At 33.6% G+C, this 59,149-nt stretch overlaps 1 protein-coding gene across 8 annotated transcripts; it reads right to left on the bottom strand.

The window, feature by feature from the left end:
* Positions 1–6,314: 6,314 nt before the first annotated feature.
* On the bottom strand, positions 6,315–34,162 carry LOC116340124 (protein jim lovell). 8 transcript variants are annotated; one of them, XM_031766367.1, is made up of 8 exons: positions 34,105–34,162; positions 14,448–16,320; positions 13,929–14,261; positions 13,417–13,815; positions 13,154–13,282; positions 8,777–8,917; positions 7,602–7,952; positions 6,315–7,505 (listed from the first exon to the last, which is right to left on the bottom strand). In XM_031766367.1, the coding sequence occupies exons 2-8, from the start codon at positions 15,610–15,612 to the stop codon at positions 7,180–7,182; spliced, it is 2,844 nt and encodes a 947-aa protein (XP_031622227.1). In that variant the 5' UTR covers positions 15,613–16,320; positions 34,105–34,162; the 3' UTR covers positions 6,315–7,179. The 8 variants fall into 8 exon arrangements, with proteins under 8 accessions (XP_031622227.1, XP_031622225.1, XP_031622229.1 ...); XM_031766365.1 differs by lacking the exon at positions 34,105–34,162 and adding an exon at positions 22,617–23,488; XM_031766369.1 differs by lacking the exon at positions 34,105–34,162 and adding an exon at positions 17,910–17,971.
* Between the last annotated feature and the right edge of the window lie 24,987 nt (positions 34,163–59,149).

The following is a 59,149-nucleotide window of genomic DNA, read 5'->3' as shown; positions in this document are numbered from 1 at the left end:
GTCAATGGTGTTTCTATAGTATAACTGTAGCTCAGTTGTGTAGAAATCATGCTGTCCCAACAAAGAAAAGAACGCCTTTGTTTTTACCATATGGTATTTTTCCCACTTTGAAGAGTCATGTGGCTTGTTCTTGGATAATAAAACCTTTCTTTGTTCATGCAATATTGCTCTACATAGGGTGAGCTAAAGAGCAATGGGAAAACTACCATATTGTAAGAGTTTTAAACAGGTAACGATTGACTCAGTCTTCAAAACCACAATGCTGTTTGGTTACATAGTGTTCATATGGTCAAAGCGTTTTAATTTTTCCATTCGCACTCGTAGCATATATTGGGAAACAATTTCGTCCAAAAAATTTATTGAATAACAAAACGAATCGAAGAATACATTTTGTATTAGAAATTAATTTTTGTATTGAATATTTCCATATTCAAATGAATTCTTAAGTACAATAAAAAAAAATTAAGAAATTTTATTTTAGAAAAACTATCAATTCCAAATTTATCGATCCCAAATTCAAAATAATACTTTATAAACAATAACCAATAATACAATATTTATTCAATTTCTAAGAAGCTGGTTGGGTGTGCCAACATCCTTTGGGCTGCTATCATTAAATTGATAGTCGCCAGCTAAACATATATTTTCGCTTGGTAACCATTCATCTATCCTGTCGGTCATAGTAGAAAGTTAGATATTTTCACTTTACTTCATATTAATTATCTTATTCCGTGCCCATTCTAATGTACCGAACTTTGTATAATGGTTGTACATCTATAATTTTGGCCTTGTAAAATTTTGGATCAAACAAATGTTGTTTCCTCTTATGAGTTTCTGCGTATACACACGTGTCTAATTCATGATAGAAAAAGTTATAATTAATTTCATAATCGAAAACTTTTCAAATGGTCCAACCTTTTTTGTATTTAGTTCTCATATGACCAAAAATTTGATTTTCTTCCACGATTTTTTAATTAATCGTTTAAATTTTGTCCGAATAACTCTATAAACTTTATTTTACAATTGTGATTTTTTTCTTTAACTTTCACTTCTTTCCAATGACTATAGAATCTATGACTACTATATATTTTCTGATTGATGTATCCTAAAAGATTTTTGTAACATTTAAAACGACAAATGATTTAATTTCACAAATGTTTTGCACATTTTTATTTTCATAAACAATCTATTTGCACTGTTTGTAGAATTTTTATGATGACCGCAGAATAATGAAACCTATACTGACGAGTTAGATTGCCATGAGGGTGGTGGTTGTTTGAAAGTATTGAGAAAATATTCTAGTGAGAAAACAATAAATGCGTGTCATTGTTGTTGTCGTTTCATTACTCTGGATGACCGAATAGATTTTGAAACCAAAAGCAAAAAAGAGCTTCAAGTAAGTTTAATTTTGACATGCGCCATGATGATTTATATACCACTTTGCTCCTTTTGGGGACGGAAAAGGAAACAAAGAATACAGTCACTAGATACAAAACACAAAATAATAGGCTACAAGCGTTTCCATCATACAGAGATTTTTGTGTGTAAAAACAGAGTTTCCCAAATATTCCAATAGAATCTATTTACCTGTTTGCAAAACAATCAAAGGTCGTTTAAAATTCAATATGAATGAATGCATGAATAAAACCACCGGTGTCGTGTTGATTTTTATTTTTCAGATATTTTTTCTCGTATATTCTCTAATTTTTCCTTTTTGAAATATATTTTTATAATATAACAATAAATAGGTGCCGAATTACATACGTTACACAGTATAAAATAAAAATAGTCCATTCTCCACAATCATGATCTAAATAGAGTTTTTGTTTTCTCTGAAATGATTTATGCATTTAATCGCTAATTAATTTAGATTGATTACTTTTTATGAATGAGTCAATATTAATTGATTTACTCAATCTTGTTCGCAAGACAGTGCCGAAATAATAGCAATTTCTATTGCCCATTACTACCATTTTATTAAATGGTATCACACACATATATCCGTGGCAAAAGGATGATCAATGAATCAGATTCAATGCGAATTTAACTTTTAGGATTTATTTCACAAATTCTCAAGCGAATTAATTACAATCAAAATCATAGCTGTGTATTTTCTTCGTCTTGTTCTAAATCCAATTTCGTGCCAATCTACAAACACATATGTTTGTACAAATATATTGAGTAAATTTAGTGAGTTTCACCTGTTCAGTTCAATCTAGTTCTAACCTCATTTCATATTATTTTATGAACAAAAATCTCTAAAAACCGAAAAAAAAAACACAAACCAAGTTTTTTCAATTCAAAATTCATTCAAATTTTTTATATTTCAATACAATATTTTCGATGATTTTCTACATCAATTTTGATTTTGAGCAATTTCAATTATTATTAATCAAATAAAAAATATATATGTGTATAAATTGATCGAGTGCAAAAGTTTTCTTTTCTATTTGATTAGTATCTGTCTTTGAATATTTGAAGTGCATTCAGTGTTCTTTGCATTAATTTAATTTAATTTTGAACATAATTTCCTCGAAAAGCGTTAATTAAAAAGAAGAACAAGTTTTTGGCGTATAAAATTTTCCAAATAAAATCAAATAAAAGTCTCTTTCGATTTGGAAAATGATCTGTGAACTGTGAAACATAACGTTTTGTTTTATTCTTAATGAATAAGAAATAGTTACAGACTGTTGAGAGAAAGAAATTGTTGTTTCGTTTAGTTTGTTGTGTGTTTATCTTAAAATGGTTTTATGACAAAAAATTGCATTATTTATAGATACTGTGTATGATTACATGTACGGTTGTTTGTTTGTTTTTTTTTTGTTCTGGTAATAATTACTTCTTAATTCGAATATTATGCGGTAGTATTTTATTGTTTTCCATTTTCATGTTTATTTCTTGACTATTTTATTAAAATATTTACCCTGTGCCTTTTGTTTGTGTTGTGAATAGAATTTGCTATTTTCTAATAATTCATTAAAATTGTCTCTCACACGAATGCATCGTTCGTGATTTTATCATTTCACTCGGCCATTTAATCGAGGAGATGCACTGTACATTTCTTCGGTTGTAAATTGCAAGTGTTGTATTTTGTTCGCGATTGTTATTCATTATCTTATGAATTAAGTTTGGAGCATTGGCAAATTTGTCGTCAGTGTTTGTTCCATTTTCATTTTCTTCATTTTAAAGTAAATATACTTCTGTTAAGTCTATACTATTGGTATCGCGTTTTTAATGTATTATTGCATAGTTCTATTGTAGCGCATATCGTATGTGAAAAAAATATTAAATGTTGGGAATCAAAATCAATGAAAGTGAAAAAAAATAATGTTTTCACTTTGATTGTACTAATTAACAGAATGTTTGTTTGTTGGTGATAGAAAAATTGAAGAAATCGAAAAGGATGAGAATAACCAAAATAGAAGAAAAGAGATTCCCAAGAGGAAAACATAAATGTAGCTGTGATTGCGAATGAGTTGATTCGAATTTGATGAACATTCGCTTGAATCAGAGGCAAACTTCACTTGAGTTCTGTGAGTGAAACATGAAGTAAATATTTTTTGTACATTTTTTTTGTCAATCGATGGTTGTGATTATCAAGTAATTTATAAATTGTCACATCATAATCATTTTCAATACAACGGGAATGACTTGAAGAGACTGAAACGACTTAGAAATCTTTTTCTTCTTCAAGATGTGCAAAATCCAAAATGAGAAAAACACAACTTGATATGTAAATTATTGGATTTACTTGAATTTCGAATGTTTTCATTGCTTCATTCGTAGACAGTCTCACACTTGTATTCCATTTGAGGTATATTTTTCAAAAAACATTAAATGTCAAACTCTTTTAATCGACTTAAACAAGATCAAAGAGTGAAAAAAATGTTCATCAATTAAAAGGACATAGGATCGATTATGCGCTACATAAAATCAGTGTTAGAGTTACATGTTGCTTATTTTATTTTAAGTTGTCGAATACCCTGTATTTGGTTTTTTTTTATTGTAAAAAAGTTTTGAATTTGTGTTCAAAACTGAGCTTATGACTTTTAGTATGTATGTGTGTGTGTGTGCATTTGCATTCTTCTCCCATCATCATCACCATCATCGCCGTAATAATAACCATGACAAAACAAATAACAAATAAAAGAAATGAGAATAAGGCATTAAACATTGAATGGAAAAACAGAATCATTTCATTTAAACACATATTTTGTATTTTATTTGTAGATTTTTATTTCGATTACACATTGTCTTGTTCTTTTTTGTTGAATTTTCTTTTCTTTTAAGCTAAATAAATAAATAAAACTAAAGTTCAAAATTAAATATGAGGGAAGCACTAAAATTCTTATGTTTGATTCCCAAACAACACAGTGATACGGATAAACCATATTCGTTCATTAATTTTTGTTTATTTGAATTGACGAAATGCGATTTTCTACTATCATTCAACTATTTTCATGTAAATTTTCTATCGTTTTTTTTCTTCTTCACTGTGTTAAAAGTTGAAACTCAAAAGTTATCCAGTTTTTTGGTCATGGAACTTTTTTTTCCAAAGAATGACATAAAAATCGCATTTTGTCTGTTCATCGCTTGCCAATTGACGTGGAAACACTGTGATCATAAAAATAAATAAAATTTGATTGTATAACAAAATAAATGAAGAAAAAAAATTGATTTTATTAAATTACTCGTTGTAAATAAAAGAAAACTATGTAAATAAAGCGATCTTAATCGTGAAAGTAAAACAGAACTTAACATAACGATCAACTTGATGAGAAGAAATTCAAAAAGGACGGGGAAAAAATAATTTGAATGAGACAGAAGAAATTACGCTGCCAAAACAAAAAAAAAATCAGAAATTTTAACGAGAAAAATAAAATAAAACTCTGTTCATCTGATTCTGTGTAGCAGAATTTCTGCATTGAATTTGAATTTGTTGTAGAAGCGATAATAGTTTGTGTAATTTTTTGTTGTTGATTTTTCTTGCTGTCAAATTTTCCTAAAACAAAAAGTAAAAGTCATGAGATCGAATTCAAAATTGACCCAAGATCCAATGCCCTCTTGTCAAAATGAGAAAATAATAAATAATATATTCAAGACTTTCTCGCTTTGTATATCCAAATATCCATAAATTTCAAGCTAATTAAATAAAAAAAAGGGAGAGACTCACGAATTTTAAAATAAATCAACCGGCGGCAAATTGAAAAGTGTCCGAACGATTGCAATAAAGAAAATTTGAAAGTAAAAATAGAAAATAAAACGTAACGTTTTTTTCATTGCCGACTTATTTACATCACACCTATTCAAGGATTCCTCTTGATAAATAGATAAATATTAACTAAATGAAAAGTGTGTATGTGTGTGTTTCATTTTTTAAATTTTCATTTTTTTTTTATATAAAAAAAATTGTGTCGATTATATAAATATTGCCCCGTACACAGGTTTTTGGATGTGGTTAAATTAAAAATTAAAAAACGTCCCCCATTTTTTTGTTCTATTCTGTTCGAAGATCCGGTTCAATTTTCATCTAATTTCACGCGAAAAAAAATGTGGAAATAAAAACACATTTGACCACTTCTCATGTCATTTCCATCCATTGGGAGAAAAGAAACTTAATCTTATGTTCGTGTTCAAAGGTTCGTCCCAAAATGAAAAGAGAAAGCGGTTGATAGCGGCGTGAACTGGGGGTTAAATTCTACCGTTTTTCTTCATTTTATAACACACAGAATCCTTAAAAATAAATAGTTTGCTAAATTGTTGCGTTTCTTTTTTTGTTGTGCGAATCGCAGTTTAATTAGTTTTCATTTTAAGTGGGCCGCATTAATTCGGCCATTTTTCATCATCCAATCATACACATACTATGCGTAATTCAAGACTTTTGCGTTTCTTCTTCTTCTTCTTCTTCTTTAAATAATTGCACAAATAAACATCAATATTTTCGCAAGTTGCAAATTATTTTGTTATAATGTTTTAGGATAATTTGCTGATTTTGTCTTTTTTTTTATTTTTGTGGTTGTCATCGTTCTTTTTTTGTTGTTGTTGAAATCATAGTTGGACTTTGGGTTTTTTTGTACATGTTACACACGCAACGCGTGTGTATTTGTGTTCCATTGTGGAAACTTTGATCACTGCAGTTCATTCCTATCTCTAGACGATATTATTTACAAAATATAGAGAGATGAAGGAAAAAAAATTATAGAAATTAAACTTTTATAACGGAATGTATTCCCATGTGGAAAAATCGGCGTGTGTCTATCTGTCCGTCTCGATCGAATTTGTTTTTTTTTTTTACTTGATACTCGAATTAAATCTAATTTGAAGATTTTGCGTGTATTTTGTGAAAAATATTTTGTGGGGAATAAATACTGTTGTGTTTTTTTTACAAATCAGTATAACTTGTGCGTCGTAAACCCCACTTTTCCTCAGCCACAACAAAAAATATATATTTATCCTTAATTGAGTTACAAATGTTTATTAAACCTCTCCAGCATTTCACATAAGTTCGAAACAAGAACAGCACATTCCACACATTTTCATTATTGTTTTTTGGAATGTACACGGTGTTTGTTCCTTGAGCGGTTTTTTTCCTTTCTTTTTTAAATTTGAAATTGGTTTAAGCTACGAATTGCCTATATATGGATAAATTAATTCCACACACCTCTTACTTATTGCCTAAATACATATACTAATTGTATGTATATAACTATGCATTAGCCTATAAGTAATTCTTATTTTTCTTGTGTTTGTTCATTTTTTTTTTTTGTTAATTTTTAGTTTTCTTTGTTTATAAATTAAAAAAAAATTGTTGTTGTTATCTTGTTCACTTAAATATTATAGCGTTTGGTTGTTCATCGTGTGATTAGGTTTTTTTTTTTGTTTTTATAATTTGTTCATCTGGTGACATTTGTATTGTAAATTAGTTTGAATTTACAAAAAGAAAATTGTGGTTGTGTATTTTGCTCAAAAGGTTTCGCTTTTGTTTTTCGTTTTAGAAAAGTTTAAAAAGTGAAAATGAATTGTATAAAATGCAAATGCAAAAAAAATTAAATGCCATCGGTCTAAGATGGTGATTTATATGCACATTGCATCATATCGCAAATTCTTCAACTACATTAAACGTGTGGTTGTTCACTTCAATACGATCTAAGTTTTTTGTTAAAACTATTTCAAGTGTTTTTAATCTTGTCCATTTTGCTGTATGAGCTCGCGCCTGTCGTCTCGATTCAGCGCTAATGGTTGTGGTATGGGATAGTCATCTTCTAGCGATTGTTTTGAGCGATCACTTTTACAATCTTCGTCGATTTGCATGCCGTGTAACGAAGGTGGATGCCGTTCTGGTGGCAATAAATTCAACATGCTGAGCGGTAATCCTGGAAAGCCGGCCGCAAAGTCAGGATAAAATCCAGGCGAAAATGGATTGAACATGGCATTTGGATTTGGTAATAAATCAGGTTCGGATGGTGTGCTACGTTTCATTGAACTTGAACCACTTGCTCGACCACCTGTACAATACGAACGATAATCAATAATAAATATGTTTGTCTTCTTTTTTTTCTCAATGTGTATATAAAACGAAAGCAAAAACTCGTTTAAACTACCTTGATTTTCATCCAAATCTTTAAGCTCTTTACTAGATCGGCTTGAGCTGAGGCCACTCTTTGACGGTGCACCGTTGTTATTTGTGTGCGCACCAAGACCCATTGTCAGCAATTCAATTGGTGGACCACTGATGCAGCCCTTCCGTAATTGTTCCAAATTCAAACTTTTACCATATTTACCACGTACATACATCAATAATGAATTGTACGGTATGCCAAAGAGTCGCGATGCTTGGCTCGTGGTCATTTTCTTATTCCACACGTGATGCAATGCTTCGGTCAATTCAGCATTTGTCCATGAACGTGGCGGTCCACCGCGTGGCGCTGAATGTTGACCTTTGGGTCGGCTCACTGCAAATGAACACATATTATTAAAAAACAAACATTGAACAATTCACTCACTTTTGAGCGAACAACGACTTTTTCTCTCGGTTTTAAAATGAAAAATAAAATACAAATCATCATTTGTTTCTTTATTTTTTTTTTTGTATTCAATTTAAATGTTCGTCTCGCACATTTTTCGTTCGGAAAATAGTTCTAAGGAATTGCCTTTTGGATACGATATATGCTATAATTTTTAAGTTTCTCTCTCACAGTCACTACCATTCTCACTCTTACGTTTGTATGTCTGTCAATTCGTGTGCAAGGTGGAAGAAAATCGAAAATCACCGGTAATTGAAATAATTGCACCGACCAATTCGCTTCACAAACGCAACAAAACACCATGTCAATTTCTCGAGCATTTTGCTCGATTATCATTTCGTACATGATTCAATAAAACACACATTTTATGTGTCTACAATGGAAATGTTGAGATCTCTCAAACAGATCAAATGAAATAAGAACAACAAGATTCTGTAGATCGGTATAATTGACGACCGTTGAGTATTCGATTGAACTGGACAACGTGATGTACACAAGACGAACAATGATCGCGACTACACTCCAATTTCAACAAAAATTGGCATTGGTTCAGACAATTTTATACTCTATATTGCAAATTACGGTATCACTTCGACACATTAGTCCATGGTGAGTGTATAAAAATTAATTTGAAGTATATCATTGGAAGTTTTATACAAAGTTCATGCTTAAAATGAAGTTTTTGCGAAATGACGTAAATACAGAAAAATTCCATAAAAATTGTTTCGAATGACGGCCGTTTTGATACTTACGCTTGTTTTTCTTTTTCAAGTATGGACCATGTGGATGTGGATGCATCGATCTTGGATCGGGCATTTCCATTAGCGGGTTGTATAGTTTGCCAGGATCCATGCCGGGTGGAAAAAGTGATAACGGTGAATCTAAACCAAACACTGAAATTAAACAAAAAAAAATAGAATGATTTTTATTATTTCGAAATGTTAAATTATCCTGAACTCATAATTACATTATTTTAGCTTTGATTTTGTTCATTTCTGATTTTAAATCGAAAAAAAAACTTTTCTTCGTGAGATAAATCAAAATGTTTCATTCTATGGTTATATTTTTAACTACCATTTTTACGAATGTTAAGCGGAAAATCACGTTTAATAAACCGGTGTTTAAGCATCGTTTATGTTATGAACCGAATATGTGATACGTGGTGAATGTGTGTTATTCATGATTTAATTAAGGAATTCATTTCGAATTGGATGCATGTATCGATGAAGTCATGTCGATCGTATACGATGGCTTGCGGTGGCGTTTTGTTGGATAGACGTTATTGTTTCCATTTTGCACAAGTACTCATTCGACCCAATTTACAAATCAATGTTCTGTTGGTTTAAATATTCGGTTACCGGTTGAATGGATGATCGTTAGAAAAAGAGAGACTTGATGTCTATGCTCATGTTGATGTATTGCAGATGGCAATCGAAATCGACCTCAAGCAAAAAAAAAAACACAAAAATACACCGAAGTCAACGGAGAAAAAGAGATCCATATTCATTCGGTTGGCTAACAAAGAACAGACACACACACACACACACACACACACACACCTCTTGATCCATCTGCGCATTAAAAGTGTGGCGGCGCACTAGTGAATGCATGCATTCAAGTGAGAAATAAACTCTTCTTTATTACACGAAAAAAAAAATATTGTTTAATTTTCCGTATTGGACCGACCGAGCAGCGTGCAAAGAGCAAAACGCTCCAGTTAGTTAGTTGCACAGCACAAAAATCGTCTATATCATTTCGAATTAAATTGATTTCCGACACATCCAGTGTTCAATGAATAACACGTATGTGCATGCTTGTCGAAGTGGCAAGAGAAATCGAATCGTCCGAAATACATGGAGTGTTCGATTGATTTATCTTGATGTGTTTTCTTTTTGTTCTTGTGTATAACAATATTATTATTTATTTCTCATTTATAGAAACAATAGAACATGGCAGAGAGAAAAAGGCAAAGCGGATCGAAGTAAATTAGACCACTTGCGAGCGCGAACGAGAAACAGATTGAACCGTGATTATTCACTTTCATGTTTTAATGTTTCATCGGAACGACGAAAAAAAACACAAAAAAAAAAACACATATAGAGTGTAGACCAAATGCGCAAACCATTCAATTGCCATGAACGGACCTGAAATTCACCTGGCTTTTCATGTACATCAATAACAAATGTGAAAGAGCGGAATGATGTTTTGTGATATTTCATTTTTACATTCAAATTTATATGCATTGTCTCATTGAAACACTGGTTTATGGATTTTTTTTTGGGATATCGTTCGAAAGTTTCACCGAAAATGAAAATGCGTTAGCCCTTGAAAATAGAAACGAACATGATTCGCGAATATTTAATGTTTCTCATATGCGCACGCATTTTGGACACTCTTATTTCTTTATTAACCATTATTTTGACTTTTAAATTAACAATATCGACAATTCAATCAAAATTGATTTTAAATCGAATATAGCTTGGTAATAATATTCGAGCAGTAGAACTACAGAAAAGAATGCAACCACGAATCTAGTGCATACAGAGCATGTTTCCATAAATGTTGCCAAAACACTCTTGTTTCATTCCAAAATTGTCTTTTAATGCTCTCATTCACGTCTATTTGTTCAACAGGAAAAGAATCTGAAATCCCATTGGGGGGCTCATTGGAGCCAGGAAAATTGACAATCAAACTTCCATTTAAATATCACGCAGCCATAAACAGTTCAAATACCCTCATGGGTATTTTATTTCATTTCGATGTATAAATAATGTATTTTTTCATAACAAATAATGTAAATCGCGTTAAAAATCATGTGACTTTATTCAATTTCCTTGCCAACTAATCAGAATGTTATTTGTTGCTAATTCTGGCTGACGTTTTCAATTAATCATATGCAAGCTGTGTCAGCTGTGTTGATCAAATAATCGGAATTCACTTTCAACTAAATGATAAATTTCCATTAATTTTGTCAAACACATAAATCGCTGGCGAATGCTAAAAAGATTGATTCGTCGAGAAAAAATGTGAATACATTCAATTTTGAATGGAAAATGTTCACTAGCGCATATTCTTTGGCGCTTCATGTATGATATACCACCATTAAATAAATGCGCAACAAGAGTCTAGCTATAATCGCGTGGCATGTGCAGTCACAAACAGTTTAACTAACATTACTTGTGAATCACTTGCCAATAGCTCAACCAAACTATCTATCGATAACCAATATCTCTCTCTCTCTGTCTCTTTCATCATTTTCAATACGTGTACATCGTTAGCAAAAAACAAAATGTTACTTTCTTGTGTGCGCTTTTAGTATTCATTCTTTTCTGACCGTGGGGTGCGAACATAATATAAATATCGTTTTAAACTAAAACGAACACTGTACACACATTACCCAGGCAATGATGATGTGCCGTGTGTCTCGGGCGTTAAATTCCATCTGGGATTTATAAAAATTGGAAGAGAGGCGGAGAGAGAGAGAGAGAGAAAGCGCGAAACACAGAGATATTTTATTCCATATTTATGTGGAAAAAATTACAACATAATTTTAAATTGTATTTTATTATAGAGTATTGAAATTGCGTCGCCGTCGACGTCGTTTCTATTTTCACAATTCTGACTATTCTGTGGAATTCATAATGAAATGATGCACATCTTTATTATCGTCGAAAAAAAAAAGTATTTTTTCGCGCGTCTATTTTATTTTCTTCTTCTCTATGAATTCGTTGTGTAGCTGGAAGTGACCATTGTTTTCCTTACATTGCCGTGCCGACGGAATCGTGTACGGGATTCGTAAGTGCCAATATGAAATGAGAGAATGAGCGAACGACCAAGAAATTGTTACCGTGATATAGGCATATAACACCATATTTATATAATATCATATTGTTTTTTTTTTGCGCCTTTTAACCTGCACCGATATGCATTCAGGGCTGATTTTCATACGTTTTGTTTTTGTGCATTATTCGTTGATTAACAATCGTTGGGTGTATAAAAATGAGAAAGATTTTATTCGCGTTTCGCGCTAATGTCATCGCACGATCAACACAATTGATTATTATGTGTGAATGATAATTTAAAATAATTAAGCTTGATTATGATCGCGCCAAACGTTCAACACACAAATACAAATGAGATTGGTTGAGTCGTCAAAGTGCTGCTTATCCTTCCTTTGGGATATAACCATCGATAATGCCTATATCATTATCGTCGCGAATCAGTTACAGTAAGTGTGATACAAATGCCAATAAATGATGATTTTGGATGATTTTATTCTCTTTTTTACGCTCTTTCTCTCTCTCGTTCGCTTGAATCACTGTGATTTATTTGATAAAATCGGTTATTTTAAATCATCCATTAAATACCGCTTTTAAACGATTCTATTTCATTTCCTGAATTCAGTGCTCTGTTGACGAAGCACTTTTTACATTGAACATTCACACACAATCCACCATCTATGCGAAAAGTCTGTTTTCGTGAACAAAAAAAATTCTTTTGAAAATTAGATTACACCCAAATAAAATATGTTGCCATCTTTCGATTTTTGTATAATATACAGTCAATTTTCATTGCAAATGTGTTACTCTACACTGGGTTCGGTGTGGACATCATTGAGAGTGTGTTTCGTTTGCTACGTAAATTTTTGGCCAAAATGCAAGCAAAAATATCAATAACCACCGCATAAAAAGCGTGGCTTCAACTGATATGCTTATTTGTAATGTGTGTGTGTGTTTTTTTTTTCTTCAGAAGTTCGTCTCCGTGGATTTTGTATATATTTTTGCCGTAGCGTTTTCGTGTTGTTGACTTTTATCAGTTCTATTTAACTTTCGTGGAAAAACTTAAAAAATTTCTTTTGCGCACAATTTCTTCCATCGTGAAGTTAAGGAAGTGCTTTAAAGTCACATAGGGCAAATAAAAGATTTGCTCAATAAAAAGAAAATGTGATCAAATTTGTAAAGTTTTTGCTTTGGAAATTTCATAGAAAATTGAATGGAATGCCTTAAATACAATGTACCTTTAAACACATGCAAAACAAACGTCGCGCCCCGTTCAATGTGAAAAATTTCGCAGAAAATGTGTTGTGCAATTTTGAGATAAAAAAACCAACAAAACAAATAAAGGCTTACTGTGATGCGGTGGCGTTAATGTCAATGCTGATGACATACCAGGAAATTGCAATGGTGACGGAGGATGCGGTGGACCCTCACGTGGATTGAAATGTGATTGCAGACTCATCGGTGAGCTCGGTGTAAATTCTACGAATTTTAACAATAAAAACAATTTCAATTGGAAGCAAATCGACTCAAATACAAAAAACACTGTCTGCTTCAAAAATCGTTAAACTAACTTGGAATCACTTTTAAATCGAATTAAACGCTTATGCACTTACCTTTATGCAAATTATTTTCCAATTCATGATGCCGTGAATTCGGATGATGCATACTGGCTGCATTATGATGATGATGAGCTGCAGCGGCCGCAGCAGCAACCAATGTTAAATCCATTTGATCCATGTATGCACTTTCATTTTCAAGTCGTGATTCAAGTGCTTCACGTTTCATATTTTCCGATTGTGATTCCATAAAGGCTTTTTCGGCTGCAACCGCCGCCGCAGCCGCCTGTTGCAATTGCGAATGACGTTGTTGATCATGTTTGTGCAATTGTTCCTGTCGCGACTGTGCTGCCAAATGTTCACCTTTCTGATTGTGATGATGGACCGGAAATCCGGGGAACAATTGTTGTCGACAATGCGATGGTGGCCGATTCAAATGTCGAATATCCTTGAGCGCTGCACGAAGAACAATAAATTCACACAAAATGAAATGACTCAGTTAATTCAGGAATTGAAAGAAAAACAAACGGCCAAAAAAAACACACGAAAAACAGAATATTATTACGTACCTAATCCTATTCGATTGTTATTATTGCTGTTGCTATTACTACTAGAGTTGTTGTCCTTGTTGTTGTTGTTATTGCTAACACCTTCGGTATTTGAATCTCTGGTGTTTTTGATGCATAAATTTTCGGGTCCATCGGCATCGTCCATATCATCATCATGATCATCGGGCGCACTCGAATCACCATCATCTTCGCAAAAGAATTGATGTGTTCGCTTTCTCAATTTACGACCTTCCAACGATAATTTTTCATCATGTTCATCGTCACCTTCATCGAGATCATCCTCTGGTTCTATGTCATCAACGACGCGCATATCATGTACCGTCGCATCATTATCTATGTAAATGTAAAACAAACAACACATAACAAAAATAAATAAATTTCAAATGTTCTACAACTAACTAATGCTATTCGTTTAACGTTTAATTTTCCATAATTTGTCATAAATTTTTTGTTTTCTCTTTATTTTATCTACGTTTCAAATTAATTTTTCGATATTAGTGCATTGTTTTTGAGACTAACCTTCATCGTCATCGTCATCCATCTCATTATCCGTCATATCGTCGTCGTTCGCATTCAATTTGTCGCGAATGATGGATTGCTCAATGGCGGCCACTGTACAATCGACCACTTTGTCTGTGTCTAGATTCGTGCCCGTCATCGATTCAATGCATTTGTTGACCAATTGTTTCCTTTGTTCGTTGACATTGCAACTACTACTGCTGCTGATAGTGTTTGTATTGGTGATGTTGTTGATGTGGCTGTGACTGTTGCTATTATTTTCGATGCGTTCTTTGTTGGTTTCCGTTTCAGTTGGATTGTTGTCGTCGTCATCGTCGTCGGGAGCGCATATTGCTACTGGTGATGTCGATTTACTTGAATAATCATGTGGACCACCTTCTCCAGAACGACGACGTGGACGTGCCTGTTTTCGTCGTGGCATTGGTGATGTACAAGCTATATCACGGTTTTCGTTTGCCTGATTCTGATGATGAATTTGATGATTGTTATTGTTGCTAATACTGTTGCTGCTACAGTTACTGTTACTGTTGTTGTTGTTGTTTATCGGTAGCGTTGGGCTTGTTTGTGTTATTGTTGTGTTTGCAATTGAAGCAGCCGAAATGTCATTAAATGAATTCGAATTCAATAGACGCGGATGCTTTTTACCATTTTGTGCATTTGTTGAAAGCGATACCGATTTTACCATAGTCGGTGTGGCATCATCATCATCATAATTATTTGGTTCAATGGAATCGTTTGATAGTTGCGGTTCCAAATAATCATCGGTCGATTCATTCAATGAACCAGATAAATCTTTTGTAGCAGCAACACGATGCTCGACTAGACCACGAATTTGCAACGATTCACCCACTTGAATTAATGTTTCTAAACGTTTTTGCGGCACACTGATTTCACCGCGATACATAAAATCAACAACGGCCTGAACCACCCAACCGGGAAAATCTTTAAGAACGATCACAGGATGCTTGCACGGATTTTCGGCAAAAACATTTTGAAAAAATGGTGAACAGGCAGACAAAACGACTTTGTGAGCGCATATACTTGTTTCGGCACACACCAATGTCACATCGACCAATGATTTTGTTTGTAACAAAGCATCAAATGCACGCAATATATGATGTTGGTGATTATTCCACCGCAAACTGTAATGTTCCTGTTCTGTCATTATTCGTAATCTTCTATCATCCACTAAAATGTCTCTTCACTTTCCCACTCTACTCTTTCTCTTTCTCTCTTTCTATTTTTTACACTGTTTTTGATTTCGTTTCGTCTTTGTGATAATTTGTGCCGTTCAATTCTTTTTCCCGCTATTTTTCAAGGTTCTAGCTTGACTTCTTAATTGTTTTGTCCTTTTCTACAATAGCACACTGTTTTTTTTTCGTCTTCACTACAATTTATCATTCGATTGTGTTTTTTTTTGTGTTCGCTTGCACTTTTTTGTACACTATTTTACATCGACTGTGTTGTTTCACGCACTCGCAAAACACTTTATTTGCATTAATTTTTTGAATGGTTTTGTTTGTTATTGTAAAAAATACCTTCGCTTTTCACACACAATTTATTCCCGTTTCCTTTCTCTTAGTTTCAACTCCAAAATCTCTCGTTCTCCCTCTTTTTTCATCAAAGATGCATCGACATTTACATTTGACTTTTGCCGGCTTTATTATACGATACGATTGTTGTTGCTGTTGTTGTTTATGCTCGTTGGCTTTTTTTATCAACAAATGCACGGATGACACCATACACACTTTCGAATATGTGTGCTTATTTGTTCTTCTCTCGTTCGCTTCACTCGTTTATATTTTATGTGTTGGTGGTTAAACTGGCGTACAAATGATTTTTAAATGTTTATCGCTTGCGGTAATTTAGATATCTGCAACGAAACAATCAAAAATAACAATGTATGAATATGCTGAGAATGTATCTTCCTTGTTGTTGTTTTTCTTCATTCAAATTTGTTTTGATTTTGTATGTGGAATATGGTTCTTTTGTATTTGACAAAAAAAAAACACTGAAATTGACAATGCACATACATACAATATACCACGTAAGCACACACCAATACACATCAAACATTCAATGGCCTAGCACCGTACAATTGTCTTAGGAAGAGTAAAAAAAATGAGAGCAAGAAATGTTTGCGACAAAGCATACGTAAATCGCACACACAGCAGAAGAAAAAAAAACCACAACCAAATGTTCCGTTTACCGTCGCCTTCACCAAATTAAACCCTTTTGATTTGACTCTTTTTTTATTCATTGTCGTGCTGCTCTGTTCGTATGTGAATATGCATCATTATTTTTATGTTGCAAGCATTTTTTTTTTGCTGACGATTTTCGCATTCGGTTGATTTTGTTTTGTAAACAGCAATAACCGAAAAAAAAATTCGTTACAAGTGACAAGAAAACAATAACAACTAGAAAATACAACAGGATCACACGAAAATGAATTGAACCAAGAGTTTACAACAAAAAAAAAACCATCGACCGAATCTTCATAACGCCCACCAACACCGAAAATGAATGGAAAACACATCAAAACACATACCAAACACATAAACAAAAATGCACAACTGAAAGTAAATTGACAACATTTGAACACATATTTCGTTGGTGTGTCTCTCTGACTGTTCTTTTTCTTTGTGGCTATTCTTTGTCACTTCACATTCGAATGAGATGCAAACCAATTTGAGTGTTTATTGTTGTTGCTGCTGTCGATGCTGGCAAACGGTTTTCGGATGTAACATTACAACGGGAATGAGTGAAGAATGAGCATGATGCATTGAAAAGAGAAATAATGTTTGTAGTATGCACAAACCGCAACGGTATATGTCGAAAAATCAGTTTAGCTTGTGCGTTGTGTACGAGTGTGTATACAATGTGGCTGGATTGAGTAAAGCTAGTAATAACTTACAAAAGTGCGTCGTTTCGTGAAACCGAAATTGAAATCACATCACACAGACACACGACCGTTACAACCAAATGAACGAAAGAGAAATGTATCGAACGAACCACGAATATTTGCGCCGATTTCATAGAAACTGTGCCGAACCGATTGCAAATCAAAATGATAACGATTATATTGGATTTTCTTTATAAAAAGTTATTTTCTTTTCAACCGCCACCGATTTCATTCACAACGGAAGCAAATGCATCTCTTAATTGGGTATTGGTGGTTAAAATTGATGCGCCAATACTAAAGCACTATGACATAAAATTGCTCGATTTTCACAGTTATTTTTTTTTTTCAAATTATTTTTTTTGTACAAGAAAATCGACAAAAGCGTGAAAATTAAGATAATGAAAACTGAGGTTCCACGAAACAAACAAAAAAGAAAGAAAATTGCACTTACTTATATGTGAGTCACCTAATTGAAAAAGAAAAATTCAAGTCAATGGAGTGCACTAACGTGTGGTCATCGAAACACAACTGAATGCATGCGACGGATCAAATTTGCTTACATGTCGAAAAAATCAAGCCGAAAGATCATTTGTTCTTCTAACGACCGAAATACTACAAACACATCACACAACATATCCCAAGCGTTTCCTACGGGTGTGTGATATATATACAAAGAAAATAAACAACCGTTTAAGCAGCAATCAAATGGCAAAAGATTGGCGTATAACTCTAGATAAATGTGTAGCGCGCTCAAACATAAAGTGTATGTATGCGTGTGACCGAAAAGGGTGATGATGTGAATGTGTTTTGGGAACGGGCTCCAAAGGGCTTTTCAACATTGGTCAGAGTGAGACGTGTGTGGCACTGGGCACGTACTATATAAGACATATCATCATAAGACGTTTCGATGTACAAACACATCGACGCACAACCAAACGACTTCTGAGCTATGAAGTCCTCTATGTGTGTGTACAAATTTCGATGATACACAAAACTTGAAAACCATATGAATACACTTGACAAAATATTGTAAAATAATTGTTAATTTTGAAACATTTAAGACACATACACACAACAGGTCCAGGCCGCTTCTTTTTACAACAAAATAAGTTTCCAGCATTTAGTTCTATTGAATTTTGAGTTTTCTTATACGTCTGGACCCATAAAATTATTTGGTCAATAAATCGGTTACTTTTACGACTTTCAACATATGAAGTATGTATTTTATTCTTTATTTTATCATATGAAATTCGATTCCATTTTGAGTGGTCATTGAGACTGAAAATGAAGAAATGCACAAAGAAATAATTTAAGTCAGATTCTGGGTCCTCAGAGATTGGTCGACGAATAAATAAATGTACTATGTGTTTATGTATTTTTAATGGAATTATACTTGGAAAATGTCTTTCTCTTTCTCTCCCAATTGCAATTTTTCAGCATTTCCATGATGCAAAAAGAAAAAAAAAAGGAGCGTGTATATCTGAATGTAGATGGTAGGATATTGATGTGAATTGTGAATGTCACATTTTTCATTTTGGCAAATTCAATTTTCGATACAACAAACAATAGTCACGAAATGTGGTTAAGTTTTGAGCGCAAAGTCTGAATTTATTGTTTGTATATCTGTTTTGCGTTCGTCTTCAATCGTGTTTCGTCAGAATCAAAAGTCGAAGACATCACAGCGCCAACAATCATACAAAAATTGAGAGAAAAAAAGAGAGCGCAATTGAAATTCACTGAATCGATGATGTTTTACGACGACGATGACGGCAGCGACGGCAGTGTGTGCTGTTAAATTAGAATAAGTTGTTTGCACACAGCAAATGATTATAACAGTAATCACTTTTTCGCTTGCCAATACATTGTCTCGAACGTATCAATTTGGATGTGAACTAATGTATGCTCAAGATAGAGTTAGGGAGAATGGTCAAGCGATTGGGTGTAATTAAAAAAAAACACAATGTTTTAGTGAAGATTCTAATAACGATTCACGGTCCAATTTTTACAAATGTTTCTACAAATTGCATATTGTTATTCGGTTGGATGTATGTGACGACCGTCAATATGTGTGAAGAGAGAGAGAGAGAGAAAGATAAAGAGGAGGAAAAGAGACCGTAGTATCGTTACTATGAGGTGTGACAATAGAATTATCCAATGAAATTAATTTCGTTCGTACAAATGCGAAATGGGCACTTTCTTAACGGCAATCATTCGATGGTGTCGATGTCGACCATATTTTGTTATGTGCGTGTGAATAAAAAAAACACCATTCACAAATATATGTATTGTTTTGCTTGTATACTTTTTTTTGTTGGTCTTTATTGCGATTTGGAAATTCGTCGTATTTCAAACTTAACACTCATTACCAGCTATCGAGTGCCGGTCATTTTATTTTTCAGGCTAAATGATTTTTTTCAGCATTTATTGTTGTTGTTGTTGTTATTGTTCTTCTCGTCTATTTTATTTTATTTTGGCAACACCTGAATACACGCCATATACATACAAAACTAAATCAAACAATTTTTTATGGAAATTCGTAACGATTGCTGGATATAATAATAATAATGGCGTTGAAAAGAATTATGTGCAAATGAATGTGTTACTGTTTTCTTTTCGGTTTTTCGTTTAAGCTTATTGACGAGGCTAAAAACGGCCAAACATTATTTACAAGGCTGGACGATTCGCTTCTTTCGATTTGACAATAATAAAATGGGCACGAAACAAAATAGTATTAGAATATATACAGAATCCACATAATTTAAACAGTTTTTTTCTTCTCTCTTCTCGGTAGCTAATTAAAATATAATTTGACACACGATACACCGCTAACGTATTTTCGTATACAAACAAAACTAACGGAATGTTTTTTTTGTTTTCGGACAGAGCACCATCCATGAATGCGACAGAAAAAGTAATTGCTGGAAAAAGAATGATTCAAAATTGCATGTATTTCGGCGTCTTTAAATTCAGAAGGTGACATCTTTAATGGAAGATTTTTCTTGTTGGAAAATCTGGAGAGCAAAATAGTCCGAACTCAAAGCCGGAAAACTTGAATTCAAAGGAACAACTCCGAACATTTATTTTGGCCAATATCGTTTAGTGAAACAATAAGATATTTTCCAACTATAAAAATAAATCATTTTTATACTTTTAAGAGCGATGTAAAAATACGGCGTTTGAAAAGAAACTAAATAGAGAACGAAAGAGAAAAAGAAAGAATAACTTTGGTAAACAGACGCTCCCGCACATTCATCATATTGAATAAAGTCTCGCACTGAAATCTTCATTCAACTGTAACGAAGCGCTTTCTTTCTCGCTTTTTGGAAAATAACTGAAAAGAATATATTTCCCCAACTACACACAAACAATCATATCTATATTAAACATACTTATGCAGACTTGTTCGCTTGTGTTAAAGTTAACAATTTGCCAATCACACAAAATACCAAACTTTCGAAGAAAAAGTACATTTCAGTTAAGTATTTTGTAAAAAAAAGATGTATGATCATTGCAAGTTTTACATACGATTTACCGCAAGTAAACATTTATCAAAACTGAAAACGAAAATCTATGTCCATTTTTACACATGACAAAAAAAAATTAAAATATTGAAGACAAAGGACAATACCAAAGCAAAAGGATATCAAAACATTGAAGTTGTTGCTCTTCGTTGTCTTGTCGTAATTCCTGGTTCATATTTTGTCTTCAATAAACAATAACGAAAAAAAAAAAAACTATGAACAAGTATGCAATTAAACGGTGTTATTATTGAGATGTTTGTTTGTTGTAAAAACAGATATCACGTTCTTGTCTGCCTTGGCTCTGGCTTGTTGCTTTCATATTTCACCACGACACGATCATCGAATACAAACAACCGACGATAATAAGCCAAAATGTAATGTTATCGTTAATCAATCATGATTCGTAAATTTTCTGTTATTATTTAAATTTATGTATCGTTTAGTGAGTTTGATAGAGTAAACCAGAAGAGGAAAACGATTTCTGGAAATTTTTACCATCGGCCGTTTCACCGGCCGCCAAATGATGCTCAAACACGAACAAGGAGATACATGGAATACAATTTGTTTTTCTGTGGATTGCGCATAGATACTGACGACTCATTTTTGTTTTTGTTTTTCTCCCTTTTGGACACACAGAACTAAACTCTCTGCTCTGAAGATGATGAAATAATTAGCGAAATAATTTATTACTTTTATTCTCATGAATGAAAATTGGCAAAGAGATGCAAAAAAAAAACCAAAGAAAAAAAAAATAATGCAAAATGGGTTTTGTGCTTCGAAATCGTGCCGATCCGATCTGACGCTCTTTGAAAGTTGACCCGATTCACAGTGGTACATAAAAAGTTTTTCGTTTCGTCGTTACCGTAGTCGTTTTCATCAATGGATTCAATCGATTGGCCTAATCGAAATCAATCATGACTGACATTAGATTGGGCACAATATCTTGTTTGCATTACATTCGACAAATCAGCCAATTTTTGGCATTTCGTACAATCGACTCTTTTCCACAGCATCAACAACAAACCAATAGTACATACGTGTCCATCGGAACATTGATTTTTGTCACTCTTTGTACCATTTTATTATTAAACAAAGAATTAACCAAATAGATTTAAAACAGAATGCGAAATATTGAAGGCACAGACTTTTTTTACACAAATAGTTTTTATTATTGAATCAAATTTTGAAAGAAATGAAGAAAAAATACCATTAAGAAATCAATGAAATCATAATCACGAAATAATATCGAAAATTGTTGACTTAAACAATAAACAATGATCACGTTTTATTAATCGGATTAAAATTAATTTATAAGCTAATATTAGAAAATCAGAAATTGTTTAAAGAAAATAAATTTAATCGAGTGAAATCATTTTATTCTTAACTTTTTTTTATCTTAGATTGGTTTTTGCTACACAAATAACCGAATCTCTATTGGTCGACACTATACTTTTCAACTCAGAATTGTTTCTTTTCTAAAATGACATCGATGCCAGGACACTTGTCAATTGAAGATATCTCAAGAAATTTTTTGGTGATCGACGGGAATCGTTCGGGTGAAGAATATTGAGAAATCGACGGTAATACTTAAGTAATAAAAAAAAAGTTATGCATTTTTTGTGTTTGCAATCTGCCTCATTCATATAAATTAAAGACAAACATTCATATTTTTCAACAACCAATGGTTTCATCAAATACACTCACACACAAATTCATTTAAACATCCACAATTTAAAAAAAACATACCTTTTCATATTGTATGTATCCAAAGAAAATGTTCAGTGTTTATAGAGAAAGAATTCGGAATGTTTTGGAAATTGCACAGCTTTTTCATTGACAGTAAATCACATATAACTGATAAAAATCATTTAAAACTACACATAGATGTATGTGTGTTTGTTGTATATATGTATAATTTTTTTTTTCAAGATCACAAAGTGTATTCGGTACAATAAATATCTCTTATTTTCGCGGTCACTTTTTTCGATTTGGTAGTCAATTAGTGATGTTTAATGTGTCCAAAATATCTATTGCAAATCGGATTTGCTCGCTGTTCATCACGTCGGTAACATTCATCACAGTCTCTAAGATGTAATTTCCGTGTTCACAATTCAAATGAGAAAAAAAAAATCGAATAAGAAAACAAGAATTTTCACACAATCGTTTCGGTGAATGTTTTTGTCACAACGGCGATCATTTTTTTCTCTCTCTAATTTCTCCAATTTCCTTTACTCAATTTTAGATATTCAATCACGGGTTTATCTTAATTCGGGAGCCATATGTTTATGATCCGCAAAAAAATCGATCAATCCAACAATAGTAAACATTTCACTTTAAATTCATCCGCAAATGAGTTTAATTTCCAGAAAATCCGGCTACCACAATTTTTTCGTTTTCGATATCCCTTTCACACTTTCTTATCATTCGATTTTTCGTCACATATTTATTTTGTCATAGCAAAAAATGAGCATCTCACATAATAATTTGGCGTTTTTTCTATCGTATTGAAATTTCCGAGCACAATTTTTTTTGCACTTTTTAAATGATCTTAACGGATCTTTCGATGATTTGCACACCAGAAAAATTGTTTTGTTTTGCCGAAAATGTATTTCCCTTTTTTACCCGCTTTTTACTCAATTTTTTATTTAAAAATCGTTTCTTCTCCTTGTTTTGCAAAATTTGTGTTATTTTTTTTATGTTCAATAGGAAATCAGGAATAAAAATAAAATAACGACAGAGCGAACCAAACAAAAAAACGAGTAACTATACTGAACCGAACATTTTAAGGTTAGCGCCGTGACTGACTTCGACCGACTGATTGTGTATATCTTACGAATAGTAAGTGCTTAAAATGCTACACATTATATGTTTTTTTTTCTCTTGTGTGTGCTTCTCATTCGTTCTCATACACGCGCGATATGTACGGTAAATATTTTGTTTGGTGAAAATTCTCTCCATATAGAATGATGTGCCATCCAACCGACTCAACGAACAGCAATGACGACGACGACGAAAACAACGACGGCAATCGGAGAGAGATGAAAAACAACGACAAAACGAAAAATAAAAGCAAGCAACAAAATTGCTCAAACAGATATGTTTAAATGTTTATGTGTTGTATGTCGTATATATATGTACGTTGTTTATATATGTATACATATATAGAAGGGAAAAAAAAGATATGTGGTGCCTTCAACTCAGCTCAACTCCATATACTACATGTGAACGGTGGATGAATGTGCGCGCATAAACACGAATTGAGTGTACTCGTATGTACCTACGCTAGGGTGGAGTGCACGCTCATTTTCCCACATTGAACATTTTTCGTCGTCGATAAAACTCGTTGCCGTACATCATTCGAATCTCTTATGTGAGACGCGTTACGATTTGGATTTTCATATGCGGTGCCGCGTAATGCACAAATTAACAACGGCAACAGTTATCGGTTGATGGTGAAATTTTGCATTCGCACTTTGTTGATCCAAAGAATACTTCGATGCTAATGCATTTCATGAAATTCTTAATCTGGTAACTGATGCTTATTACTCAAAGTAAAAACTATCGAAAATGTTATTTGCCAAAAATTCAAATTAGAAAATTTAAATTCCAATTGATTCGAAAATTTCGAATTAGATGCGGATAAATGTAGCAGAAATACAAATATTTAATCAACGTTCATTTAAATAGATTTTGTGCATTCTATTTTGGAAAAGTATAAAACAAATGTCACACATTTCATCAATTCATTCGGTTTCAAAATCGATAGACAACGAAAAAAGCGGTGAATTTCACCGCTCCACCCTAATCTACACTCGATCTCTTTTCATGTACTGAATGTGTTTTTCATCATGTCTCTCTCATTGCACACACGAATCAAATCGAAGCGAATCGAACGGAATGATATGAAAGAGGCGAGAGCGTCTAAAAGAGATGACACGATATTCACAACGGCATTACATGTGAAGGAAAAATGCAATGATATATCTAACGCGCACTCCGTATTTTATAACATGTTCGGTATTGCTCTCGTACGGTAACCAGATAGAGAGAGAGAGAGAGACCAGAGAGATATATGTATTTATGGTGTGTGCTCATGTTCATATTGTTCGTATGAATGTGGGTACTGTACTCGTTCGGTGTGTGCTAGAGAGAGAGCTAGAGTGCAATGAATTCTATTCCATAGATGAGCGTGTATGGCTTGGTTGGGCGCGCGCGAGAAAAAGAGATTTGTGTATATGTGCCTTCTTCCACTTTACTTTCTTTCTCCATGTGTTTATATATTTGGTTCACATGTCTCCTTTCATATCGAATCGCACGCGTCATAGCCTCTTATTTGGGCTCCTATTCTCTCTCTTGCTCGTCGCATTCTAAGCGAACGTATAAATCGAGTTGGATCGTAAGATGTGAGCCGATACTACAACTTGAACCGATAACGAGCCGGTACCGCACACGGTTGTTTCTGTTGTTGCTGATATTGTTAGTTCGCTCGTGATGCTCGACGACGAAGTAACGGAGAACCGGGAGTATGTGCCGACAGGAGGGAGAGAGCGAGAAAGCAACTTTTGGTTAAAGAAAAATACTATTTGTGTATATAATATATACACACACGACTTGCATTTATGACCAAGCTATGTGTGTTCTTTCTTTCTTTCTCTCTCTTTCTGATTCGGTTCGTTTGTTACTCATTCGGGCGAATTTTCACCACTTTCATATACACACACCGACGGGCTCATTCTTTTTTTCATCTCTCTCTTTCATTTCTTTCGACAAAAAAACAACAATTACAAATAATCGCAACAACAATGTAGTGAAGAAAAGAAAACAACTCGAAGAATATAAGAACAAGAAAACACCATACGAATGTAAAATTGAATATCGTGCGCATGTAAGTGAGTTTCTTAGCTCATTCGGATTTTCCACTGTTTTATGCGTTATTATTGTTAGTTCGACCGTTTCTACTTAAGCTTTTTTCGCCTTTCTTTCGTTCGTATTTCGGTCTATTTTTTTTTTCTCTCTCTCTTCATTTGGCTCTCTGGTGATGCTTTTTAATGACGACGATGATGATGATGATGGTTTTGGTAGTTAGTGAATAAATTTTCGGTACCACATCATCCAAACCGCACATACAACATTTTATTTTCTTCACTTCAACTCCAGATGGAGAAATATGATGATTTTAAAGCTCTCGAGAAAAACTCGTTTTTATACGCTAAAAGTGTGTGCGTGTTCTTTTTCTTCGCACAACTTTGTTTCCTTGACGATAAAAAAAAACGTTTTGGGCACGTACTTTATAAACAAATTTTCAAAGAAAGGTCACACATGCTTTCCCCATATTTATTATTCATTCAATTCTGAACTGAATGCGCCTTCAAAGATCTAAACTTAAGACGAATCTGTCAACTTAAGTTCGGAATATGATGCGATTAAAACCGCTATAACATTAACTGCAAACGAAAAGTGGAGCAAAATGTTCATCGAAACCAAAATCAAATGGAAATGAAGCAATTTAAAATAAAGCGCCAACAATTCTTTGTATGGAAATGCATTTGTTGTGGGGTCAAAGAAACCACAAAAAACGAAAACTGTTCGACGTATGAAAACTCAACCCTTTCCATAAGTGAGAAAAAAAAGAGATAGATTTTATGTACTCTGACAAATCCACACAAAATAAACTTTCATATATTCAGGAAAAAAACAACATACATTGTTAGTCCACACAATTCAACCGTCGAGAGGAAAACGTTTTTTTCTTTTCATTCGGAAAATACGCTTGCGCACATCATCAAAAGCGATATACACATATTTTTACCGCTTGATATGTGAGTTTATGAGACAAACGGATTCATTGCACTGGAGATGCTCGGTTCAATCGTTATTAAGACTATGATTGATGCTGTCAAATCATAATTTTATTTTGTTTGTTTTTTAAAGCAAAAATAAACTATTCTTGTAATTATTTTGATTAGAACACTGTTTCTCCAAAAACCTTGCATTTTCAATACAAAGTTACATGTTCGATTTTGTAAATGAGTTTCAAGATTTCAACATACCCACACCGCCAATTAGCAGATACGAACGCACATTTTTCTTTGTATCAATTACAAATGTTTACACTAAACAAAATTTAATTTCCAATTTTCAAAGGGACCGTTTCTTATTCAGATCGGTTGTTGTCATTGCTACATTTAGCTAGCGTTTTTTTTCTCTGTATTCTTGATATAATGAAATGAAATCGGACACTTTATTGCACTATAATACTTAATTTATTTCCACTTTTTTATGTTGTCTTTCGTATATAGTTTTTTCTTTTCGTCCATACTGAATTTGTGGCCGCGAACCATATTTTTTTTTTGTATGAAAGAGAAAAGGAGATAGAACGAAAAATGGATAGAGAAAAACTTTTCATGTGAGTTTCTTCTTATATTTTCCGCAACATTTTTCCATTCGTCGTTTTTTTCATTCTGCGGTAATTTGTTAATGGGGCTCACTGTATCCATAAAATCGAAATGAATACAGTGGCTGCAGTACACATTCCTTTTCTCGTCTCTTGAAATGCTTGTCATTCAAATCAAATTTACGCATGCAAATTCGAATGTATCTGCATTTCATCAACTCTGTTTAACTTATATTGGGAGTATGTTTATTTCCAATTCTTGAAATTTTTCGGAAGAAAATCCGAATAGAACGTACCAATATGAGCTCTATTTTAACTTATTCATGTGTTCAACATCAACTGCATGTGTTTTTGGTGTAATGACGAATGGGGGGCCAAATTGCATGCCGAAAACCAGATGATGATACACATATGTATACCCAAACACACACACACACATTTTTCACATCCCTTCGTTCATGATATGGTGCAAAACAGCGGGTAATGATGTGTACTGCTTGATGTATTTATTGGATAAATTTGAATATCCATTAACTCATTATTCAAATTGTTCGAAATCGTCGTTGCAAACCATTTTTCTTGTTGTCGATTCTCCCGCACACAACGTTTAAACAAGTGCTATGCTTCGTCCCGTTTTTTTTTTCTTAAAATTTTCGCGATAGAATATTTGGCAACATAGACGATATGGCATCGAATTTGCATGTCATTTTTTTTAGTTGTCGACTTTTTCCGCGCCACAATTAAAATCGCATCGAATTGATATGTATGTGTTTGTGTGTTTTTTTGCAAATTCATGGCACTTGTGCATGTGCCAAGTGAAAATCAGTCATTCCGACAGAATTTAAGAAAAAGAACTGTTTACTTTATTGCGGCGAAAATGTGACCTAGAAAAATGGTTCCGTTTGTATTCAATCGCATTTTCCAAATGTCTAACGGAAATGTGCAAAAAAAAGTATTTTCTTACTTCCTTATTGTTTTACGATAAAATTTGTAAGTGTGTTTGCCCTTTTAATCCATCTCAATTTCACATGTTGACCTTCAAGCAATTAAAACTCCCTCCATGCGTACAAAATGGAAAAAAGGGAAAAAAACCTTAACCTAATCGCATTCGATTGAAACAATTGTTATGACGCGCGTACTTAAGTAATAAAACGTATGAATTGCAAACACAAAGGTGTTGATTAGCTTGTGAGTTTAAAATGCGGTGTATTGTTTTTCATGAAAATTATGATTGGAGCACCTCGACGCAAATTAACTCAACAAACCGAATGGCAAACAAATATCTATCGAATTAAGCGGAGAGAGAATGAGAGATAGATAAGAGAACAATAATCGTTAAGCATTCACGTATACACATTCACATTATAAAACGAACGAAGAGGAAAATAAAAAGGAATCAAAAAAACGCACACGCAAATGATGAATAATGTTTTTCTTTATTCATTTGCATTATCGAGAGAGAGAGAGAGAGAGAGAGAGAGAGAGAGAACGAGCTGAAATGAGCTGAGTTTTTCAGAGTTTCTTTGTTTTTGGGCTTCCTTAAAATGTACTCAGGGTTCTAGTTTTTTTTTTATTCATTCATTCTCGCTACATTGTTTGTTCACGGCTTATGATCCACGATGAGCGGTGATATGTGGTAAACAAAGAAAGAGAGAGAGAGAGAAGCAGCTCCAATGAATTACACATATATATGCCATGTTTAGGGTGATTTTTTTTTCATTCATTCGCCGTCAATTCTTTTGTTGTTTCACATATCTGATAGGATTGTTGTAATTTGCATACGCGCGTAATATCAAGAAGAACTGCGTACAGAGAAGAAAAAAAGGAACCATATACATCAAGTTGATTTTCTTTTTCAAGTACTTCAAATTCGTCGTTATAATCATCGTCATCGTCGCCCGAAATACTGAATGAAAATCGAAATTCTGCCATTGCACCACAACTATACTTGCACACATTGTACGCGTATGTAACGCAAAGATAACGAAACAGTAGCAAAGTGAATGCCAGAATAAAAAAGAACCGCAACGACGACGACGACGACGACAAACTATAGCCGTAGAAATTAGAAAGAAGGAACACCAAAAATGTCGAAATTAGTTTTTGGGGTCTTGTTTGATATTTCATTTATTTTGTTTAGTTTTAAGCGTTATTAAAAACGCGACGCAACATAACAAATGATTTATAAGAAGCTAATGCATATGGGAACAGCGAAATCGTAGACGCGCATATCATAGTCATACATCATGTATTTGTGATTCACACACCACATGCAATTCGAAGCAAGAGTTTTTTTTTTATTTGCCGTCGTCGTGGTTGCTGTTGTTTTGTATGTTGCGTTCTTCTTCCAGTTTTTTTTGCCATTCGGTTTTTTTTTCGCATACCCATCTAATCTGAAACTTAAATGATAAATGGTTGATGTTTAATAGATGCTAATCGATGTATTCGTATATATGTTTTTGCGCCTTCATTGTCGTGTTGTGTGAGGATGTTTTTGCCGGCCTCTGTTTGATTTTATGTTGTATGCTATCACAAAAACGAACCGATGATGCAAATGAATCAGAAATCGTTTGAAACCAAACTAGGAATATTTTATTGCAAAATTAAAAGGTGAACGTATTTGTACACGAGTCAAATTAATGAATTGCCTACCACACACACACAATATCATTTCATTTAAGGTAAAAAAGAGAATATCGTATCATTCCATTGAAAGAACCATGGATGTCGTATACAAAACTAAGAAATTTGTAAACGCATATGCTGTGGGCCCATTTATTTTGCTTGAAGTTTACATCGTGCACCGAAAGTGTTTGAAATTAATTTCAACTGCAATGAACAATTGTCGCGCCCCATCCATTGTAAATAACCAAAAAAAAAGAAACGTGTATACGCTTGATGATGATACAAAACTGTATATATATTTTCATTCAGTCATTCAGTCAGCGAAATAGCACATTTCTCATTCGCTCAGTAAACAATACCCAAAACCATCAGATTAACGTGTCTGACGTCCAAAAACATTCACCGTTGCATGGGTGAAAAATAAAGTGCACTTCCATTTCTTATGCGACACATATGGTATCCGGCTGTGTCCAGAACAAAATGGAATCTCGAATTCTTTTTTTTTTTTTTGCAAAAAAAGATTTCGTTCATACCACAGTCAAATGGCAATTCTTTCCTTTCCGCCTGCTCACAAATTGTTTATAATATTTTCAGTTGGCAAAAAGACAGCAAAAAACCATCTCACATTATATTAATTCTTCTTAGTCGATGTGGTGTGTGCAGATTTTAACGGGCACCTATATGGTTCAACTTTAACGATATGCCATCTATATCTGTACATTGTGTGATAAAGATCTCTTATGCTCGTTTGTGAGTGCGACAATAATCGCTTCCTTTGGCTATTCAACGCCGTGTGTGTCGCTCAATCATGCTTTTGAAACGAACACACCAGCACGAACAAGCGCTCACACTGTGTGGCTATACCATTCGCGCCACTTATTCATTTTTACATAATTTTTTTTTTCTTCTATCTTCTATTCACTTTAAGTACATTCGACGTCTTTGTGTACAATAGCCAAATCTCTCTCTCTCCATCTGTCTCATTCTCTTACTCTTTTTCTCACTACCTTTCTTTGTATAGTTTTTTTTCTGACTCATCTTTTCTTGATGCTTTTGTCATTTGTGTGTATTTTCATGTCGTGAATCTCACAACATTGTCTAGATGCATATTCATGTACTATCTTTAGTGTTTGGATGATCACCAAAAACGGCTAGTTGTCATACACCGTATTTTGTGAGTGATTGAGTTTTGCAATTTTACTTTTTGGTCGCGATTTTTTTTGTATGTGTGTGTGTGAAGTAAAGCTGACAAATGGCACATGTTCAACACAACACTTATACATATACGATATTTTTTTCAAACAAAAAACGATTTAAGAAAAACACATTTCGCGCAATATAATGTATGCATATTATTACCGAACGCTTTCGCTGACCACATACTTAATGGGTGTATAATACGTTTCGATTGTTGGAAATAATTTGAAAGAATAATAAAATAATAATCATAATGACAATATACGCGGGTGTTTGGATTTATGTGTGCGCGTTCACTCTCGCATTCGCCCAAAACCGAATCCGATATAAAAAGAAAACTTAACATAATCGTCATATATTATGTAGAAAAACATAATAATAATCAAATCATGTGAACATTTTTTGGTTGGTTTTATAGGCGTGCATTGGTCAATGGATCGAAATAGTAGCGAATGCGTTAAAAATGGAAATTCATGGCAATAGAAAATGGAATATAAAAAAAGAACGATTTTGATCGTGACGAAAATGAGCCGAATCGACGACGGTATTGTAGTCGTTTTTTGTTTTGTTCATCTTATAAATGTATATTTCGTTTCTAATTTGAGTTCGCATTTTCAATTCCAGCAATCAAGTGCGGCCAAAACATAACAATAACAATGCGCATATGAACGAAAACAATGAAAAAAATTGACCCGAAACAAGGAAACAAAGATATGTACTCATACCAAAAAAGAAAAAAAAAATACCGAATTAATCGCTATTTATACATCTGATAAAAGAAAAGAAAAAGAAAAGAAAAACGCACACCGGGCCGGACCGAAGGGAAACTATATGTACTTATGCTCACATGAAACATCAGCCGAACAAATTAAGTGTTTTCTTTCTGCTTGTTGTTCATTCTTTAAGTTGATATTTTGGCAAGATGAAAACCGATAGCATTATGATCATAGTTTGTGATGGCGTGTGACCAAAACATCAAGTGAACGCACATCCCGCATGTGAGCCACATCACTGTTGACACCATCGTCTGTGTGCACATACATAACACAGACACAATATTCTCATGATTTAACGCTATTCACAATTTACTTCATTTTTTTTTTTTTTTTCAAATTTTAAAACGGCTCTTTTTTGTTCATATCCGAACATCTTCGACGCCACTTGAAGATCACAACAATAGCCACCACTATGAATGCTAAATGCCGAAATTCTTGAATCTCAGCATTTTAATCACATGGAAAGTAAGACAACAATCCACAACAATCACATAACATACATGTGGTGTCATGAAAACACCGCACTTAATTTTTTTGGGAATTTTCGGTATCGAATACAATGGAAACATGGATATTTAAATAAAGCACACACATATACTATACACATTCATTTCTGCTTGCACTCTCATTCAAGTGAGGAAATGATTTAACTTGCGTATCTCGATGATACATGAACAATGTAATGAAGAAATCCATTTACATTTTCTTCGCTTTGTTTTCTTCGGTAATTTCGTATGGAAATCTCGCCTACTGCGACTCACTTCACAAAAACTCATCAGTATCAATTATACAAATTTTGTTTCTCTTTTTTATCTTTCTCTCTCTCTCTTTCACTCGGTATTTTCTACAGGCGATTGCTGTTCACTTCGCACACGTCGAACTATGCTAAATTGCAACTTCATCGAAAGTGAATGCAACCAAAAAAATTGTTTAATAACCATGTTGTATAAATTGCATATTATGAGTAACTCACGTTATAAATCGGATAATTTATCACATTTTAATACCTTTAGTAGATTTTGTGTTGGGAAATTCACAGTAAGCACTCTACGAATTCGTTTGATCTTCTTGATAAAATACAATTTTTCATTTGTTATTTAATTTGTGTGTCAATTGAAAGTGCAAGTTTGAAAAATGAACCGATACAGCTCCAACAATATGGAAAATTTATCACTTTCATCAAATTATTGAAAAGTGCACTAGTTAGTAGTGATCATCATTTTTGATTTATTAAATTAATATGTTAAAATTCATTGAATTTTTGTGAATAAATATAAACCTGTGCAGATTATTTCTAAAAATTCTAAGCATTTGTGGGTGAACCCCAAACCATTTTGTGTTGGAGATGTTTTCTGACATTTTGCATCAGAATACATAATGACTTAATTCTGAAACAATGAATAATATTTACGATGCAAATTTACAAAGTTAGATTCAGAAAGTATCAATGGAATGAGTTTTGCTGTTTGTCTAGGAGGTTCGGACTCTTTGTGAATGTTGCTACTTCGCGAATGAGCAAATACTTGCATTTAGATAGAAATAATCGTAATTCGTAAATAGCAAAATATCGCGTATACATCATTGCGAATTGATTAGCATTGCGAATACTTGATGACGAATGTGCCATACACAACAGAGATTTGTCAGCTATGAACCATAAATAATGGTTCATAACACTGTACAATTATGATTTGCTTATTTGAAGTAATATAAAAACAAATTTTGGAATTTTATTTTATAGAGAATTAATATTTTTCTCGGATTAGAAGAATTTTCAAATAATTTTAAGATCAATAGTTAAAATCACTGAGTTAAATTATGGAACATACGTACGAAATTCGTACTACGAATATGTACTGAACAGAGAGGTATTGTAGCTCAGCGCGTATACCAGTGTAATAGAATAAATTTGGAATAAGCGCGGAGTCCAAAGCCCCTAGCCGTCTGCATACAAAATAATATTCAATAACAGTTACAAGTCGGAATTACTCATTGAAATCGCTTTCAGAAATGTAAAGAATAATTTTATAATCAAAATGATGATAAGAAAAAAATCACCTAATTCAAATTCACCCATATTGAATAATCATCATTTTTTCGAAAATATGCCATTGCCCATATGTTACTGATTCAAATTGAAAGGAGAAAGAATGCCTGTGAATATCATTAACATCTGAGCTAAGAATGCGGAAAACGATGTGAACCATACCAAAGTGTAGTTGAAACTTAATATAAACCTTACCTCAATCAATCGTCGTTCAAGAAAATCGTCCACGCATTATTCAGCCTTGTGGTGTTCTGTAATAAGAAGTTGAAAATTTGGTATATATTTTCTGAGTTTCAACTTTTCTGCTTTTCTTCGCATATGTTATGTGGTTGTACAATGAAGCATATTGTAAACATCAAAATAACGTTGGATTAAATAGAAGTGTGAAATGATTAACAAATGATGAAACATGTCCATTTAAAATGAGTTATGTTTGAATCAAAATCATTCCGGTTGCCCCCTATTTTAAATAAAGTGGACAAATGATAATCCATTAGAATGCTGGGCGATTTTAAAACGAAATCAATTTTGCACAAAATATAGGACACAAGGATAATGGATACAAATCCACAAGTCCCTCGTCGACATCGAGGCATTTTTCCAAAAGACTTGGAGATTGAATTCGGTTGCGTGTTTATTTCATAGAAGTCATGTTTCATTAAACATATAAGATTGCCTGCATCACTTATGCAAATGAAGAAGTTTGTTAAAAAGTTTCTCTATCTGCATACACATGAGTGTGTGTATATACGTTGAGTTAAGCGAGCACACACATTGCTGTTAGTACAACGTTATGAATGTGGTTTTATCAGTTGTGAAGAAGAGACAAGATATTTATAATAAATTATATGCTGTTGTATGCCGTTTGCATGTCATTTCACCCGAAAATTTATCTTTGAGTGTGCTATTTGTGTTTCGATTCATTTGGCGTTGTTGTCATCGTCGTCGTCGTGTTGGCTACCACTTTTTCCCTTGTTCGTTTAATAAATTTCTCAGACGGCAATGTGTTACGAACGGCATACACACACACACATACTTCACATATCTTGAATGCATCGCCACGTAATGCCAAAGTATAATTTTCGGTGTTTTTTGTTTTTCTTTTTGGCAATGAGGGTGTTGAATATGCGATTTGTCTCCGTAATAATTTTGAAATGCATTAAGCATTGTTTGCGTGCGTATGAATCCCATATCATATGAGTCTCGGTAAAATGTCATATATGAATTACACATGCCGTTACCGCAAACCCAGTCTCGTGTGATTGAACCCTTTTCAAATGAACGTGTGTGTGTGCGTGTGTGTATAAGAATGCATGTCACCCAAGCGAGAAGAAATACGAAAAAAATACGGAAGAGCATATTTGCCCAGTGTCATATTACGGTCACTTTTAAAATCTGGAAAAGACAAAATCGTGTCTTTGCCGCAATTGTAGACGTTCTCAATAAATTTACATATGAAGAAATGTTGATGTTTATACACAAAAAGCAACCATTTATCTAATTTTGTGACTATAGTTTTGGAACAATATCATGGAACTATCGGTGGATTGCTGTGTAAGCATATGCTTTTTCAATCGTTAAAAGACAGCAACCGCATCTTTCTGTTATCACATCGTCTTCGTGCTGCAGCGTTTCAAGTGGTAAGTTTGACAATGCGGTTTTAAAAGACTTGCCCTTGAGATGATAAGACAATTTCTAGCAGACAATTGATTTTATACCCTTTTTTCACTCTCTCTCTCTCTCTCTCTCTCTCTCTCTCTCTCTCTCTCTCTTTCACTCACTTTCACTCTCAATAATTTTAAATCATTAAAGCAAATAATAGATTAGGAATGCCCCATCGAATTTTCAATGCGTACATCACCCGTCCACATTTTTGGCCAGACATGCATCGCGTTGAATCCAAATATATAAGCATTGATTCTCTTTCATTTTTCAAGCCGCTTGAACAAGAACAACGCATAATATGTTTTTTTATTTAATAAAATTCATTTCGAGACACCTTTAACCAAAATCGCTGAAGAGTTTTTGGTGTGAATTTTTGTAACAACAGCAAATATGCAAATGAATTCAGTTTTGAATTGAAAATGAAGGGATGAAAGGCGAACATTTTCATTGAATATTTTTCGTGATTTTGTGAATGGAAATTCACACCTTTTAACCAAATGTAACCGCTAAAATATAATTGTTGAGAAAAAGAGAGCGAAAGATCGAAAGAGTGGTAGAGAGCAAAGGAGAGAACAGTGAATGAGGGAAAAAAATGGTGATTGAATCGAAATTCGACGCCACTTGTTGTTTTCCACTTTTCACAAACACTTCAACGCGACTTATCGATCGTAATGAGATTCAGACGAAGCAACGGCAACGACACTTTGAACAATATATATTCGAATACAAGTTCCATCTCCCCCGAACACAATTTGAATGGCGATTATTGCGATAAACAACAAATTTTCTTTCAAATTGTTTGTGCCGGTACAAGGCCATGCATTGACAATTTTGACGTCATAACTTTTTCAAACATCATCAGTCGAAAGCGCGCACACCGATTTATCTGTATACTTGTGTTCTCTTAATCCGAATGCATCGAATAACGACGCAAAACTTATGAAAATAAATAACAAAGCATTTTCAACGTTCAATATTATTATAATAGAGTCGCGTGTGGTTATTCTTTTTTATTTTTTGTGCTTGGCAAAAAAGTTTTGGCGTTTTGCTGACTCTACATTTTCTAACATTGGTGTTACGCTTATTTTCCGATTATTTGAACATTTTCATTTTATTTTTGCATTTGACCTTTTATCATTCCGATCAAATCAGTTTTGCCTATAATACGGTAATCAACCGATATGGGTGACCCAGAGACGTCTTCATTCGAGAACTAGAAAATTTCGCCGTACAATGAATGTCATTGAAAATAATAATTCAAGCTAAATACTTTGGCATGGCAAACTTTTTCATTCAATCAATAGCGACCTTTTTTCGGCAAAAATGATATAATCGTTTGATTCCGCCAGAAAAACTTACATGATACGTTTCGAAAGTGGGACCATAGCCAAAATTTTTTTACTTCGAAGCATGTGTTTTTTGCATTTTGGCATTTAACTTAAACTATGACTTGTGGCGATTTGAAATATAAAAACTTTTCTATTTACAATAATCAACAAGTTGTCGCTTGCATTTAGCTGCAATGCCATATAGTACAATTTATTCTCGAAAGCATTGATATGAGTGACAACTATCTATATTGACAGCGCTTTTGTCCTTCGGTTTCACTTTTCAAAAGCCAATATTCTACATTGTAATCTACACTTGAAATGATTTCTTTTCTTCTCGGCCTCTTTCCTTTTTCTGCTTCTTCAAAACTTATTTGCTAACTTAAATCGAATGTAGACAAACAAAGACAAACAAGCAAGTTGTTTGACGAAGAGTTCACCGTTGCCTTGTTTGAATTGCTGTCGTTCGAGACGTTCCGATGCGCGCGTCAGATCAGATGGATAGAGTGTGAGATATTGCGTGTGTGGGTGAGGGAGAGGAACAGTTTTGTAATGATGTGGCAAATACTTTGCGATACAAAAAATGCTACTTCCATTTATCTTGTAGAGCCTCATTTCCTTGGCGCTTTAAACACTTTAACATACTCGCATGCAATTCTACTTGATTTTTTTCTTCTTTGCCCTTCATTTTTTTTTTTTGTTCCTTACGTAATATTTGAATAAAGAAGAAAGAAAAAAGGAAGAATTGCGCATAAATGTCAAATGTCATTCGCTGATTACTTCGAAACCATTGAACGATGTCGTATTTTCATCTTACCTGCATCCCCATTCTACGCTGCATTCCATTTTTCATTCAACTTAAAACTGACGGAGAGAAATCTATGCGAGTTTTTTACATGCACATTTTATAACAATCTATGTATGCATGAAACGCTCGCATGCTCGCAACGCAATGCTATACGATATTTTCAAGTAATAATATGTGCAAATAAAATTACGAAGAAAATACTCTTAATACATTTAAGTTGCTCGAAAGAACACAGTGTATTGCTGAGAATCCATCTTCCTACACTCGAACAGACACACACTGCTTCGATTTATATGTAAGGCATACATTTCGTATAGATTTTATCTGCTTTAATTCCAATGACAGAGACACTACAAAAAAAGCAACGATTGTTACAAAGAAAATTTCTATGAAATTTATTTAAAAATGATTCTGCTTGCAATAAGGATGATAATCGACTCGCTTAACAATTTAGATATCAGAATTCGATACGATGTGATGAAAAAGAATGAAAAATCTTGCACTTAAGATTTGATGTGGCGTTTTTCCCATCTTTGAAATCAAAATTTCATTATTTAAAGCCACAATATTTGTATAAATTGAAATTGGGTTTTTTTTATTTTCGAATTGTTAATCCTCGTCAATTTTAGTGCGATTCTTCTCTAATATAAACGGTCTATTTTGAACGTATCACATAGTATGCATCGAAGGAAATGGTTTGAAATTCAAATAGGAGTATGTGTAAGTGTGGGAGAGAGAAAGAGAGAGAAATAAGAGAAGCACGGAAGTGCACACCGGAAAATTTAAAAGATATATGCTTTGCATCGAAATGCTCTTTATTTGACTTGAATGCTTTTGTGTACACATTGCGAAACCGGTGGCAAATAGACGAACACACACACACACACACATCTGATTCTGGTACCGCATGCTATTATGTGTCATTGAATGTGTTTGATAGAAAGAAAATATGCGTGCATATGCATTTCAACATTTTGTCTGTGCATATGATGACTGTGACAACTCATTCAGAGAATAAACGAGCAACACTGAGGCTGAGACAGTGAGACAGAGCCTGTGGCTGAGAATAAAGACGTAGCAAAAATAGAAAATGTAATATAATAATAATCGAATGAGAAAAAGGATTGGAATCACTAGTAAACGAACGAGGATTCTTAAGCACATATTCATTGAGCAAAAATGAGATTGACAGAGAGTGAGTAAGTGGAAAGAAAGAGTGGAACGAAATTAAGAAAAACCGAAAAATCATGAAAAATGAAAATAAATGTGCGGAAAATATGAGCATACATCGTCTGTGTGATGACATACACTCACTCACACACACATACCGATAAATAAATACAAATATTTTCATTTCCTTGCAAAAACATACGCGAAACGATGAAGCAATCTGACATATATATAATCAGGTGCACATCAACGCAATTATTTATGAGGAAACTTTAAAAATAACGATGCGGTGAATTGATAACTCGAGTCATATCTGTCTCCAACAGAATTCCTCTACCTACCTTCCTCCCTCTTCTGCTGTTGTTGAACATTTATATCAGTATACCATACAAAACTACAAAAACCAATTGCATTCAGACGGAGACTCTCGAAAACTTATTAAATTTTCCACTAAATAAATGAACAAATTTCTTCGGTCGTTCGTTTTTTTTTTCCCTATAAATTATTTCCCTTTCAATTGAGAATTGTGAATTTACAATTTCAATGACAGACAAGTGCAAGTTATATTCAACATACACACGGAGTCAAAACATAAATTATGTTATTTCATATATTCGATTCAATAAAATTCGAAATCAATCGATTCCATCGGACTTTGCAAATGATTATTATATTTTACATTCATTCAACGTCAATGCATATTTATTTGGTTCGATTGCACGTTATAACTATGCGATTAATTCACTAATCTTGTCTTGTTGACGGTGCATTTTCATCGGTATGTCTTGTAGATGAAAAATGTTGGGTACAACTGTAAACTGTATACTAAATAGTAACTTTTGTATTGAACTTGAATCAATGATAAGCGTATGTTTAGTTCGTTCATTTCATTAAATGAAAATCACATTTGCACAATGCACGTAAATCTATTTGTTAAAGCAACAGCCAACACCATCCAATATAAATAAAACAAGCAAATTCGTTGCAGAAGAGCACCAAGAAAATGATATACAACCCATCCCATTGTGAACGAGTTTATCAAACAAAATATACGCACGTCGACGCGGTAAAAGTAAGTATGTTGGTATGTAAACCACCGCTGTACAATACCGACAGCAGCAGCAGTAGCAATAGCTCCTCACAAAAAGTTTATCAATTAGACAAGTTTTGAATAAATAAATTGAAACAATGAAGATAATTTCTGGTATTACACATTGGATCGTCGCATCATTTAAAATACTTAAAGAAAAGCACGTATGCACTGTTTGTTCAATTTATAAAATTTTATTAACTTTGTAGTAAACTGCGTAGAAAATTGTTCGGTGGGAATATATACATTGGAAAAATAAATTTTCCCTAACACACTTTCTGCAGCAGAATACCTCACTCACTTGCGACACACGCCATTGATATGATGATGATGAAAAATATATATATATAAATAAGAGATTTAAATGCTGATTGAATTGGATTCGGCCAAGTGGAATGAAGGACAATCGAGTTCGGTCGATGACCGCCAGAAGATATATTTGATCAGCTCAAAGATTCAAATATCATTTTCATGTAAATATATCGGGGTCAATTGAAGAAAATTCATTCTTCACATATCCACAGAACAAACGATTTAACACAGTAAATCACATTCAACAGCCTTCATCGCATCCATTGTTGCCATTACATTAATCTTAATGTAAATAAAACATGTATTAAAATATTTACAAATTGTCTGTAAACGGTACCGTAAATTTATCACCTAATTTTCCAATTTGACATGTTCGCATGTATATTTTAAATAATTTGTAAATACACCTAAATTCACAAATAAATATTATATGTTTTGGATATTCTATTAGATATAACCGCATAGTTAAAGCACATGTGAAGCGTTTCAATTTCATTTCCCAATATGTGTGCACCGTTTTCAAGTAGAAACAAATCTTCTTCGCAAAGAAGGGCATTTAACATTGAAAAAATAAGTAAAATGATGACCGAAAGCAGAAATTATTCAAGAAATAAAAAAATCCCACTTCATATCGAGCTTATTATTCACATTTTTATGTGAGTGATTTAAACATTCAATAGAAATACTTTCTCTGAAAGGTTTCTGTCTTTCAATTGCTTTCTACCACGAATACAGAGTTATCAATTAACCCAAATAGCTTATTACAACAATGTTTCAGACATATTTGTGCGTGTGGTTCGTAGTGAATGCACAGTATATACAAAATAATAATAAGAAACGAAACGTTGACAATAAGATGTATTGTTTTGATCGTTCCATTGTCAAGTTCCAAAGGATTTTTTTTGGTAGCGACATTTTTAAGGCGAACAATAATAAAAATGGAAATCCATACACAACTCCGCGTCGTGTAAGTAGTAAGACAAATACTTACCTTTGTAGAGAAAAGAAAATCGTCGTCTTTTCTTATGAACACAGTGACAATGTCTTATGAGATGTGTGGGGACAAGGGTGGTGGAAATTCGAATTGTTCGCAAAAAGCAAACAAGAAAATATTTCCGGATGAAACATATCGTAGTACAAAGGATTGTTCTGGCTCTTTTCGGTCGTTGATTTTCAACATTAAAAAAAATCGAACATTAAAAAAGAAACACAAAAATGAACCACCGCACTAGCATTGAAAACATACACATTTCATCACATGTATAGCATTACATTCGCGCCCAACGAGGCCCATCGAGAAAAGGAGAAAAAAATGTCACCAAAAAAAGAAAGAAATGAAATAAATCGCCTTTGGCGTGCATTCAGAGTTATGTTACAGAATAGATCAAAATAAAGAATTGAAAAAAAACGAACATTTCTTCAATCATTTTCATACGAACAAAAAATGAATATCATATTCACTGACTACATATTATGATTGTTACCAACAAGAGCCACATACCAAATTATTATTATTTCAGAACACAGAGGCGAAAATAATATAAGTTACCAAATATCCAAATCTTCATGCACACACATACAATCAGCAAATTTCAATCGAAAACGAGGGATTTTTTTTCATGGAGAAAACACACACGAATGATATACCATTTTTCGGTGCAGGAGAGTGAGAGAAGAACGAATGAGTGAGAGAAAGAAGGAAATTCGCTTCGAGGAATTGAATGTGTACATGTCATAATGCTGTACACATATGATATGCAAATATAATGACACTTTTATGTCAAAAATGGGAACTTACGTACACGTTAAATCGATAAATGAAAATTTTTTGGGTCAAAATTGAATCATTTGACGCAATTTTTCATCTAATTATGTTGAATGGATGCTTTTACTGTTGATGTAGATTTTGGACTAATTTTCTTGTAGAATTCACCGATTCGAGTAACCACCTGCAAAGACCTTCAAAATTTTAAGGTCCAACCGCGGCTCATGTAAGAGATGTGTTTTATCAATTCATGTGTTAAAAATATCAAACGTTTTTTTTGCACATTAATTTACACAATATCGAAATATGTTTCCATTATTCGTCGGTTACATTAATCGATAGGATGTTTGTCATGTTTCTAAGGATGTCTTCAACACTACTTGAGATATTCTGAAAATAAACCGATTTTGTTCTTTCTTCTGAAAATGCTGAGTGTTCTTTTCATCTAACAATACATATTCTTTCTCTCTCTCTCTCAATCTGTCGTTGACTTTCTATTATGAATTCGCCTATTCATACACGGTGGAACGCATGCAACGACCAAAAAACTTATACGCAATCACATTTCGCTCAAAAGAAATCTCATCCATATTCACATTTTGCGAGACAATGATTTCAGTGAAAAATGGATGAAATTTGAGTATGAGAATGGAGACCCACAGCAACAGAAAAAGTGGCGACATCGTATATTGAAATATACATTTTCGTCAATGGCTTTCATTCAATTCCATTCTATTATTGTCATTGTGATGAATTTCATATATGCAATTTTGTCGAGAGATGAATGTAAATGTGTGTGTGTGTGTGCGCGCATCTTGCAAACGCAATGTGACCGAAAAACGGCGGAAAAGTCATTTAATCCACTTGTTCATGCCTTCAAAATTGTTGTCATTCATTCAGTTGTGTGAGTCATTGTCGATGGAAAAAACAATCATATCAAACATTATTTTTTCGTTAGTATGTGCTCATACCACCAATTAAAGGTACGCAAGATGGATAGAGAGAGTCGCGGTTGTATGCTAAAATAATTTCGATGATGAAATACAATTTATAGACAAGTGAATTCATTTTGGGTCATGTGACAACCACACAATTTTAATCATTCGGGATAATGCACACGGTTATTCAAAGTGCTCGTGCAATTTTCTATGTTTTTCATTTGCTGCCGATGCATTAATGTCGGTTCGGTCACATGCACACCGGCAACACACGATATACGACAGTGTTAGTGCATTAACGTTTATTTGGTATGCAATACGATTTGAATTGCGAAACTCTTGTGAAGAGATTCACCGAAAACAAAACCACAACGAACGAAAAAAAAACACATACACACAAAATTATTCGACTCACATTTGGTACGTATATTCCATAAATTCGGGTATTCATATATTCAGCCACTTGAATTGTTCACTGCAATTGAGAATGGGATGTCGTTATTATTGCATATGCATGTCAATTAGTTCCACATTGTCATAAATCGATGATGCAACTAAATGATGCAGATCTCTGCACCGAAACAGACAAACTCACACTTTTTTTTTATTTGTTTGAAAGAACAACATTTATTTTGGTTCGAACATCAAAGAATTGCTGGCAATTTTTTGATCTAATTAGCATTAAATGGTTTGGGACTGGGACATGCGCTCATTTCAGGATGAAATTCTTTGGTGAAAAATAAGCGAATTCTTCAATCAGTTTTTGTGCGGAAAAATTCCATGCATATTTTTTGCATTAATTTTTTCTTCTCTCTAATTTCTTCACAGACTATGTTTGACGCGATGGCTCCATGGGAATGACGCAAGTTTGGCCAAAGACTAATAGCTTTGAAAAGAAAAAAAATTGAAAATGTCCATGAGTTGTATAGCGAAATATAAAAGAGCGCACGCTTGTGTGTGTATGAGAGAGAAATGTTAAAACGAACATTTAAACGATAATTGAAAACATTCCAGTCATCGAAAATATGCTCATTTTGATTCATTTACAATGTGGACGGAGTTTGATAACAATTGATGAAAATATCTTGACATTTTTTCTTTTTGTTTTGTGCAGACTGCAAAGATTGATTTTTCCATTCTTAGCATCGAACGAAGGAGAAAAAGCAATCTTTAGTATCAATATGCGTTCGATCGTTTGGGTTGTTCGCTAATTACATGTTGTGCACTTTGAACAAAGGGACGCAAAATGTTTCGAGAAGAAGAAGAAGCAAAAAAGAATCGAATCTCCCCTTGAGCAATGGAATCGAGAAAGAAATGAAAATAAAAAACAAATGAAAGAAATGAACGATGGAAAGAGACAAAGTGAATGCATCAAAGTACTAAATGGCAATGTCGAACATAACGCTATTATAATATTCCCGAAAAAAAAGAGGTACGGAAAAACATATACAAGAAGTACGAAGGACAAACAAGAATGAAACGAGAATAAAGAATAAAAATCAACGGAACACAATCGAGCGCAAGAAAAAACCGGAGAGGAATTACTTTGAGACAAGTATATGATATATTAAAGCTGATTTTTCTTGTTCAAATGTGACTATTTCTTTTCATATTTTATACATTCGTTTATTTTGGACAGTGGAGCGCGCACATATTGACGCATTCCGCTATTTCTTAGGCCATTTGAATAGGCTGAATGTGTGCACGATGCCCTTTTTACATTTTGCGGTACCAATTTTCTTGAAGATTCTGATGTGGCCGATGTAAGTTGCTTTTGTTCTTTCGAGTACGCACATAAGTAACATAAAAGAATCATTTCCATTTTCCATAACTTTTAGGGCATTTTTTTTTCTTCTTTATCATCTTCATGGCCGCTGTTCGCTGTCGCAGTTCTTTTCTTTGGCATGCTATACAGAAGCCTGACATTGGCACTGCTGTATTGTTACTCGGTCTTTTTGTCACACATTCGCGTCTGGTGACCGTGGTTTGTTGCCGCTGAATATTGTTTTCGCTGTATGAAAAACAGCGACAGCCAAAAAGAAAAATCATAAACAAATAAAAAAAAAACATACAGAGCAAAAACACCGTTAAAATGCCTGTACCTATTTGATAAAAATGATGTAATCAGATGGGAAGCAGAAATCGAGAGAGAAAAAAATGTATGAGTACAACGAATTGATAGATAATATGACGTGCACTGTTAAGATGTTGAAAAATATTATTATTCAGGAAACCGCAACGGACCCAAACTCCAAAAGGAAATGTATGGAAAATGAAAGGTGAACATTAAAACGATCACAAGCATCGAAAAAGAAATCGTTTACACTGCATCGATATGTTTATAATGGAGTATCAGCGCAAAATGAGTTGAGAAAAAAATCAATGACAAACATCTCGTTCAACGCGTACCATGGAAAGTACCACAGAATATTTTTCCCAAACTTTAAAGACACCGGAATGAAAGCGATGCCACTTTTTTCGCATTGGATTTTCTTCACACGAAAAGTGATCGAAACCGTTTTTTTTTTTTTTGGATGTGAATAGCATCCGTATTGAATGAAACGGACAGAAATGCATTCAATTCAATTCCAAAATTATGGTCTTTAGTTCCGTTCAAGTCGCGCGGTCATCACACGTTCATTCATGAATTTTACTGGTGGGAAAAATCGTTGATGGGGTCATCTGTGTTTCGCGCCACTTTTTTTCTTCTTCTCTTGAATGAATTTTTGTATGTGTGTTATGGAAACGATACAAGAAAGATCGACGATCGATTTAAATTGGAAGTAACCATAGAAAAAAAGGTATTATATATCAATTTAATGTGACTAACCGAAGAAAAGTGCTCTTTTTTTTATTCCTTTTGAGAGATTGAGAAAAACGAACAATCTTGCATTTCTTTATTGAGCTTTGTTCACAAACAATGCATCGTTTATTGCCTATAAGAAATCACTCGGCCACATCATTAGTTTGATTTTGTGCACCCATGTGTGTGTGGATTTTTTTCATGTTCTTATTCTCTCTTTTCGATGCGTTGCATCTTTGATTCTTTCTCACTCTTTATTTAGCCGCTTGCTTCTTATTCAGCATCCATTTGTTGTAATTATTCGATATGCATTTTTCAATGCATCAAAAAAAAATGTGGCGTACAAAACGCCAGAGAGAGAGAGAGAGGGAGATTGATAATATAAAAACCAATTTCAAGGCTATGGTTTGAGTGTTTTGTTCTCATTGACATCGTTTTCACATGCAATTTAATGCATGACATATTACATACACACCGTACATTTGTTTAGTACACCTTATATTTGGTAAATAATTGCAAGTGCCTATAATTATGGCTACTGTAAGATCGATCTAATCGACGATTAAAACTATAAAAATTGCTTATTATTTATCTGATTAGTTCTGAGAATCCTACCGATGTATAACTATGTGAAGCAAATGACTATGTCTCTCGGTATTTTTGGATTTTAGTCATGTGAATAACGCTATGAGCACATTCGATGCAATCATCAAGAATATTCGAAGCAGGTTTTTCATTCGATTGTAGAAAAAAAGAACACCGATTTATTGAGCAGCCGTAGTAACAAACATTTCTACCAAACTTACTGCAAAACCTGACTGACTGAAACCGCTATTTAAGCGCATTAAATGTGCTCCAGAAAATGAAAAGTAAATTTTATTGAATTTCAACTGATAAGAATCGATGGCGCGCATTTGAAAGTCACGTCTGATTTATTTCTTTTTCTTTCATTTTATTCTTGTTTCAATACAGTTTTTGTTCCTGTATCATTGTTACAGTTTTCTTTTTGTTTTATATAACCAGAGTCTTTGGTTGATTTTTAGTTGATTTTCGATATCAGCAAGATTTGTGATGCCCACACATACTTACTCACTCTCGAATCAAATGAAAGATAAATGTTGCTGATTCATGCTCATTATAGATATAGCCGAGAACTATGCCGGTTGCGTCAAATAATGTGCACATCTCAATTGAATGAATCATTTGATGAGTTTATTTATCGATATATTGGATGATGGGACCTCCAATGCTTGAGCATTTTAATGGGCAATCTTCAGTTTTTGAGCATTGTAGAACCGAAGAAACAAAAAAAAAAATCAAAGATGACTTTGAATAATATTAGAATATATTGTAATGATAATGATGTGTGCGTTGACATGAATATATTGTAAATTTTTTTTATTCTTTCTCGACTCGTTTGTTTCTTGCATTTTCATTAGAAAATTGTGGTGGCACTGGCGAGAGTGTGTACAGTTATTACGATATGTGGCTCAAGTTATTTGTAGCGATGCAAAAAGAGAAGAAAAATTTGCATGATTCTTAGAATATTGTATCGAGCATTTCGTGCCGAATCTCGGCTTATTTGTACAGGAATTAACGATAGACATACATGATGCGCATTCATTCGTTCGATCGGCAATTGAGAGTGTGGTATGCTGAAACCAAGTTAGTAGCTACTGGAATGGAGAAGATGATGATGAAGAAGGAGACACACAGAGAGAGAAACGACTGAAGAAAGTCATCGAATTCTGAATTGAATAATATTACATTTATGAAATCCCGGCAAGTCGAAACGTTTTATTGATTTGATTATAGATTAGTGGAGTAAATAAACAACTCGCTCTCTTTCACACATTATAGTCGTATTGGAATGTGTGTTTAACGGGCAAATCGAATCTTACAATTTGAATTATCCAAATGCTGTGCCAAAACAGAGAGATATGCTACACACTCAACAAAACAATGCGCCAAACAAAACATAATATTAACATGTTTGTTTTTGTTGATATACTTACGCTCCTTTTTTTCCACCTGATTTAATGTGAATTATTATTTATGCATACTTTATTCTTTTATGCAATGAATCCATGAATCGATTTTAATAATATTTGGCTTTTTCTCTCTTGCGCTCAGCGATTGAATTTACAATATCATCAAATATATAGTTTGTGTTTGGAATATAATATTTTCCAATTCGTCGTACAAACCCACATATTCGCATTCTCTGTAACCTAGCTGCCTGTTGTGGCTGCTGGTGCTACTGCTTCTGCTGTATTTTAAAATATGTTCTCAATAACAATCATAATTGCTTGGAATCGTATTGTTCATGAAGATTTCTATGTGTATATACTTGATTTACAAATACCCAATCTAATTTTATACATTCGAAATGTTCAAGTTGTTTTTGTTGGCAAGCGACCGCTAAAGATATTCATCGAGATTTCAAGTACTCAAACAATGGTTTTACAGATTTCGTTTGATGACGCAACGAAGAGCAAAAGTGACTTAGAAATGTTCTTGATTCAAAATAATCCATCTACCGTCTCATCGATTACCAATTTCCAAATTGGTTAATTTTAGTCGGAGAGGATGAAAACGATTTTTTTTCTCTACCCTTTATTCGATAGAAACAGAATATGAAATTGTTTTGTAAATCTATTGCTTAGTTATTTTTTGCATATAAAACGTACAAATAAGGTGTCAAAATAGAAAATTGCTTAAAAGAATTTGGATTTTCTCAGGGATTTTTCATTGAACCTTATCAATTACAAGACACTTCTTTGGCCAAACAACGGACCCCACCCTATCCTATCTCTCTCTCTCTCTCTCTCTCTCTCTCTCTCTCTCTCTCTTTACTTTTCGTCAAATAAACATAAACAAAATGTAATTTCCTTTAAATATTTTGTGTCGTTTGATATTGACTACTTTTCGTGTAACAAATCAATTTAGAAATATATTTCATAAATGAATCGTATGCCATATTCGTGATATGTTGAATTGAATAATCTAGATTGGTTTGCATGTTCGACTAAAACAAAAAGACGGTCAATCAATGGAAATTGACAATTTGCATTTATCAGCTTGTAAAAATATGGAATAAAATTCATGTACATTGATCTGGTTGAGTGGTGGGGGGCTCTTATTTTTTATTGTCGCCTTCATTTGAATACACTTATTTCTAAAATGTGATGAAAAGTATGTCTTTTCGCGTGTAGTTTCTTATCAGACGAAAAATAATCTAAATCACCAAGTCATAAATGTGTATGGAGACGCACAAAAGAAGTCTTTTCTTCGCTTATTGATATACAATTTTGAGAATTTATAGAAAAAATGTGCGTGTGGAGAGGACACCTTTACTTTTTTTTTTTTTTGAGGGGAGCAAACATAAAAATGAGCCGCATTATTCAATTCAATCAAACCGATTTCGATGAAAACAAACGCCAATAGACAAGTAATGTACAGCCATAAATAAAAGTGATTTGATTCTTTTTATTTGTGGATTTAAATGAGAATACAATAAGACAAAACCGTTTACCGGTTTGATTGAATGCGAATAGAATTTGACATACATGCGCATGCATTCAATATATGTAAACACAAGCATTAAAACCAATAAAATGTCAAATAAACAAATAGAAATGAAAGAAAAATCAGCTTGAATTCGACAAAGAAAAAATGAATAAGACAACAACCAAAGATTTCCATCATAAATAATAGGCAAATAGTCTTGAAAAAAAGTACATTTTGAAATAGGAAAAAAATGAACATTTAATAGAAAAGACGCTATGTGACAAAAATAAAACCCATTCTGACATGAAAAAAAAAACCAACGTGATTTCGATGAACATGAAGAACAACAACCATATCGACATGTGCAAACGTTATGCACTTTTGACGAAGAAACAAATAATTCGTACAATTTTATTGAATGGGTGAAATGTTAATGTTCGGTTAAGTCATATATAATGGCAGTGAATTTCTTCGGTTGTTGAATTCGAAATGCACGCAAAAGCCTAGCATATAATATAATGAATTGTGATTATTTCGATACGTATATGGTCATTGATTGATTTGATATTGTTAGTTTTTTTTTTATTGAATTATTGTATCCAAAATCAAATACTTGAGCAAAGGCAGGGGTTGTAATGAAAATGTGTGCCGCGTATCCAATCGATGCGAATTCATAACGACAAACTTTAACAAGTTAATCAAGTTTCAGCAAAACGCACACTCTGTACGATTATAATTTTGTGAGGGTATGAATTGGTTTTCTAACCGACTGAACATATATTGACTTCGACCGATTTAACAAACGACGATTACACCAACTGATATCGCATTTTGAGCGCAAGTAGTTTAGTTTTCATCATGCAAATATGTAAATTACATTCCATATACACGTGAATATTTGCTTTTTTGAATTGTGTGTGTTTTTTTTTCTCTGGTTTCGCTGTATTCATATTGTCAATATTTTGCATGCCATGAATTTCGAGTCCACGAATTGTGAACTTTTCGTGCTATGATCGATATTATTAGATATGTACACACATTATGTGCTTCTATCTCTTTCTATCGACCGATTTTGCCAAACGACCTGCCGATGCAGTTTTCTTTTTTTGCTCACTCATTGTGGCATTCAGGTAAAATAACAGACATTTTCTGCGCTTAAATTTAATCGAATTGAACTTACTGTCGAAATGGTAGATTGTAGCAAAACCATTGAAGAAATGAAAAATGTACAAACGGTAAAATGATAATCGAATCACTTTTGGATTACATTTCGGAGCTAATTCATGTGCAAAATACTATCAGATGCACACAAACCAAAAGACAAAAACTCGCTCAATTCAATGCGAATAAAAAGAACTTGCACATGCATAACATAGAGCTAACGAACAAAAAAAGAAAGAAAACACGAAGAGAATTGGCATCAGCGGGAAAAATCTAATGTGCACATATTATCAGATACAGTGTAAAACCGAAAAATGCTATTACACGAAGAAAAGGGCGCTTACTCTCTCTAACTCTGTTGCGCTCCTTCGTGGTGTTATACCATCAAGAGTCATAAAGCATGAGATAAAGATTGTAAAATGCAAAATAAAAATGGTTCGTTCGAGCTGCTTTTCGATGCAAATTCGTGTGCTGAAAAACAACAACAACAAGATCGCTAAATTAAACATACAATTTCATGCGAGCCACCTGTACACACACATACACATGCATACATCGAAAATGCCGTGAAATGTGTATCACTTGCAAAACCGTTTGGTATTTGCGCGAAAAACGAGCGCTACCAAGCTCCGTTTCTCCATTTGTTGAGTGTGCATACCTTGTGTGTCCCTCAAAACGTGAAGATGTTGGGAATATAATTTTCTGCAAAGTACACATCAAAAATGAGATTAAATACATATCGTAAAGTGGTATGAAAATATTAATGCAAAATGTATTTTACATATTATTCGTATAAACTGTTGCTCGATTTTTCGCGGGCGCTCAGTGTTTCTTCTTCTCTCTCTATCTCTCTCTACTGGCTACTTTTCTCTATCTCTTAGTGTCTTACGCTATTTTTCTTTCTCCCGTTCTGTCTTTACTTTTTTTACATTTCTTGCCCATACAACGACGGTTGGTTTATATTCTGTTGAAATGTTGAAAGAATGAACGGCTGTTGCTGCTGCACTTGCAAAATATATTTGCATGTGGTGCGATATGCGGTTTGGCTTGTCTTTTAAACATATCGTTTTATTTCTTATAAAGTGAATGTAATCTCTCTTTCTCTCTCTCTCTCTCTCTCTCTCTCTCTCTCTGCTTCTCTATCTTTATATGTGCATGTATATGTGTCGTATGCTTCTTTGAACCGCAACAGTTCGTTCCGTACGACTTGAGCTATTACCCGAAAATTATTCACACTCTGTTCACAGTTCGCATGTAACCAAACCGAATTGAGACATGAATCAATGCATCGTTGCTGCGATTTAAACCAAACTGAAGAAGAAAAAATAACACACATCGCCCATTTGAACATGATCGCACACAAAATAAAGAATGGATATATTGCAATGAAATGGTACGATGAAAAGAGAGGGAGACAAAACGACCAAAGAAAGAACGAAAGAAGAAAGCAATGCGAGTGATGTGAATGGGTTAGTAATAATGTGATGTTAAAAGGTGTTCTGGCATCACATAAGTCTGATGAGAACAGAGATATGGAAATGAGTTTTAATAGCTTGAAAAACGAACATTCACCACCGTACTTTACATTTGCACAAGCAAAATGGAAGAGAGAGAATCACTTCTAAATGAAATGTGCAGTGTGTGTATGTTTTGCTAGTTACAAATTCAATAAAATATCCACTCCTTTGATGATAGTGTTTGTTGGATTGCATAGAAGCATACTTTCTATCTAGATATGTATCTCATCATTCCATTTGGCACTTGCACTGAATATGTGGCCATATGACTCTTATTCAAGGAGTCCTCTTGTAAACTACTATTTAAAACGAATGCGAACGAGAGAGCGAGAGGCAGAGAAATAGAAAGAGAAAAGGCGTAATCCCAAACACTTTCAAATGAAATAACATTTTCCAAGGCACGTGCAATTCTTGAATAAACTGCGGAATTTTTTTTCAACTGATTTAGACATATGTATCGGACTTAAATTTGAAATAGAAACTGAAGTGAAATCACATTCAAAGAAAATTTGAAACTTTATCAAAAGAAATAGCGCCATAAAAAAGAAAATCACTTTTGAATTACAAACTAAAAATTATTTTCAAAACCAATAATCATTTTTTTTATTTGAACGAATGTGGAAATCCGACAACTATTAGAGAGTACAAATTAAATATGTTCATCTATTTTCAATTATTTTCCTATTTTAATCTATATAAAATCAGAAAAGGTGCTCCTTCCGAGTTATGACATATTTTATCAATAAATCAATTAATTGACAATGTGAACAATCGGATGAGTACACCACAATAACCGATATTAATTCAAAATGCTATTTTCGTTTAAATAAAAAAAACACTGCCATGAATTATTGAGATGGTTCTAAATTGTTGGCAAACAAAATTCGGGGTGTTTTATTAAAATTTATTTGGCGTTTATGGTTGAAACGCGTGCACTTTGCCCGATTAAAAAACGATAATAAAATTAAAGTGATAAATGAACCCATTCTCCGAATGATCTAATATTGTCACTTTGTGTGCGTGCATGCGCGCTTCAGGGCACAAATGCTTTTCGAGAGACGAGTTATTCTTTTTGGCAATCACGAACGCTCAACGAAATTGTGCCTTGCAGTGTTTTTTTTATTTCATTCCTCTTCTCTCCAATCGAAACCAAGTCAATTATGATCAATAGACAATCAATATAATTGATTCAGATTAAACGGCAACCAGTAAAAAAGAAACGAACGAAATTGTCAATTTATAATCAATCGATTAACGCTAAAAGTGGGTAATGTGAGACGATGGCATTTAAAAAGGGAAAACTCGTCTGCACTGCACACAGTTCGTCCGGGAAATAAGTGTGGCGAGGTGTTGTTGTCGCATTCATTGTTAACATACAGCACCCACTGTCAATTTTGTTTGCATACACACACATTTTAGCATGAAATAGAATGGACGAGCAAGAAAAACAAATGAATAAACAAATATTCGTACATACAATTTTTTTTTCGCTTCAGCAAGACACTTTTGACTGGTACAGATTGGAACGAGGAAATAAATGTTCGCAAAATATTTTTGTGTGATTTTTTTTCTTTCGGTAAAGCGGAAGAAAATGCAATAGAAGAAGACTACGACGACGATGACGTAGGGAATAAGAAAAAAAAAGCAGTATTCAAACAAATTCGGAGAATCATACATGACACAACCAAAGCTACGATGTGCTCCATATGAAAGTGTACACACATAAAATGCACATTTAATGTTTTTTTTTTTTGCTGTGAAACGAGCGAGTCGTTAAAGCACTCATTTTTCAGTGGCAACCACAACGAAGCAAGCTACCCTTCGCTTTTGCTTTTTCAATAGATTTACAACATTCCCTTTTATCCGACTCGTTGTGCATGTGATTTTCTTCGAGGTTTTTTTTTTCGTTCTTCATTTTTGGTGATGACTTGGTCGTCGTTGGTGGCGGTGCACCTTTTTGGCAGATTTTTCGGCAAAAATCAACACAAAGCAACAAATAAAGGTAAACAAAGTTTGTACGGCCCCAAGTATGGTGGAAATCAAAGCGTGCAAATTGTGTGGTACGTGTAAAAATGTGCATACTGCATGAGACTTGGTTTTGGTTGTGGGTCGAAATTGCTCGCGCGCCCACCAGGATCACTCGCAACGACAGTCGCGTGAGAAATATCATTCGCAAAAAAACAGATTGTTTTTTCTTCTACTGAAAATCGACATTCGTTGAATACCCAAAATTATAACGACACATCAACCGATGTGTTTCAACTTGTTTTTTTTTTGTATGCTCATTGCAAGCGCTCAACACATGGATTTTTTTTTTGATTGAACAAAAAATGAATATAAAACACATACTTAACTCGTTTGAAGTTTTCGGTTTTCATTCTCTTTTTTCGGCAATTTTCAGACCAACACACACACACACACACACGTCTCAACATTTAAATGCTACAAGATCATCTCAATCATATAGAAAATTGTAGAAAAATGCCATAAATACTTCCGTTCCACCTCATATATATGAAAAAGGAATGCCGAAAATATGGCAAGAAAAAACAACAACAAAATGCCACTTTTTTGGCAGAGAATAGTTCTCGTCATCCGAATTCAGCGAGGGCAACAATTGCTCAACGGAAAAGTTTTACCGACTCGTGTTCATACATGTACGCGATTTAATGTGTTTTAAACCCCGCATTGCGAACTAATTCACATTAGAAAAAAAACAACAACAATTTTCCCATACTAATTCCACGAAGAAGATGTCTGTTGTTCTTGCTTTGTTGTTAACTGTGTGAGCTTCGAATCAAAATATGTGGAGAAGAGTTTTGATCGAAAAGTTCAAGAAAATCAAATTAAGAGAGATTTTTGCAATTTTTCTTCAAGAAGAAAAACTTCTGTATGATATAACTATTATTGGGTTACTCGAAAAGGAAAAACAATCAATGGCCAAATTTTATCCAATTAACAAAATCCCACATAACGATTTTCAGAATAAAAGTTTAATAACATCATCATCCTTGAACTATGAAAGTAATTTCATGCACATACATGCACTTCGAATCTAATTAAGTTTTTTTTTTTGAGCCATGTTTTTTTTAGTTTTCGTTTCAATGGATCAAAATGTATGACATTAGAGTGGTGTGTATGAGTATTTTAGTTCATTTTTTTTACCTTCTGTTAGCTTTTGTTCCGAACTTTCTCCGAATGTTCAAGGAGAGTGCGGAAGAGTAAAACGGGCAATTCTGCATGGATTTTGTTGCATATGAGCATATGGTAAAAACTACTTAAAGCTATCCAAATTAGCACAAAAAAAAATGAACGAGACGTGGAGAACGAACGGGAAGTACTTTAGTCGGTATGGTTTTTATTCATCTTTTCAGTTGATGAATGTGGGCAGAAGAATAACTGCAACTAAATGTTCGAGACTGGCATCGGCTCAAGCACCTTTTAACTGGTTTTTGGCCTTATTTAGGTATACATTCATGTGGCTCATCATTGCATACAAAACATCCGATGATTTTTCTCCAGACACACAACATTATGAACCCTCTCTTCTACCCAGCTCCGTTAACATTTTTTCTCAGTGTCCGGGTCATATTCTCGCTTGTTTCATTTGAATCCCGAATACTAATTTGGTTGTATCGACATTAAGTCCAAAAAAAAAAATATGGTTGCATACGAAAATTACCTGGATCTACGTATGGAAAATGAAAATTGGAAAAAAAAGAATTTAGCACATTTTAAGAGAGAAAGCGAGAGAGGAATTGTTGTATTTCATATGCACACTTCAAAGAGTACACCTGAACTAACCCAGAAAGATTGAGTGTGTGAGTATCGTATGATGTGAACCGGTGCAAATAAAAGAGGTTTTCTCGATCTCTAGGTACCGTGTCTTGATCCACATCGAGTATTTTATATCGTTTCTTTTCTCAACTCGACCAAGTTGATTCTTGAGTATACGACTAATTGTTCCATTCAAACCGTTGCTCTATCCGTCGTCATCGTTACATATTGTTGCCGTTGAGCGAGCAAGTCAAAAGCCAAAATAAAAAATGACGCAAAACACCCGAAATGCCCAAAATACGGCGGAAAAGAGAATGAGAATGTAATGTATGAGTTGAAACTGCATATGTTTGATAATGCTACTCAAAATATTCATTTCAGTAATTGTTGGGATGAAAGCAGCGGTAGCATTTGATTTCAACCGTCTTACATCCTCAACGATATGCTCGTTCGTTCTCATTTCTTTTTCTCATTTTCTTTTGCTTGTTTCACTTTTGCCTTACCGTATTCATTTACATGTCATTCCCGTCTGCCATACATTTCGCACATATGCAGCAGAAAATATGTTAAAGCACGCGCTAAGGCAAATAAATAAATCATAAATCAAATTTTTAACTGTTCCTTCAACTTCTTGATGATATGAATTGCCACATTTGGAATGAGACAAAGCGAGAAAGCATTTCGGCGAGACGATCAGGTTGGTGCTTTAAGCGGATGAGGTATGTTTTTGTTTTTTCTTTGGTGTTTGAGGTTTTTCAAAACTGCAACTTTTTTTTTTGTAAACACATGCATCAGCGCACTGCAAAGGGGTTTGGGTGGGTTAAACTATATGGCAAAAGTAAGCGGCTATTGTATGCCATTTTCGTATTCAACTTTCGCCCATTTTCAACGATATTCAACAGAACAGAGACGAATAGAATGAGGCAAATGTGAACTGCTTAAGTACTGTGGATTAAAAAAAAACACAAGCGATGTGAGCCTTACCAATGTCGAACAGATATATTCATATGAAGCTCGAGATACGTGTGGCAAAAGATTAATTTACAGTGTGCATACACATTACATAAGTAAAAACTTACGTTTTTCATGTGTATACATTTTGTATGGCTGTTGAATCAACATCTCTTTCTCTATATTTCATTGCATTTGAAGAGAAATTCATACAACGCGTACGCATTTTTGTTTGTTTGTTTCTTCTCGTTTTTATTTGCAATTCTCTCTCCCTTCCTCCATCGTCTTCTTAAGAGAATCATCTTTTAATATAAATGATGAGCATTCGTTTCTCAACTAGGACACAATTTCGAACAAATTCACCTCCTTTTCTTCAATTCATATCAAGAACCGCAGCTTCATTTCTGCATTGAAACTGAAGTTTAATGGAAAAATGCTTTTTTAATGTTAAAATAAATTTACATGAAGTTTCTTATGTGGCTTATCTTCATTTCATGTTTTATTATTCAATTTCGTTCTTTTTTGTCTATCATCGAAAAGTTAAAATTTCATTAATAACAATTATTATTATTCCAATTGATATATCCGAACACTATTTTCCAAAATTAATTCATTAAGTACTGTCAAAATCATTGTATTTTATTTTTTTAAATTTTGATATCATAATAGTATTTTATTTTCTCCTCGATTCTGTGTATTTTTTTTTTTGTCTATTTATTTAGTAAGGATCATCAACAAGTCCATGATGTATATATCCAATATAAAACAGTTACGTTTTGGTGGGAAAAGCATTTTTTATTGTTGTTTCTCTTGGAAAACTATCAATCTGAAGCAACTTTGTGTTTGCAATTTATTTTGATGCAAATTTTTAAGCCATCAGACAAACTTTATTCCACTTGGTTCCCGATTCTCTTTCCACATCGGTTTTTGAGCTAGCAGTAATGTGGAGGAAAACAGAAAGAGATGGAGAGAAGCGAACGAAAAATCTTCACATCTTATGCAAACAGTAGCAAAGAAATCAAACGCAGAGAATGAAAATATTATATTACTGTTGAAAAACCGAAACAACATCGACAATGAGAGAGAAATAGAGTCACAAGTGTGTAGACTTGTATGGAAAATGAAGCTTTTAGTGCAATGTGACGAATAAAAAATAAAAAAAAAATACACAGAAGCAATGGAAATAAATATGAGAATATATACACTTTCTTGATGCTTTGTTGTTGAATATCACCGCGACCGACATATAAACAAACAGAAAAAAAAGAATAACATGATGATGATGAAAAAAGTGATGCGCTCACATTCAACTGATTTTTCTGCATGAAACAAGAACCACTTGAACTGTATGCATATTTTTCAAAACATCCACGATGCACTGGCGATTTCTTTTGTTATTTCTTTCCACGCTCTTCTTCTTTCAATGCCACAGAAGAGCGGGGCGAGAGTAAAGTATATGCTTGGTCGTTCGTAGTGGGTCTTATACCAAACTTATGTCACACAGGAAATTGCATAAATTAGCAAAAATTCAAAAGTTAATTTTTTTATTGCCACACACACACACACAGCTTTAAGCCATTGGCTAAAAGTTTTTCGCAACCAAAAAAGCAAAAAACCAGTGGTGTTTCGGAATATTGACTTTTACTAACTTTGCATTTGAACTTTGCGAAAAAAAATATGACGATGTGTATTTAAGAGTACGTATAGAATACATTTGATAGAAGCAGACTTCCACTGACAAATGAACAGTGGTACCTATTTGATTGCATTCAGTAAACTATTTTATTCATCAAAATTATTCAATACTATAATTTACACCGTCTTCAGGATTAATCACCAGCCAAATTGTTATCAAATTTCATATCAAAAGCATGACGAATCTGACAAGGGTAATTTGAAGAGGGAATTTTTGTATCGACACCATAAGCAACATCTATATTACATTCTTGAGTATATTTTTTGGAACCATAATGTTTTCATATCACCGACGTGTGACAACGACCGGCCACAAAGTAAGAGTTGCAGACAAAAAAACCGTTATTTTCTGCGTCAAATACATTCTCTATTTCAATCGATGTGTTTGGCCGCTGGACAAATTGCTTTTTCGATGGTATATTCATCAGATCGTTTTACCCCCTTCGGACAATTTAATTATGTTGCAATCTGTCAAAATGCCAAGAAAAACACCGAACTCATACGTCTTTACTTCATGACCAAGTGATTTGATTGTCTTTAACATTCTCTCTCTCTCTATCTCACTTTCCGCCTTAGACTTGAAATCTGTCATTATATACGCTCGAAAAAATAAGACCGTCACTTGCGTTCGATAACAGGATATAAATTTTAGTTTGAGTATGTTAATCGACTTGGTGCTATATATACACAAAATATAATGTAACATATGTAAGTATATGGCTTGGATATAAATGATAATAACATGTTGTT

The sequence above is a fragment of the Contarinia nasturtii genome, unplaced genomic scaffold, assembly GCF_009176525.2.
Source record: "Contarinia nasturtii isolate CC-2019 unplaced genomic scaffold, AAFC_CNas_1.1 Cnas_scaffold_630, whole genome shotgun sequence".
In the NCBI taxonomy this organism is placed as follows: domain Eukaryota; kingdom Metazoa; phylum Arthropoda; class Insecta; order Diptera; family Cecidomyiidae; genus Contarinia; species Contarinia nasturtii.
This window is presented reverse-complemented; position numbering and strand designations above follow the sequence as displayed.

What these genes read in the sequence shown, in the direction of transcription:
- LOC116340124 (XM_031766367.1), bottom strand. Translation starts at nt 15,612, where the DNA reads ATGACAGAACAGGAACATTACAGTTTGCGGTGGAATAATCACCAACAT. An exon ending in GGAAAATAATTTGCATAAAG is followed by an intron (nt 13,283 to 13,416) that starts GTAAGTGCATAA and finishes TAAAATTCGTAG; the next exon opens with AATTTACACCGAGCTCACCG. An exon ending in AGATTTGGATGAAAATCAAG is followed by an intron (nt 7,506 to 7,601) that starts GTAGTTTAAACG and finishes CGTATTGTACAG; the next exon opens with GTGGTCGAGCAAGTGGTTCA.